Below are 60,993 nucleotides of genomic sequence, written 5' to 3'. Positions count from 1 at the left end.
CTAAGGTGGTGCAACTGCAGCAGCTGAAGTCGTAGTCTGACACAGGCATTTTTTTTCTCCTCCAAGAAATGGATGCCTTGCATTGGCTTATTTGGTCATCCTGTGTTCCTGTTCTTACTGAGTATTCCTCAAGTTTTCATGAAATCTAATACACTGTAGTCAAACACTCAGTAAAGATGCTCATAGGCCTAACTGCTCTTATTCATTACTGTATCCAAGGTTGGACAACAGCACGACTTGGGGGCCTTGTTAATATCAGGCAATAAACTGCAGTTGTGTTGGTGAATGAGCTGAGTCAATTGGCATATTGCCACTTCTAGCTTTTTATTGGACAGCACTGAACATATTGATGTGGTTTTGCATCCCTCAAGCAATGCTTGCAGGACAGCCACAGGTTCCAAAATAAAATTCCAGGGCTCAGAGCCATCACATCACAATGCTGAATTGCAACATAATTATATTTTGATGTGATGTGACCCAGTGTCATCATAATGCATTGCAGTGTCACAAATGGTAACCTTGGGTAGGCGCTGTGTATGCACTGTGGTTCTACCTACTAGCTTTGAAGTGCTTAGGAGTTTCAGGGCAATACTATAAATCATGTTGGTTCACTTGCAACTCTTAAATATTTGAGTCAGTTTTACACATATAACCCATTGTATATGGCATTATAAATCCTTTCATTTGCTGTCTTAGTTCTACTTCTTTTGGTATTTAAATTGAGAAAATTAACCAGTAGCATTTGATATTCAGCAAGCTGAAGAAATAAATTTAAAACAGTAAAATCAAAATCAGATTTTAGTGGAGTACTAGCAATATCGAGTGCAAAGATTCTCTGACTTTCAAAGAAAGAATCTTATGGATCATATCACCACCCACTGATAATGGAGCAGATTATCTCCCCTGTGGGGAAAGGAAAGGTAATATTAGGGATGTATTTTTAGCTGCCTTTTAATGTGATTTAGCAGCTGGACACAAGAAAGAGAATCAGAACCATGTGGCCAACCTCTCTCTGTAGACCACCACAGTTTGAGCACTGCTGATTTAGTAGGTAGAGCAGGAAGTATTGTATAAGAACTGGATTCTAGTCATGAATCTGCTCCTGAATCTGTGTGGTCTTGTGGAAATAATTTAGCATCTCTGAGTATCATTTTCTCCTTTTGTAAAACAGGGATAATAATGACAGGTTTCAGAGTAGCAGCCGTATTAGTCTGTATTCGCAAAAAGAAAAGGAGTACTTGTGGCACCTTAGAGACTAACAAATTTAAAAATTCATGAAGTTGATAGATTTCCACTCTATACGGCTAAATTTAGTGCCTTGCATAATGACAGGTTTCAGAGTCATTTTGAAATCACTGTACAAATATTAAAATGCTATGTAAGTGCCAAGCACTATTCAATACGTAATTGAACAATTTCTGTTTAGAATGACTACATTGTGAAATTTTGATAGTCTTTTAAGTAATAATTAAACTTTTCATCATGATCAATGAGATATAATAATAATAATTTGTCACAGAGAACTTTTTCATCTCTAGATCTCAAGGTACTTTACAAAAGTGGATAAAAACATTTAATCCCCGTTTTGCAGAGGGGATAGCTAAAGCACAGGGAAGTTGAGACCCACGTTTTCAAAATTGGCATTTCAGTTTGCTCTTGTTGGTTTCTGGGTCCCAGATTTAGATACCTAGGGCCCAGGATTGATGTCAATGGGAGCTACAGATGCTGAGCACCTTTGAAAATAAAGCTGTAGGTGTGTAAAGCTGCATATCCAAAAATTGAGGCACCCAAAATTAGAGACCATTTTTGAAAATGTAGGTTTAAGTCACTTGTCCAATGTCACAGAATGAGTCAGTGGGAGTGCTGGAAATAGGACTCTGGTCTTCTGACTCCCAGCAATGTGCTCAGTCCACTAGACCACATTGCTAATGTTCTTTCTATTGCAGAATTCTGGAGCTGATTGACACCACTAATTCTTTGCTGATTTCCAATTTATCCTCATGATTTACTGATTTAATATGTAAAACTATTAGTCCAAGTGTTACTTTTTATTACAACTAAAGCAGGGTGTATACTTCTACTGTGCTTAAATAAGACAGCACATTACATCTTCCAACCTTAACCAGTTTGCTTCCTTACCCAGCATGGTTTTTCTAAAAAATCTGTGCATGCTAAGGAGCACAAGCCAAGCCAAGCCAAGCCATTTTCTGGGCTCCATAGCTCCACCTATACCCTTAACAAAGCCACATATTGAAAGAAAAACAAACAATTACCATTGTGGGTGAGGGAAAGAGATGCTAACCATTTCCTAGTTTGGAAACAGGACTGAGGCCAAGGAGAAAAACAGTATTTGAGCAGAGAAACACAACCCACCAAGATTCTGTAGTTTGAGAATTACAAGTGGGTGCCTACTAAAGACTACAAAGAATTCCTAGAATAGAGATTCCCTGTAAAGATAACACTGCTATGCAGCTATGACTGTGTATCATATACACAGTGTATAATTTTCGTTTAATCCAAAATTGAGTTTACACAATCTCCTTTACACTAACATGTAAACAAACTGAAACAATGGACCTCATAAGATAACACACTCATACATTCTAGATTGTTGTTGCCATTGCAAATTTTGTTCATTTAATGCCAAGAAATCTTACAATAGCTTCTTTGAGTGATATGGTAAATTAAGGCTGTTGATTAATCACACAGTTAGCTCACACGATTAACTAAAAAAAAATGATTAAAAAATTAATCGCGATTAATTGCACTTTTAATCACACTGTTAAATAATACAATACCAATTGAAATGTATTAAATATTTTTGGATATGTTTCTACATTTTCAAATATATTGATTTTAATTAAAACACAGATGTTTAAACAAACATCAGATGATTTAATTTAAAAAAAATTAAAACACAGATGTGGAGCATCCTTTTTGAAGTCTTAAAAGAACAACACTCCGATGCAGAAACTAAAGAACTGAACCACCAAAAACAAAAATGAACCTTCTGCTGGTGGCATCTGACTCAGATGATGAAAATGAATGTGTGTGAGGCCGCACTGCTTTGGACTGTTATTGAGCAAAACCCATCATCATCAGCATGGACACATGTTCTCTGGAATGGTGGTTGAAGCATGAAGGGACATTAATCTTTAGCGCATCTGGCATGTAAATATCTTGCAACACCAGTTACAACAGTGCCATGTAAACACCTGTTGTCACTTTCAGGTGACATAAGCAAGAAGCATTATCTCCTGCAAATGTAAACAAACTTGTTTGTCTGAGCAATTGGCTGAACAAGAAGTAGGACTGAGTGGACATGGAGGCTCTAAAGTTTTACATTGTCTTATTTTTGAGTGCAGTTATTTTTTGTTTACATAATTCTACATTTGTAAGTTCAACTTTCACGATATAGAGATTGCGCTACATTATTTGTATTAGCTGAATTGAAAAATACTGTCTCTTGTTTTTTACTGTGAAAATATATTTGTTATAAAAAATACACCTCTGCCCCCATATAACATGACCTGATATAACACGAATTTGGATATAACGCGGTAAAGCAGCGCTCCAGGGGGGCGGGGCTGTGCGCTCCAGTGGATCAAAGCAAGTTCGAAATAATGCAGTTTCACCTATAACGCCGTAAGATTTTTTTGGTTCCCGAGGACAGCGTTATATCGGGGTAGAGGTGTAATATAAAGTGAGCACCATGCACTTTGTATTCTGTGTGGTAATTAAAATCAATATATTTGAAAATGTAGAAAACATCAAAATATTTAAATAAATGGTATTCTATTATTAACAGTGCGATTAATCCGATTAATTTTTTAATCGCTTGACAGACCTAATATACAGTAAATTGAACACTAATAAAAAATAATATCTTGTAACCTTCCCTGTTGATGTGGATGACAAGAGAAAAATACATTTTACCTACTCACAAATCTGTTCCAATTACTAACATGTTTTCCACTGATCACTTATTTCAAAAATTATTTGAGTAATACGGTATGTGGGAATTTAACCTATGGCATCAAGGTCATTTAGAGGACAGTTTACACTGAGCAGTATTCCTTTGGTAACACAACTGATACAATTACTTTCTTTCCACTGAACCATTTATATTTCCAATTTGTATAATTTTTTTAAACATTCTATTAAAAGGTGGGTATTGCAGGTCTCCAATATAAGTTAATATCTTATACTTAAGTTTGAATTTATGGGTTCTTGCTACAGAACTTGGGTTTATGCCATGGAATACATGAGGCCTGCCCACAAATATAAACTTCCATATGATCTGTTCATTAAATGCAGATTACTTTAAATGCTCTGCACCAAGGGGCCACATCCTGTAATTACACTGGCATAAAGCTGAATAAACTCCATTAAAGTGAATGGTTTCTGGATAAGTAACTACTCAGTGGAGTTACTTTTATTTGACACCAATGTCACTGAGAACAGATTAAGTCTAGGAGATTAAATAAAGTGCGCTGCGAAAAATATGCATAACAGTACAATTATAATTCATATTATATAACAGGCCATATTGTCTCTCTTAAACTTCAGCCAGCATAGGTGGTGGAAAGAAATGCCACAACAGCAGACTCGATTCCGCCACTGTCTCAAGGGAGCCCGTACTGCAGCAGCCCTTTTATAATTATTTGCAAAGCACATGAGATCACTAGATGAAAGACAATAGACTGGCAAAGTATTGCCTGGTTAATCAATTGCACAGCAATTTCTTGTGATTGTTTTTAAAGTGTTTTTATACCTCTCTGGAGATCCTAACTGAATTCTTTAGCTTGGTCTACACTAATGACTTTACATGTGTCCATGCACGTGGTTCTGCCACAACCCCTCTATTATGCACATCTAAACGGCAGAAGCATGTGTCTGATGGTGAGTAAGCCGCTACACCTGAGAAGACTGGATCAGTACACACCGTCAGAGGTGTCACAGCACCATACCCGTACCAGTGTATAGTGTGGATGGGGGTCAGGGGAGGGCACAGGTCTTGAGTTTCAATAGTTCTTCCACTCCAGTCCCACAAAGCACTGAAGCCTTTTCTTCCTGACTCTGAACCAATCTATAAAGGTCCCTGGCCCTGCATTTTCACTTGTAATAGTGAGCTACACTGACCACATCAGAAAAGCTTCCTGCTGCACTCTTTACAGATCAATACAGGTGAACATGGATCCTGCTCCAAGAGTAGCTTTCTGGTCCACTGAGCCCACCCGGGTGCTGATCACTGTGGTAGGAGTAGGCCATCTTCTATGACTGCCTGGAGTGACACAAACGTACAGCTGTACTGGTAAATTTCACAAAGGCTGGAGCAGGCAGGCATTGAGTGGACTCCAGCTCCATGCCAAGAATGCATCAAGCACTTGAGGCTCCTGTAAAGAAGGGCAAAATACTCAAACAGTTGCTCCAGGAGGGCTCATTGTACATACCCCCCCTTCTATGAGGAGTTGGCCAGGGTGCTATCTAGGGCTTCCATTACAGAGCCTGAAGTGGCTCACAATTCCCTCTTCTATCCCACTAGCCTCATTGTCTAATAGGAATACGGGCCACCAGAGGGAGGAGGCAGCAGGAACCGGAGGACAAGGAGCATGTGCTTTTGCACTTCTACCCAGAGAAGCCAGTTAAGGAAACTCCCCCTGCCCCTCCCAATGAACCCAAGGAGGCGCCAAGCCATGATGGCAGGAACCAGAACCCACCGATATCTCCTCTTACTCTATTGCCAGGTTTCAGAGTAACAGCTGTGTTAGTCTGTATTCGCAAAAAGAAAAGGAGTACTTGTAGTACCTTTCTTTTTACTCTATTGCTACATTCCTGATTTTAAGCCCAGCCTGAGCTCCACTTCAACCCTTAAATGGTCCATGAGCAAGATACAGCCATAGATCAATTATTTTATTGATTTCGGATGAATCACTGTCTGAAAAAACAGATTATTAACTAAAAATCTTGTGCCCCTGTGTCTGTGCATTTCTCAGCCAGCATGCAGGCAGCAATGATCCTGGGTCCACATGAACTGGGGGAAGGAAGGGAACAGGCTTAGAAAGGTCCCAGTTGGGGATGTGACAGTTGCAGGAAACTGACAGTTGTTTGTGTAAACGTAGTAATGGCTGGTCTTTTGTTCCTTGGAAGATTACACAGTTTCAGTGCTTCTATACCCCCCACCCCCGCTCTTACTATCCCGTTACAGAATGGAGGAAAAGGTTGAGGTGGAGGGCAGATAGGTCCAGAAATGGGGAAGGGAGCATTTTGGTTGTCTGAGGAAAAGTTAGTCACAGCACTCCTTTCTCCTTTGGAAGATTACAGCATTTTTACCATCCTGGTCCCTGGTGTCTGGCCTCTCCCCGCACTGAGCCATGCTGCAGGAACTGAGGGAATGGGGGTGGGAGAAAGATCTGGACTGGCAGTTGGATAAACACACTGTGGTGTCCCTTTGCAGTGGAGAGGCAAGGGATGTGTGGTGCTGACCTGAAACTTCAGGGAACCAAATAAAGTTGCAGTGTTTCTCTTTCTTTCCCTGTATGTGGTGTTGTTGTAGCCATGTTGGCTCCAGGATATTAGAGAAACAAGGTGTGAGAGATAATATCTTTACTGTATCCATTTCTGTTGGTAAAAGAGACAAGCTTTTGAGCTTACACAGAACTCTTATTCAGACTGAGGATAATACATCACCCACCTCATCTTTCTTTCCCTGTCCATTTCTCTGTTGTTAGGTAGGAACAGGGGCTGAATTTTCTGGTGATGCCAGCAGAGTGGGCAGTTTTTGTGGTTCACATCTCCTTTTGCATGGAAATTCCATATGACAGCTGAGAATATAGTCAATTTCTAGTCAAATTGCTTTCCAGTCATGTAAGCATATTTCAGCAAAATTTCTGGTGTAGCAGAAACTCCATCTGGTTCTTGAGGTTCAACGGCAGTACAAAGCTGCTTGGTTCACCTTCATAGCTGGCCAGACCTCTCCACTCAGCAATATGTCGAAGTATGAACATTAGCAGAAACATCTCTCTGGCATAGATTGCCAGATCTCACCATGAGACTGGAAAGCCACCTCTCTTTTCCATTCTGGTACCTTGAAAACTCATGTTCTCCAAATGTTGGCCAGCCTTTTAAGAAGACATTTCAAACTGGTAATTGAGACATTATGAACATTTTATTTTTAAACCATTAGTACATATTTCTTACCATTAGTAGATATTTCTTACCTCTACTCCTTCCTCATGGGCTGCAAAAGTTGTCTGAGAACCAAGGATAGTCTAAGGCTATGTCTACACTGCACACCTTACAACAACGCAGCTGTGCCACTGCGGCCGCGCTGTTGCAAGGTGTGCTGTGTGAGTGCTCTTTATCGCCAGGAGAGAGCTCTCCCAGCAACAACATAAAGCCACCTCCAACAAAGCGCTGTCCACACCAGTGCTTTTCATTGCTAAAACTTTTGTCATTCCGGGGTGTGTGTGTGTGTGTTTTTCACACCCCTGAGCGACAAAAGTGCCAGTGTAGACAAAGCCTAACAGTCACATTCCTGGAATGCTGAAAAGTATCAAAATTGTGGGCTTGTGCCACAAAGTTATGTTATAAGATCATAAGAATGGCCATGGTGGGTTAGGACAATGGTCCACCTAACCCGGTATCCTGTCTTCCAAGTTCCGACAGTGGCCAGTGTTGGGAGTGAAGTGAATCTCAATCCAATATTTTGGCAAGCCAGCCAGTATGTAGATTGGGGTTAACAACCAATATCCCAGGGCCCATGACTTGAGTATTGAGAGGTTTAAGGAGTTTAAGTGAAGGAGTCACTGGGGAGATATATAGATAAGTATCTGGCTGGAGGCAGTGGCTAATCTCCCGGAATGCTATTTATCTGGCAACAAAAAGTTGCCAAGAAGAGGGTAAAAGCTGTAGTTGTTTAGGGTTTGCTAGTGGCAGCCAGAGCTTTTGTGAAACAATGGAATGCAGAAAATATGAAACTCAAGTTATAGAAATGCAAAGGGTGAGATACAAGAACTGAGAAACAAGGTCACTGAGTTACAGGCACAGTGTTTTACTATTTTGACAGGTTTCAGAGTAGCAGCTGTGTTAGTCTGTATCCGCAAAAAGAAAAGGAGGACTTGTGGCACCTTAGAGACTAACAAATTTATTTGAGCACAAGCTTTCGTGAGCTACAGCTCACTTCATCGGATGCTCAGATAAATTTGTTAGTCTCTAAGGTGCCACAAGTACTCCTTTTCTTTTTACTATTCTAAGGCTTTGAGTGAGAATGTGAGTCTGAAGGAGCAGAAAGCATTCTGCAAGCACAGCTAGAAGCCATGCAATTGGAGGAGAGAGAGACGTGACAGGCACTTTTAATCAGACAGTGAAACTTTTGGGAGGAGAAAGCATTAATATAGTGAGGAGGATTATATTAATAGTCAGGAGGCTCCACCTTTTTATAATCCCTTTTTTCCTTCCTTGAACAATCTGGACTCTAAAATGCTTATAGGTGACTGTCACAGTCCAAAACAATCAGGGTGGTACACAAAGGGAAGTGAAGGTTAAAAATCTTTCACCAGTGGAGATATTTCTTTCATTATGGTTGATAGGACCTTGTCCCAGAAGCAGGGGCATAGAGAAAGTGTTAAAGTGGTTTGTGAAAGTTAGGGTGCGGGCTGAATTTTGTGATCTGACTAGAGGAGACAGTTTTGGAGAAGGAAGTGGACCCTGGGGTTTGGCTGCATATTCCACAGGGCTAGAGTCAGGGACAGTGGCAGTTCTTGTGTTCAGAGATTATCTGAATTTTATTTGGATCTGACGCAGCAATCATCACTGTTGGTGCTGTGGAGCTGAAAACTAAGGAACCCCCTGCAGAATATGAAGAATGACTTTTCTTTGCTTGTTTTCTGGTCACTAATAATTCCTCTTTTGATGATCCAGACTCCCTACAACTTGTTGTAGATGGGCTACTTGCAGAAGTTTAAGAGGCAGTTAAAATGGGGTTTGATGGGGTAGTACTAATGTTCAGCCTTTGGCTGAAAAAGTGGCATGTGCTTTTTGCCATGTCCTTATTCTTACCCTCCAGGGCACACTGGACGAGGCTAAAGCATTCAGGGTTGAAAGTGGCAGAAGCCCAATTCTGAGGGAGGGTAGTCCAGGACCCCCTGGTTATCAGAGAAGGTGTGAATGAGAGTGGCCATGGGCACCTATGGATCACCTTGCATGAGGTGCAGAGGCTTCAGGAACTGACCCCAAGGATGGGAGTGTTCTGCTGACTAGAACCATTTCCTCCATCCTCCAAAAGGGATACTCAGCTGCCTCCCACTCATCCAGAATTCTTACCTGCATTATCTTGGATGAGTAGGGATGCCCCCAACATATCAGTTAGAGGAGGCATTCATAAGCAAAACTTGCCTACTAGTGGGATGTCTGTCTCTTTAACATCTAGAATCCAGGTGGGAGATGTCAGTCATGGTAATATGCTGTTGTGTGACAAGGCACGGAACCACTCACTGGCTTGCTAAACCCTTTGATGTCTTTGTGGCTGATGCTTGTAGGGAAATTTTAGGAGCAGAGTGAATGAAAGCCAGGGGTTTTAAGGTGGATTTGGCTAACCTTTTGCTGTGGAATTCATCACAGGTAAATGAGAACCTTTCCATACTAATGGCTCACTGCAGTGTTTACAGTTAAAGGGGTTTATTCTTTACATTAGAGGGAACATGTGACAGATGCTGAGGTTCTGGAATTGTGTGCTATTTCCTGAAGTTTTTGTTTGACTGTGGGAGTACTGATGTGTGCATCCAGGTTGAGGGACAGGATCCCCCTCCCCAGCAACAGTATCCTTACCCTAGAGAGGAGGGGACTCGATCCATGTGGTTATTGACTGTCAAAGAGAATGCTGATAATTTAAAAAAAATAAATAAAAAAGGGAAGGAAGGGTGTGAAATACCTGGTAAGTTCAATCAGAAAAACACGAACAACACAGCAGCTAACACTGCCTGTCAGAAGAACTGTTTCAGTTTGGCAGCAGAGGTATTGTTATCTAAGTTGGTTGAGGAAATTCGGTCGGTATAACTACATTGCTCAGGGTGTGAAAAATCAATACCCCTGAGAAATGTGGTTAAACTGACGTAAACCTGGTTTGGGAAAGGATGAAAAGGGGTGGTGAACCGATGGTTGCATGCTATGCAGCTGAAGCCATACAGCAGGAAGGAAAGAAGGGAATCTACGGATGTAAAAAAAAGGAGAGGGCAAGGACACAGGTGCAGAGATATTAACACGTCATTGTTCACAGATTCAGTCCCATTATGTTTTGCTGGTTTATATGTCTTTTAAAAAATATTTTACTTACATGTTCCAAAGTATTTTTAATAAATGTTATAGTTTCCTTGACTTGTGTGTGGACCCTTCTTCCTAAGGATGATGAATATAAGAGGGATAGCTCAGTGGGGGGGAGGGATAGCTCAGTGGTTTGAGCATTGGCCTGCTAAACCCAGGGTTGTGAGTTCAATCCTTGAGGGGGCCATTTAGGGATCTGGGGCAAAAATTGAGGATTGGTCCTGCTTTGAGCAGGGGGTTGGACAAGATGATCTCCTGAGGTCCCTTCCAACTCTGATATTCTATGATTCTATGATAAGGTGTTTTAGAGTTTGGGATTGGGCCCCACAATTCACAGCACATGAATTGGAAGGGCATAACTGGCTGGTGTCATGATACTGCAAACACACACTTTTCTGTCTGTTGCACACCCACAGCTCCTCCCCTCCCCCAGGTTCAGAAATATCCTGAGTCCCAAGGATACCTGGGAGGGATGGAAAAAGTGCAGTCAGTGTTGTGTGCTTACAGAAAGCACTGCTAGTTCTCAGCGCAGTAGAGGTCACAGCACTGAAAGTGGGTAGATAAGTGTCTTTATGGCTTGGTTAACATGCAGTAAATCAAAACACAATTCAAGTATCAATACAGGCATCTGCCATTGCCCACTGATTAAACAACCCCTCCTTTCTCCCTGCTTCCACAAACCTTGCCCAGTTTCAACCTTAGTAGCAACTTTAGTGCTGCATAATGGCTGCTAAGTGCCGTTAGCACCACTGACAAAGAACAGTTAAAAAAAAATTGATGCACCCTCTTCAAAGAGGATGTGGATACGGCCGGCCGTTCAGAGAGATTGAGTACTCCCAATAACAGAGATATGCAAACAGGTGTGAACAGCGAAGAGGAAAGCATTGCACAAGCACTGCATCACAACCAGCTGCTACCCTCCACAGCACAAACCCACTCTTAAAGTGTTAACCCAGCGGAAATGCCTTTTATAGCTGTCTGTAATGTGTGAATTGTTACAGGAATGAATGGCTAATGACCTTCAGTTACCAGGAAACTAAACCCTCAAAAAGGTACATAGTGCCACTAGTATATGCCAGTGTTCTCTCATGTGCTTTTCCAGCAGTTGCACAGGGTTTGAAGGTGTTCCTTGGCTCAGATATATATCACCCTCTGCCTCCCTGCTGTGTCAAGAGGTGCACACCTACAGAATCCCTGATTTCCCTGGCTCTCTGGGTGCCAGGACCAGCGTGCACAAGGCTGTGATCTGGTTGCCTGTACAGAGTTTGTAAACCGGACTTGTCCTGAGTCCACTCAGGATGGAAGCACTTCCATTTACCCTCACATACATAATGGAGTGTGCAGTAGGTGACTGCTATATAAATGGTATTTTCCACATTGGCACCTAGATGGGTGGGTAGGCAGCCCCAATGAGATAATCAATGGGACAGAGTAATACCAGGGTACAAAATATATCAGAATAACAGGTCATGCTGGTGGGGAAGTGGCACTCTATGTCAAAGAAATCATAGAATCAAATGAAGTAAAAATCTTAAATGAACCAAACAATGCCATAGAATCTCTATAGATAGTAATTCCATGCTTGAATGATAAGAAGATAGCAGTAGGGATATACTACTGACCAGGATGGTGATAGTGACTGTGAAATGCCCAGGGGAGATTAGAGGTGCTATAAAAATCAATAATGATGGGGGATTTCAACTATCCTCATCTTGACTGGGTACACATCATCACAGGATGGGACGCAGAGATAAAGTTTCTTGACACCTTAAATGACTGCTTCTGGAAGCAGCTAGTCCTGGAAACCACCAGGGGAGAGGCTATTCCTGATTTAGTCCTAAGTGGAGCACAGGATCTGGTCCAAAAGGTGAATATAGCTGAACTGCTTGGTAATAGTGACCACACTATAATTAAATTTAACATCTCTGTGGCAGGGAAAACACCACAGCAGCACAACATGGTAGCATTTAATTTCAGAAAGGGGAACGCCACAAAAGTGAGGAAGTTAATTAAACAGAAATTAAGAGGTACAGTGCCAAAATTGAAATCCCTGCAAGCTGCAGGGAAACTTTTTAAAGACACCATAATAGAGGCTCAACTTAAATGTATACCCCTAATTAAAAAACATAGTTAGAGAACCAAAAAAGTACCACTGCGGCTAAACAAAGTAAAAGAAACAGTGAGAGGCAAAGAAGCACCCTTTAAAAAGTGAAAGTTAAATCCTATTGAGGAAAATAGAAAGGTCCATAAACTTACAAGTTAAGTGTGAAAATATAATTAGGAAGGCCAAAAAAGAATTTGAAGCTCAACTAGCCAAAGACTCAAAAAGTAATAGCAAAAAAAATTGTAAGCACATCAGAAGCAGGAAGCCTGCTAAACAATCACTGGGGCCACTGGACGATCAAGATGCTAAAGGAGCACTCAAGGACAATAAGGCCACTGCGAAGAAACTAAATTAATTCTTTGCATCGGTCTTCATGGCGGAGGATGTGAGGGAGATTCCCAAACCTGAGCCATTCTTTTTAGGTGACAAATCTGAGGAACTGTCCCAGACTGAGGTGTCATTAGAGGAGGTTTTGGAACAAATTGATAAACTAAACAGTAATAAGTCACCAGACCTCTTGGGTGAATACCATCTGGTCCTGAAGAAACTCAAATGTGAAATTGCAGAACTAACAACTGTGGTATGTAACCTATCATTTAAATCAGCTTCTGTACCAGATGACTGGAGGATAGCTAATGTGATGCCAATATTAAAAGGTTCCAGAGGTGATCCCAGCAATTACAGGCAGGTAAGCCTAACTTCAGTACTGGGCAAACTGGATTGAAACTATAGTGAAGAACAGAATTGTCAGACACATAGGTGAACACAATTTGTTGTGGAAGAGTCAACATGGTTTTTATAAAGGGAAATTGTGCCTCACCAATCTATTAGAATTATTTGAGGGGGGTCAACAAGCATGTGGACAAGGGGGAATCCAGTGGACATAGTGTACTTAGATTTTCAGAAAGCCTTTGACAAGGTCCCTCACCAAAGGTTCTTAAGCAAAGAAAGCTGTCATGGGATAAGAGGGAAGGTCCTCTCATGGATTGGTAACTGGTTAAAAGACAGGAAATGAAGGGTAGGAATAAATTATCAGTTTTCAGAATGGAGAGAACTAAATAGTGGTGTCCCCCGGAGGCCTTTATTGGGACCAATACTTTTCAAAATATTCATAAATGATCTAGAAAAAGGGGTAAGCAGTGAGGTGGCAAAATTTGCAGATGATACAAAACTACTCATGTTAGTTCAGTCCAAAGCAGACTGTGAACAGTTACAAAGGGATCTCACAAAACTGGGTGACGGGGCAACAAAATGGCAGATGAAATTCAATGTTGATAAATGCAAAGTAATGAACATTGGAAAACATAATCCCGACTATACGTATAAAATGATGGGGTCTAAATTAGCTGTTACCCCTCAAGAAAGATCTTGGAGTCATTGTGGATAATCCTCTGAAAACATCCACTCAATGTGCAGTGGCAGTCAGAAAAGCTAACAGAGAGTTGAGAATCATTAAGAAAGGGATAGATAAGACAAGAAATATATTGCCTCTGTATAAATCCATGATCTGTACACATTTTGAATGTGGAGATGTGGTCACCCCATCTCAAAAAAGATATATTGGAACTGGAAAAGGTTCAGAAGAAGACAGCAAAAAGGATTAGGGGTATGGAACATCTGCCATATGAGGAGTGATTAATAAGACTGGGACTTTTCAGATTGGAAAAGGGATGACTAAGGGGAAATATGATAGAGGTCTATAAAATCATGACAGGGGTGGAGAAAGTGAATAAGGAAATATTCTTTACACTTTCATGTTATGCAAGAACTAGGGATCACCAAATGAAATTACTAGGCAGCTGTTTTATTTTGTTTATTTAAAATAAATAAAAGGAAGTATTTCTTCACACAACACACAGTCAACCTGTGGAACTCTTTGCCAGAGGATGTTGTGAAGGCCAAGACTATAATAGGGTTCAAAAGAGAACTAGATAAGTTCATGGAGGATAGGTCTATTAATGGCCGTTAGCCAGGATGGGCAGGGATGGTGTCCCTAGCCTCTGTTTGCCAGAAGCTGGGAATGGGCGACAGGGGATGAATCACTTATGATTGACTGTTCTGTTCAGTCCCTCTGAAGCACCTGGCATTGGCTACTGTCAGAAGACAGGATACTGGGTGAGATGAACCTTTGGTCTGACCCAGTATGGCCGTTCTTATGATTTCAATCTACCAAACGCACACTCCATGACCATTCTGCAGCTACTGAGCCCAAGTCTCTATTACAGAATTATGTTGGTATAACGACATTGCTCAGAGGTGTGGAAAATCCACACCCCTGAGTGATGCAGTTATACTGACTGAACTCCACGTATAGACAGCGCTATATACCACTTCTCAGAGAGGTGGAGTACCTACGCCAATAGGAGAAGCTCTCCTGCCAGTGGAGATAGTGTCTTCACTAACTGATACAGTGGCACACCTGCACCGGTGCAGCTGAGCCACTGCAGCACAGTAATTGTGCTGTAACTGAATTGTTTGTAACTGAATTCCCTTTTTCCCAGTCCTTCCACGAGCCAAGTTACATGCGGGTATGAGGGGCCCCAAAATAACTGCTAGCACAGACACACCTCAAAGAGCAATATAGTTTTTGTGGAATAAAGTTCCTTCCTCCCCCTTCAAGTACAATCCTGATCTCCTCAACACTTTAGTGTTATGAACCTCTCCAGTGTTTCCCATATTTTATTCTTGAATCTGCCTCTATAGTCCACTAAGCCTTGCAGAATGAGTAAATGGTAACCTTTTTGGTTTATATACTCACTTGCCTCTTTTGGTGAGCAAAGTATTGGCATATAGGTGCCATTGACAGAAGCCTCATCCTCTCAAATTGTATGTGACCAGGAGTTGATTCAGAAGTGCCTAGTGATTGGAGCAGGAGTCAGGCTTAGGGGTTAGAACAAGAGTCAGTAGCCAAAAAGCAGAGCCCAAGGTTAGAGCTAGAGTCAGAGGCCAAGTGCCAGAGCCAAAGCATGACAACCAGAATCAGGAGCTGGAGCCTAGGGTCAGAACAAGAGTTAGAGGCCAGAACCAAGGGTCAGAATTGGAGTCAGGAACCAGAGCCCAGACCCAGAGTCAGAGATCAGAGCCCAGGGTCAGAGCCAAAGTCAGGAACAGAGCTGAAGGTCAGAACTGGCTTACCTGCAGTGAATCAAGGCAGGAGCTAGGCTGGAACAAGGTTAGAAAGAGGCAGGAGCAAGGCTGAGAACAAGCCACTACAAGAACTATTGCAGCTGTGGGTGAATGTTTTGAGCAACCACTGAACTGCTGCTGGGCTTAAGAGCTGGTCTGCTGACTCTTCCAACCAATCCGGCCGCGTAACTATTCAGGCAGCCAACTATAGGCCAGCTGAACCCATTAGGTTACCCAGAGACTGGCTGTGCTGTAGGCTCTGATTCCTGACAAAATCCCATTATTATTTCTGGAACTTTTCTTATGGCAACCACCCGTGGGTAGATCACAGCGTTAACTGTCTTAAACTTGCACAACCATTACCCAGGCAATGGACTTTCCAAGCCCGAAGTGGTTTGCAATAGACTGATAGCTGTTTGGTGTTGCCAGCTTCCACAGGGAAATAGCCATCCACTTCTTCATTGGTATGGCTTCCCTGAATCGAATCTTCTGGCACTGGAGGTTTGGCACAAGCTCCTCACACAGCTTCATGAAGGTCTGTTTCCTTATGCAGAAGTTCTGAAGCCATGGCTTGTCATCCTATGTTTTCATAACAATGTGATCCTTCTGCACATGCTAGTTCTCATGCACCAGAAGCAATGTTCATACTGAGGCAATACCAGCATTCACCAAACCTGTACCATGTGAGCTGAATTAATTGTCATTGACCCTTAAGGTCAGCAATCTTTGATGTGTCAGAAAGTTCTGCTCAAATTTCATCCAGCATCTTGCTGATAGTCTACTCCATTGCATAAACATAATCTGTCCCACAATATGGAGAAGAACCACATCATCATCCCATTGCTCCATGTCTTCCACCCAGTTTGGCAGGAGGGAGACGTGATCAAGAACTGCCATCACCGAATGTGTTAAGGCAGGTGACAGTACCAACAAACGCAGAGCAAAGCAGTTCCTAGAGCATATCTGTCTGGGATACCGCCTCTGAAATGGCAGTGCTAAAGTTGCATAACAGCAGCCGCACTGTGGGTGTGGGTATATGCGTAGATGCAGCATTACCTGTGTCCAGCACATCCTATGTGGACACTCAACATGGGTATAGGGAACATGAGCAAGCATGTGCACGGTCCAGTACGTGAGCCAGTGTAGACATGGCCACAGTGTGAGAATCTCATTTCTGCCTGTTAGATAGCACTGGCTCTGAATCGAGTAAACATTTGCTTATGCCAAATTAAGACTATGAAAACATTGCAAGAAGCAGTAGTTCTCTTTCCCACAAACATGTTAGGGATCCAACGAGACCCCATTTCAAAACACTGAATCAAGGAACTATACTATACAGATTTCATGGGGGAGAACAGCATTTCTCAAATTGGGGGTCATGACCCAAAAGGCAGTTGCAGGGGGCTCCCAAGGTTATTTTAGGGGGGTTGTGGTATTGCCACTCTTATTTCCGCACTATCTTCAGAGCTAGGTAGCGGGAGAGTGGAAGCTGTTGAGTGAGGGCCCAGCTCTGCAGACAGCAGCGCAATGCTACCCAGGCCATCCTTACGTCTGCACTGCTGCTGGTGGCAGCTCTGCCTTCAGAGCTGGGCTCCTGGCCAGCAGCCGCTGCTCTCCAGCTGCCCAGTTATGAAAGCAGCACCGCCGCCAGCAGCAGCGCAGAAGTAAGGGTAGCAGTTCCGCAACCCTCTCTACAATAACCTTGCAACCACCCCCTCTCCAACACTCCTTTTTGGGCCAGGACCCCTACAATTACAACACAGTGAAATTCAACATTAGAATGATACTGAGTCAGACCAAAGGTCCATCTAGCCCAGTATCCTGTCTTCCGACAGTGGCCAATACCAGGTGCCCCAGAGGGAATGAACAGAACAGGTAATCATCTAGTAATCCATCCCCTGTCGCCCATTCTCAGCTTCTGGCAAACAGAGGCTAGGGACACCATCCGTGCCCATCCTGGCTAATAGCCATTGATGGACCTATCCTCCATGAATTTATCTAGTTCTTTTTTGAACCCTGTTATAATCTTGGCCTTCACAGCATCCTCTTGCAAGGAGTTCCACAGGTTGATTGTGCATTGTGTGAAAACATACTTCCTTTTGTTTGTTTTAAACCTGCTGCCTATTAATTTCATTTGGTGACCCTTAGTTCTTGCGTTATGAGAAGGAATAAATAACACTTCCTTCTTTACTTTCTCTACACCAGTCATGATTTTATAGACCTCTATCATATCCTCCCTTAGTTGTCTCTTTTTCAAGCTGAAAAGTCCCAGTCTTATTAATCCCTCCTCATAAGGCAGCCGTTCCATACCCTAATCACTTTTGTTGCCCTTTTCTGAACCTTTTCCAAGTCCAATATATATTTTTTGAGGTGGGGCGACCATATCTGCACGCAGTATTCAAGATGTAGGTGTACCAGGGATTTTTATAGAGGCAATATGATATTTTCTGTCTTATTATCTATCCCTTTCTTAATGATTCCCAACATTCTATTCGCTTTTTTGACTGCTGCTGCACATTAAGTGGATGTTTTCAGAGGATTCTCCACAATGACTCCAAGATCTCTTTTATTCTGAAGATTCACTCTTCACTCCAGGGTCTCACTCATTCACTCCAAGATCTCTTTCATTCCGAAAACTGACCATTTATTCCTACCCTTTATTGTCTATGGTAACTTTGCTAGTCATTCGGTCACATGTTATTTTTTGTGAGAAGACTGAAGCAATGTAGGCATTGAGTAGCTTTGCCTTCCTATCATCTTGGAAAGTGTTCTTAAATGATTCCCAATTATCATTCACATTTTTCTGATTAAATTTTTCCTCTGAGCTGATTTAGCTCTAGGTATTATTTTGTTAAAAAAAAAAAAGTTATATATAAAGAGGGAAGCAGAGGGATATAGAGACAATGTGTGCATGTTTTTTATTTTACACTTTTAAAAGTGTGTTGATGGATAAGAACTAGGTTACAGGGAATGGTGGAATGTGGGGAGAACCAGGATTAGAGGAGAGGTCATTAGTAGGCTGAGGTACACACAACGTAACTGGTGAATGGGAGGCTAAAATATTAAGTTTATGGGAGCGAATGGGCAGACAGAGATGAGGAATAGAGGTAGTCAAAAAGCTTGAAAAGCCTGGTTGGAAAGTTCAAGCATATTGCTAGACCGGAACTGGGAATGCAGTTCTTAAAGGAAAGCGAGGGAGAGTCCTTTGGGACTAAAGGGTTACACTTTTCTGAAAAAGCAGAGTGCAATAAAAAGTGGGAGTGTGCTAATAAAGTTTGCGGATGATACAAAGCTGGGAGGTATTGCCAATTTAAAGAAGGACAGGGGTATCCTACAGGAGGATCTGGATGACCTTGTAAACTGGAGTAATAGTAATAGGATTTAATAGTGAGAAGTTTACGGTCATGCATTTAGGGATTAATAACAAGAATTTTAGTTATAAACTGGGGATGCATCAATTAGAAGTAACGGAGGAGGAGAAGGGCCTTGGAGTATTGGTTGATCATAGGATGACTATGAGCGGCCAATGTGATATGGCTGTGAAAAAAGCTAATGTGGTCTTGGGATGCATCAGGAGAGGTATTTCCAGTAGGGATAAGGAGGTTTTAGTACCGTTATACAAGGCACTGATGAGACCTCACCTGGAATATTGTGTGCAGTTCTGCTCTCCCATGTTTAAGAAGGATGAATTCAAACTGGAACAGGTACAGAGAAGAGCTACTAGGATGATCCGAGGAATGGAAAACTTGTCTTATGAAAGGAGACTCCAGGAGCTTGGCTTGTTTAGCCTAACTAAAAGAAGGTTGAGGGGAGATATGATTGCTCTCTATAAATATATCAGAGGGATAAATACTGGAGAGGGAGAGGAATTATTTAAGCTCAGTACCAATGTGGACACAAGAACAAATGGATATAAACTGGCCACCAGGAAATTTAGACTAGAAATTAGACGAAGGTTTCTAACCATCAGAGGAGTGAAGTTTTGGAACAGCCTTCCAAGGGAAGCAGTGGGGGCAAAAGATCTATCTGGCTTTAAGATTAAACTCGATAAGTTTATGGAGGAGATGGTATGATGAGATAACATGGTTTTGGTAATTAAATATTCATGGTAAATGGGCCCATGGCCTGTGATGGGATCTTAGATGGGGTGGGATCTGAGTTACCCAGGAAAGAATTTTCTGTAGTATCTGGCTGGTGAATCTTGCCCATATGCTCAGGGTTTAGCTGATTGCCATATTTGGGGTCGGGAAGAAATTTTCCTCCAGGGCAGATTGGAAGAGGCCCTGTAGGTTTTTCGCCTTCCTCTGTAGCATGGGGCACGGGTCACTTGCTGGAGGATTCTCTGCTCCTTGAAGTCTTTAAACCATGATTTGAGGATTTCAATAGCACAGACATAGGTGAGAGGTTTATTGCAGGAGTGGGTGGGTGAAATTCTGTGGCCTGCGTTGTGCAGGAGGTCAGACTAGATGATCATAATGGTCCCTTCTGACCTAAATATCTATGAATCTATGAATCTTCCGTTACCAGCTCACCTGCTCCACTGAGCAGCGGACCCACACCATCCTTAATCTTTCTTTATTGTCTGACATATTTGAAGAACCCATTCTTGTTGTCTCTAACATTTCTTGCCAGCTGTCACTCATTCTTTGCCTTGGCTTTCCTAATTTTGTCCCTACACACTTGTGCTATTCCCATCTATACTTCCTTGGTGACATGCCCCTCCTTCCATTTGCAGCATCTATCCCTTTTGTTTTTTAGATATGTAAACAGGGTCTGCTGAATTCTTCCCTGACAGCTAGCTGGGAGGGGGAAGAGATTTAAGGAGCAAACTGTATTTACAAGAACACACCTACTCTACTTAGATATCCAACAGATAGATCTATGTTGCTTAAAGTGATCAACTGTGTCTGGTGTTGGGTTACAAATCACCTTAGTACTGAATTCAGGGGTAGTGAAATGCTGTTACCAATGTTGGCATTATTGTATGAATAAAGGGGAGCAGAACTGTGCTTAACCTGTCCCACACAAGGGGGTCACCCTCAGCTGAAAGGACCTTGTTAAGCCAGGGGCTTGAATGCCAGAGCCCTGTGGAAATAAGAGTAGGGACAGGTGTCCCAGCCAGAAGATGTGTGGCCCCCCTCCCTCAGGGTCCTCCCCAGACTGGTTTAACCTGTTCCTCCCCACTGTTCAAAGAAAGAGCTAAATAGGCTTCATTAGGAGCCTCTTTGTTATTTTAAATGCCCACTCAAAGCTGACATCAGTTGTGGTGGGGCAGTGTTTCTGCCTTGTCTTTTAAGAGCTGACAATTACTAAGAGACTGATGTGCAGAGGTCACAGCAGAGAGGCAGGTGGCAGCAGAAGGTGACTGACAGTCAGCTGGTGAACAAGTGGCTGGTGAGGCAGTGCACAGAATGAGCAGCTGGGGAGGCAGAGAGGAGCAGCAGCTGGCAGGACAGCCAGCGGAGAGGAGTAGCGGGTGCTGGGGCAGCCATCCAAAGACAGTGCTCAGATACCAGAGCAAGTAAGGTGCCTTCTTCTCTGGGTGGGAGGTGAACTCACACAGATGTGCCTCTGAACCCTGGGGTTGTCTCTGACCAAGGATAACCACTGTGAGTAGGGGATGGTGAGGGAGCAGAGAGGGGCACAGAAAAGGAACTGTTGGTCGTAGAACTCAAGAACATGAGGCATAAGGAACTGCCCCACACACTCTGGGGTGGGTGTCCTGCCCACAGTTTTATTATGATGAATCCCACTTGTGGCATTTTCCCTAATTAATGTTGGGTGACTTCCCTGCTTTCATTAAACGTTTCTTTTCTACACTCAGACTCTGTGTTTGCGAGTGAGGAAATATTCCCTCTCAAAGGCACCTAGGGGTGGTATGTAATTTTCCCAGGTTACTGATGGGGGCTCAAGCCAGTTCTGTGTTGTATCGATTGAAAGGAACCCCTACATATTGAACCTGGCCCTAGTTGCTGCTGACTCCACCTGGCAGAAAGGTTACAGATAGCTAAAAAACTCAATGTGCAGCCACACTGGCCTCCTGAGGCTCTTTATATCTTTCCTCTGCAACAAAATAGCTTGTTGAGCCATAGTAACCAATACAATACATGTTAAGTCATAGTAACTAATTCAATATTAAACATGACGTAGTATTCAATGTTAACCCTAGGGTTAACCACAACCAGCTGATGCAATGTTAACTATGATAGGCCCTCTCTACACTGAATGTTTAACATCATGTTAGTTACCACAACTCCCAGAGGTGGTGTTCTACCCCTGTGCAATTTTCCAGTGCAGACAAACCCCTTGTGGCATTGCCAGCTTGTGTTGAGTTTGTAGACAAGTGTGCATTTACAGTGATTTCCTGAAGAATGTGGAATGGGTCATATCACAGGAGGTCTGGTCATGTCCTCGTGGTCTTAAAAAAAACAGGTGCTAAGCTCTGAGGATTTGTCTGAACTTTGATTTTGTTTACATTTTAACTGATCTATACTTTTTGATGTTTTATTTATACTTCTTATATTATCTTTCGTCACCCAAAGCTCCTGAGGGGGAAGGCAGAGAGTAGGCACCCAATAAATATATATATCCATTTAGTATTTATGTCCTGTTATGATTAAAATATACATGCAAAACGACCTACAGTTCTCCAGATAAATTAAGAGATACATTTGTCCCTCCATAGTCAATTACCTTAATTCTATCAGTGGTTTGTTTGTTTTTTGTTATTAGTTTTAAAATTAAATAATTTTTCTTGTTCATTGATTGATTACATTTTCCCTTGTCAGACTATTTGCAAAATTCAAAGTGAATGGATTGTGGGGTGAAAAAAGGAAGCCATCACTATAAAGACTCCAGGCCAAATCCTCAGCTGTAGCCAATGGTGCAGCTAAGGAAGAGAAGTGCTCAGCATCAGCTGTTCCTCTGCCAGCTGCCAACAGCCCCAAGAGGACAATAAATGCAGAGAAACTGAGCAGCAGCCCTATATAGGCACTGATATAGCACTGGGCTGGGACTCAGGAGACCTGGGTTGTTTTCCTGGCTTTGCCACCTACCGGCTGTGTGATCTTGGGCATGTTACCTCACTTCTGTGTGTTTGCTTCTCCCCACACCCTTAGTCTGTTTTATATGTTTAGAATATAAACTCTGTCCCCTGCAGTGTATCTATACAGTAGGTCAATAGGCCTCCATCCCAGTTGGCCCTCCACATGCTATTGTAATATGAATAATATTTTTAAAAGGCTTATGATCTAGTGGTTAAAGCAAAAAAAATTGAGAGCCAAAAATGCCTGCAAAATACCCACTGATTCACTATTCCAGTCTTAGTCTATGAAGCAATCATCAATGTGTCCATGTTTAAAAAATGTTCAGAAGAAGTAATTCTTCAGCAGTGCCAAAGACTAAGAGAAACAAAGTGGAGACATTATTTATTGACCAAACATTTCAGGGTTATGTCATCCTAAGACACCCCAGTGGCTAGAAGTTCTTCAAACTGCATTTGTAAGCATTTCTTTCAGGAGACAATGCCACCCCTGTGAAAACTATGACAATTTCTTTAGGGAGTTGAAATGATTAATAATGAGTTTCTATGCAGACTTCCAGGGAAAATTATTTACAAAGTGGCTTCTCTACATAAAACAAAGGTCAATAAGAGAACAACCATCTCCAGACCCTCAAAAGAAAGGGAAACATTCCTAAGCAGCAACATCTTTATCAGGGTCACTTTCAGGTGTCATATCTCATACCATAACCCATCCCCTCCACTCCATCAATAATGGCAGCTTTGATACTCTGTTTCTCCTACAATCATCTCCTTCTCTTTTTTCTATACCCCCAATCCAAGGAATGCCCTTCCTGAACTGGTCTGCAGGCCACTACCTGCTCTGCATTCATATCCCCCCTGAAGACCCATTTCCTTCATGATGGTTACAGGATACAAGTTCACTGAAGTCAATGGAAAGATTCCTATTGACTTCCATGGGCTTTGGATCAGGTCCTGACTGACAAAATCACCCATGTATTTACTTCATTTATGCTGGGTATGTCTCTACCTGTATGCGTGCAGGTTAAGTGCAGTGTGAAGCCTGAGGGAGGGCTTGGCTGGCTTGCCTCAGCAATGAAGTGTAAACCCAGGCTGGTAGGTCAGGCGGGCTCAGTGGTACCCTGGTTCCAGGTGGCACCTGGGGGAAAACCCGTCACATAATCATCTATGCTGATCAAATGTCAGTAGAGAGGGGAGGAAGGATCCTGGCCTTGAAGCTGGGGACTGCTTTGGGGATAACCTGACTAATAGCACCAGGCCTGCCTTTTTTAACAGAAAGGTGAGTTAAAAAAGTAAATTCATGTCAGAAAAACAGATTGATTTATATGTGAATGCATTCATTCTAAGTGAAACAGGCCATGGCTGGAAAACAAACAGAGCTGAACTCCCTTGTTTGATCAGTGTGCATACTGTGCAAATAAAGCATGCATAGAAGATTGAAAACCTGCTCAGTAGCAGTTAGCCAAAGAAACAGCCCAAGGAGGAGCATAAAATAATTAATGAGTTAAGACACATAACAGTCCTACAGGATAATCGCCACACATGGGACAAAGTGGTCATACATAGTGGCCCACATTCGCCTGCCGAAGGGCAAAAACTGGCCAAGACTCCCGAGTTGGTATAGATCCAACCAAACCAGTTCTTATGCCGCGGCTACACACCACCATTGGGTGTGAGTATGTGAATGAACGTGTGGGGGAAGTTTGACTGGATGGGGGTTGCTATGTTCTGGCTAAACTTGGCTGCTGAATGGCATCTTGGAGGCCATAGCTAGCAGCCATAAATTAGAGCAGCCCTAATTAGAGTTAAAAGTTTTCCACACTGGGAATTTGAGCCATTTATACAACTTGATTAAAACTTCATTTATATAATAGTCATACACTTTGCCTTAGTGAGGAGTGCAGGGTCAGTGTATAAATAATAACAATACAATATAATTGAATAGGATCAGATAATAATTGGTCTCCTCTTACAGTGCATAACCGGTACAAAGACTTTACATTAATTTCAGTCCTCTCATTCTATGGAATACCCTCACAATTAATTATTACTTCAGAGCTACAGTTTAGGGCTTAAAAATAAAAATCACAATGTATATGCCTTCAAAGCAAAGCAAAGAAATATAAAACTAGCAGATAATGACAGACTAATATTTGATGGGAGCTAAAAGCAAAAGGAAGAAATTTTACAAAATCACTCTTTAGGTCAGGGGTGGGCAAACTTTTTGGCCTGAGGGCCACATCGGGGTTCTGAAACTGTATGGAGGGCCGGGCAGGGAAGACTGTACCTCCCCAAACAGCCTGGCCCCTGCCCCCTATCCACCTCCTCCCACTTCCTACCCCCTGACTGCCCCCCTCAGAACTCCCAACCCATCCAACCCCCCCTGCTCCTTGCCCCTGATTGCCCCCTCCTGGGACCCCACCCCCTATCCAACCCCCCTGCTCCCTGTTTCCTGACTACCCCAACACCTAGCCACACCCCTGCCCCCTGACAGGCCCCCCAGGACTCCCATGCCTATCCAACCACCCCCTGCCCCCTGGCTGCCCCCCGGGACCCCCTGCCCCTTATCCAACCCCCCAACCATGCCGCTCCAAGCCGTGCAGTCTAGAGCCATCAGGAGCTCGCAGCCCCGCTGCCCAGAGTGCTGGTGACATAGTGAGCTGAGGCTGGGGGAAGGGGGGACAGCGGGGAGGGGCAGGATGGTCCCGCGGGCCAGATGTGGCTTGTGGGCCCTAGTTTGCCCACCTCTGCTTTAGACCCTTAATTGCTATGGCCATCCTGAGGCATTGGTCAGCCTACTCGATCAAAAGAATGAAGTGTTACCTTTGCATTAAAAAAAAATCTCTAATCTACCTAGGAGTGTCATATACACACACAGCTAGTTTCGGGACTGATGGGATTTGTAAACTGTGCTGTGTTGTTTCTATCTAATATTCCCATTCAAAAATATATTCTATAGGACTTGTAAACACTTAAAATCAATGTAAGCTTGGGTAAAGTATCCACTGTGTGTCCCCACTCGTTTACATTTTCAGCTAGGAAATAAATCAGTCCTAGAATCCAAACCTTCCTGGCCTACTTTTACCATTTGTGAGTAATGGGGCCAACCCAAACATATGCTAATAAAACAGCTAGACCATCACAAATAAGGTCTCACACACATTCTGTATTTACAGTTCATTTACAAAATGCAGTGTATAAAGTGAATTAATCCACCATAAAGAGAAGGATATCATGCCACTGATGCATAAAATTAAATTTAAAAAATAAATTTCTCTCTTTAGTCACTAATTAAAAGGAAAAATGCTCAAGTATATGTGTGATTTCTTCTACATACACATGTGTGGGTATTTATAACAACAATAATTGTAGGCAGGGCTACACTTCCCATTATAAGACTTTGTTTTCAGTTGCTAATAACTTTGCTGAACGTTAACCATTCAAGCTGGAATTTTCCATGCCAGGTGTCTGCTTCATGATAAATTTGTCTGGAAAATTTCAGCCAAAACAGTTCAACCATTTCTGAGGGGAAAATGCATTGTTGCCAGAATTAAGGTTACAGCAGGAGTTTTATGGAAAAAATAGTATGTAATTATGTAATAAAAAACTATCATAATACATACACAAATTTGTATTAAAATTAAAGATCATCATAATATATACATAAAAGGAGACCAAATTAAAATTGCACAGGCAACCTTAATTCATGCATTTCCTAATTTTTAAGTGCTTGACTTTGCAACGTTAATAATGTTCTTTTAATATAGTTTTTTTTTGTGTGCACATTTTTATATTATAATTGCTTTCCCCTCCCTGCACCCTTTGTAAGTGACCTGTCTTAGACTGCAAGTGACAGAAACTGTGTTTTTGTATGTGTTTGTACAGTGGCTTGCATGATGGATCCCTGATCCTAATTACGGTCTCAATGCTACTGTAATATTAATAATAATTTTACTGTAGAAGAGTCTAATGGTAGTCTGTTGAAGTCAAAGAAAGTAGAATCACATCCTTTACCAAAGTCATCTTTTTTCTTTCTTTTACTAGGCTGTAGCTCAGGGCATGTCTACACTTACCTTTGGAGCGATCGATCCAGCAGGGGTCAATTTATCGTATCTAGTGAAGAAGAGATAAATCGACCGCTGAGCGCTCTCCTGTCGACTCTGGTACTCCACCGGAGCAAGAAGTGTAGGCGGAGTTGATGGGAGGGCGTCAGCAGTTGACCTACCGCAGTGAAGACACCGCGGTAAGTAGCTCTAAGTACGTCGACTTCAGCTACACTATTTTCATAGCTGAAGTTGCGTAACTTAGACTGACTTAGCTTGCCCCCGCCCAGTGTAGACCAGGCTTTACATTGCTCTGTTGCACATCCCCAAATTCCACACAGCTGTCTTCCTCAAGGCCACCGTTTCTGTAGCTAATATACAGAACAGTATTCTAGCTACAAATGTCCTTTTTAATAACCAATCTATCATACAGTTAGGACATAATTAATAAGTGACATATTTACTACCCTTTTACACGTAAATTACATTAAATGCTTGAGACATTAGATTGTTTTTAGAATATGGCATGGAATCACAATTTTCCTAGTTTAGATTATTCCTCAATCTTTCAGCTAAAGAGATCATTCCACTTAAATAATACTAACCTTGCAATAATATATCACCCACAAGCTGTTTCTTTCAGCACATTGCTTTTCCTCACTGCCTCTGTTCACGGAGTATAACACTGAAGCTTTATTTTGATTCCTCCCTACTAATTCAGATGTAAGTGTGAAACTCTAAGACAATAAATTGCTTTGCATTTGTTCAAAGCCTAATGTGTCTATTTGTTCAAATCAACTCTCCGGATAAAATGGAATTCAGTCTGAGATGTTCTGACCCCATCCTCCAGCCCACACTGACACGTTCATACAGCCATACATCCTGGATGCATGCGTGCGTGCACATGTGCTGAAGAACAACTGAGACGTTTAAACAATGAACAGGAAAATCACAATGAGATAGACTCAATGGGCCAGATTTTACGGTCCTTAAATAGGTATGCAGTGGGTGTGAAGAGGGTGCGGGAGCCTTCCCCCACCTTCCTGCACAGTTCATATAAGGGCGAGGCAGAATTGCAGGCCCTACACTGCTCTGTCCCTACTCCCCTAAGAGGGCAGGACGGAATGGGACTAATATAGAGGAGAATAGGCTGCACTCCGCAAGAGACGTAGTAGTGTGTATACTCCTCAGTGCTCCAGGTAGTTTCAGGAGATGTGCCTGGAACGATGCATCTCTGCACCATTCTGAGCAGTGAGTAAAATGGTACAATCTGGGCTATGCACAGAACTCTAAATAAATGTCTGCTCAGAATACATCAGAATGTTAAAGCGACCTCACAATTTATCAGTGAACACAGGGCTATTTACATAAGTGACAGCCATATTTATTTTTTTCTAGTTCATTGCAAATCTCATGCCTTGTAAAATATGTGAATTAGACTTTTAAAAAAATGTGTGCTGTGATTAATTGCTTAACTTTTCTTACCTGCAATAAGATGTGTTTGATTATTTAAGGGCCTCTTTTTTGTTTGCATTACAGAAATGCAGGTCCTCAGCTGGGGTAAATCAGCATAATTCTATGGAAGTTGGTTAACAGCTTCTGGCCCAGTTTTTGTTTCCCAGCTATACAGATTCACTCCAGGTAGAAATTTAGAGTTTCAGCTCATAAAGAAATCGAATTCCAGAATGACCTGTTAAACTCTTTTTAAGTTAGGGGCATGCCAGCTGTTTTTAAACTGATACATTTTCTTTGTGACAATAGTTCTGATGCTCCTCTCTTACCTGTTCTACAGTAGTGTGATGTAATTGACCTCCGTGGAGTTACTCCTGCTTTACACCAACATTCTGGCAAATCCGGACCCCTTTTCTTTAATAAGTAAAGGCCTGCTCCTGTTCCCAAGAACATCTTGTTTACAGGTACAGGACTGGGCTCACCTCTTTTATCACAGCAATAAGCAATGCAAAATCTGCACAGGACACTTAAATACAATACACAGTGAAGTAGGACAAGTCAACCACAAATAGTTAAAATAGCAAAGTATTTGTCCACTCTCATCAGACTCCAGCTATGTCTCAACTTCACAGCAGCAGACTGTATCCATAAAAACATTCCCTGTTACTGTTCCTCACATAGAGACCTTACTTGGAAAAAGGCACTAGAAGTGATTGGTCTGGGAAGGCAACCAGAATAAGCACCTACAAGGGAAATAAGTATTTAACTACTACATGAGACACTGGTTAGGGGCATGGTCCTACAAAGTGTTGGGATATTATTTATCCCTTTTTGTTCACCTCATTCACTGAACCATTCCCAAGACCAATTCTTTTGTATAAAAGGCCCATACTAGTGACTATTGCAATTACCCATGTTGTGTGTGAAGATCTGCTGGATGATGTCACAGCCTGCCGCACTTTAAATATACAGAGCTTGATCCTCCACAGGCCTGAACTGGTGTAAGTCACACACAAACAAGAAACCCCTGGAGTCACACACAGCATAAAACTGGTATGGCAGATGGAGAATCAGGCCCATAAAGTCTGCTTCTGATCTCACAGTAGTTTGTAATAGTATGGGACAGATTCTCCACTCACGCTGGTGTAAATCAGGAGTAGCGTCCCTGAAATCAATAGTTACACCCATGTGAAATTGATGTAATTGACAGAAGAATCAGGCCAGTGTCACTCCATTGACCAAAGGAAGTTCATCCTGATTGACACCAGTGTAAGATCAGACTCAGAACCAGGGCCCAATTCACGACATGGCTTTCTACCCTGCAGCAGCTGAAAGTCCCCCCAAAAGCAGTGCACAGAAGTGCAAGCTGACTGCAGCTCACACTGGCCACAGAAGGCACCAATATGAGCAACTGGGAATGGAGCAGGAACAGGCATTAAGTTAAACAGGGATATAGACAACAGCACAAAGAGTGCTCATGGCTGATGGGCCAGATTCAGGGCTGCTGGGTGTCCTATACTGTGCATGACACTCACTCAGCCGGTGGCCCTGTACCACATTTTCGCAGCACTGCTGGATCACAGGGGGGAAGCAGCAGCCTAGAAGTGCAGGTGGCACCAACAGCAGCAGCCAAAGGGAGAGGCCCAGTCCTGACACCAGGCTCACCCAGCACCATCCCAGTCAGCCAGCCCCACAGCCTCAGGTCCCTCCCCAACTTCTACTTTAGACATCCAGACTGAGCACATCTTAACCCCCACTTTAACCATCAGCACCCCACGCAGCCTTCCCCCCAACCCCAAAAGCACCTCCGCTCCCAGGTTATCCCCCAACCACTCAGCCTACAGCTTACCCACTCAGCCCCTGCAGAGACCCCCTCGCCCCCACAGTTTACCCACCAGACGTTTGACTTCCCCCCCTCCACCCAACAGCCCACCAGGCAGCCACCAATGTTCCCCCCAGATCCCCATGCAGCTTCCAACTGCCTACCTCATGACAGGAAGATATCCAGCATCCCCAGACATCCTACAGAAATTCTAGACTCTCTCCAGCACCCACCCCTCTACCCAGCACCCCAGGCACCTTCCAGCACTCTCCTACCTTCAGACACAGTACCGCTGACCTCCGCCCACATCCCAGTGCCACACCCCCAACACCCTCTTGGCCTCCACTGGCTATTCTACCAGCCCTGAAGACCCCCTACCATCCACCCTAGCCACAGCTGACAAATTTGGGGCAGCTCCTTGTCCTTCCCCTGCCATTGCTTGGGCAGGAAGTGTTGACCATAAACAGAAGGTTTTGGTCAAAGGCATATGGTTCAGAAATACACAAATTAACTCATGATATGGTTGCCGATTTGTTCCGTTCTGAGGTGCTGCTTTGTTCTCCTGTCAGTCACGCTCTCTGCCTTGCTGGAGGTCTCTCTGGACTGACCGCTGATGACGCCATGCTGCGTGTACTGTGTGCTGGGTAATAACATGAGAGGACCCTTTATTCAGAGAGCTAACTACAGAGGTGCTGCCATTTCAGCTCCCATCCCAGCCACTGCACACACGCACACACACACACACACACAGACTGAACTGCTGGTGCCTCCTCCAATCTCTTCCCTCCTGCACCTGTGCACCTCCCTCCAAGTTCAGGGTCGGTTACTACACCCAGGGTCAGTGCCTACCGGGAAAGAACTCTCCCCATGGATCTCACCCCTCCAGTAGAGCAGGGGGGTTGCCACCTGTGCTGCACTGTGGAGCCTATAGAGGGAGGGCAGAGGCAGGTGGGTGGGGAGCAGGAAGTGGGCTGCCTGCACTGGCGTGAGACAGAGAACATGCGTATCGTCGCCACTCACGCCCCATGGTGGCGCCTACGAAAGGAAATACAGGCAGAAGCTGAATTATCTGTTCCCTGGAGCCCTCTCCACGGGCAGGACAGGCCTGCCTTCTGTGTTTTCATTGGGGGTTACATATAGCCCCAGTCTTCTCTGAGTTAACAGCAGAGTCTAATGACTGTCGCACATACTGCACCTATACTCAAGAGAACTTGGATCCCATGAACAAGGCTAACAGTGTTTTAATGTGTGGTTTATCTTAATCAATTTTGATTTGGCCCACGTGTTTGCAGGAATTGTTTTATACAACCATGAGTGATACATCAATAGTGGCAGCCCATTAACATTATTGAAAAACTCAGCAGAATAATAACTGAAGATTTGAAAATTAATGAACTTGTCTATGCTGGGATTTTTTGGACTGGTATAGCTGCACCTGACTGTAGAAACACTGCAGCAGTGTAAAAAGTCACTTGCACAGGCACAGATGTGGTTTACCGCACTTTGAAACTGGGTTAATTCAGTCACTTTTTCCATCTTAGCAGCGTATCTACAATAGGGGTTTGCACCAGTTCAACTACATCAGTTTAAAAAATTCCCAGTGTAGACACCCCCTTTAATATTCTTAACGTTCAGTGCAGGTGTGAAAGTAGAAGTAAAACAGCGTGTTTCATTCTGAGGCAGTCAGATATGAAATACGCATTCATAAGGAGGCACTGGAAGTTGCTATATGAGTTTCTGATAGTCTCCATAGCAATGAAAAAGCATACCAATAAGAGAAACCACACAGAGGATACAAGCCAGAGATATGTCTCCTTGCCAGCAACAGAGCTGTGTTGGACTAAAAGAGCTGCATAGAAAATCTAAAGCTACATTCCTTGCATTCTCCGCAGGTAAGGTAATTTATATGTCATAAAATGACTACACTAAAGACAAATAATAAACAACCTGAGGAAACCCTATTATTGAGCATAAAACTATAAACACTTTAAATGAACTGTAAACATGTATATACATATGTGTGCACGTTATATATTACACACACAAAAACTACCATTGCAGAGTTAAGCACTCAGAAGTTAGGAACTGCTAGAATTAAGATTGCCGGTGCAACCTTAATACAGCCTTCCCCCCATGCGTATGTATTCTGATGCAGTATTTTATTACATGATCACTTTCTATTTTTTCCCATGGAACCCTGTCTCATTCAGTGCACAGACTGAACAGTGCTCACTTAATGAGCAGCTATTCGATCTTTTCTTTTCTCCTCAGTGTTCAGTGTGTGGCCCCATGTTCTATTTTATACACACCATTCAAGCCCTGCTCTGAAGACAGAATTATTAATTTCCTCATGAGCTCGTCCATGGCACTCATCACTACAGAATCTGAGTGGTTTGCGAACATTGATTAATCTTCACACCACCACTGTGAAGTGAAGGGCTGGTATAATCCCCATTTTACACATGGGGAACTGCGGCACAGAGCTTAAATTCAAAATTTTCCACTAATTTGGGGTGCCGAGGACCTGAAATTTCTGAGTACTTAGCATTGTGTTGCACTTTATCTGTTCAAAGAACATTTCACAGCTGGGAATGCCCAGCACTTCTGCAAATCAGACCCCAGGCTACCAAACTGCACACCCAGAAAATGAGGAATGCACAATTAGTGAGAGACCTGTGGAAAGTTTGATTTAAGTTACTTGCCCAGCATTACGTTTGAACACTATGGAAGAAGCAGGGAAAGAATCCAGTTTTCCAAGGCAATATTCAACTGCCTTCACCAGGACCGTCTTTTCTCTTCCTGAAATCTCCTGCCTCATTCACAGTTCACCTTCCATCTTCTGCTACAAGTGAAGCAGGGTTCCTACAGTCAAGGATCTCCTTCACTGCATAACCCTGATTCATGCACAGACTAGATCCTGTGGATGGAGCTGTGGAAAAAACAGTATGTGAGAATGTAATGAAAGCCAGTATCCTAATCCACATGCACAAGGGCACCATATTAAGGTTTTACAGGCAATCTTAATTCTGGCATTTCCTAACTTTTGGGTGCATGACTTTGGGACCTTGATAATGTTCTTTTAACATAGTTTTTGTGTGTCATTTGCTAGGTTTTAAAAAGAAAGCAAACTGAGATTCCCCCTCCCACATCACTCTGAAATTCCATCATGTAACATAGTATTGATACCTATGTGGCTCACTAGCAGGTTTGGAAGCTTCACATCTCTTCCACAGACTTCTGCCACTTGACCTAACAGAGTAATTCACAGCAGTAGTAAGTTGTCATCCACTAAGTGGACCAGCACTCGACACACTTTGCCAGTGGGTTTTTCACTTTTGTAAAGAGCAGAAGAATAGTGAGGCCCTGTCTTGGGTGCCATTCCAGGCTCTGGAGGGGAACATAGTCTAGTAGGCACCGACTTTTGCCAATTCCCCCGAACCTTGATCCTTCTGTCCTGTCCTTCCTTGTTTTAGTCCCATTCTCTTTACCTACCCAGTCCCAATTTCCACCCCTCAGGCTTCTCATCCCAGTCCCCGTTTCCTTTCTGAGTGACTCTTTGGACTCGCTCTTAGAATCCTGATTCCCTGCCTATTCCCAGTCTTTCCCCATCCCCCCAGTCCCACTCTCCCTGCCTGGTTCCTAGTCCCAGTCTCCTGGTCCAGCCAGTCCTAGCCCTCTCTCCTCCTCCAGCTTCCAGTTCCAGTCCCCTCCCCATTCTCTCTGTGGACCAACAGGTCTTGAATCTGTGTTTGCAGTCCCCAGGCAATCTTTGTATGCCAGCCCAATGGCTTGCTAGTAAGTAGTGGGCTGAGTGGGTAATGGAACCCTGGCTCTACCAGAGGCATCATCCATGTGAGTCCTGCTTAGAGGAGTGCCTGACCCCATCAATTCACCCAGCTGCACTGTTCAAGCTGGAAGGAGACCCAGGAAGTTGTCTGTGCAACTGGATTTATTCCTGGACGTCTGCTCCATTGGACCTGACTTCTGAGCCTTGTTCTCCTGACTTGTTCCTGCTTCCCTGCCTTGCTCTAGGTTCCTGTTTCCCTGACCTGTTTCTGCCTTGTTCCTGATCTGACCTTTGGCTTGACTCTCTGATGCTGGCTCTGACCTTTGGCTTGACCCCCGACTCTGATTCTGACCACTAGTGGTGACAGCCCAAGCTCCAGTCTCCTTGCCCTACCAGGTCTAGCTTCCCCTCCAACTCCCAGCATCCCCATCTCCCAGTACATGTCTCTTTGCCCAGTCAGTCACAGTTTCTCTCCCACCCCAGTTTCAATGGACTTCTTGACCCAATCTACTCCTTTCCCTCTCCCTGCTCTGGCTTTTGTCCCCTTTGCATTCTAATCAGATGGTGTCCTCCTCCACACTGGCTGGGCACTAGCAGGCAGGTCATAGAGAGCACAGGAGAGACAAGCTCCCTTCTCTTGGTTTCAGGGCTTGGTCCCACCCCAGGCTAGAGCAGCCATTACAAGTAAAGTCACAGTCGCCCTGTGGGGATGGCATATGTACTGTCCAGCCACGGGAAGCAGCTATGAGGGGATGAAGCAAGCTCGGTTGCTCTGTGGGAATGAGGCACGTGCGGACTAGTCATCACTAGGAACTGTGAGAAGCTTAAGCATGTTGAGTGAAGATGGAATCTTCAGAGTCTTTAGCTGCTAAAACTGAAGAAGTCTTTCCTGAGCACGTGTGAACTGTGAGTGTTCCAAGGCTTATAAACTTGGCCAGATTTGGGCAGAGTTTTACAAGGATTGCTGACACAAAGAGCCTCTGCCAGTTTTCAAGTCCCTACTCCAAAGTATGGGGGCTCTTCAGCTTTGCAAAGCAAAGATCACCATATTTATTTTTTTAACGTGAGCAAAACAATGTATTTTTCCCTCATCGTATTTGTGGAAATGGCTGAACTGTGTTGGCTAAAGCTATCAATCAATCAGTCAAAAAAAAAATCATGCTGAGGCAGGCCGCTGACATGGAAAAGTTCAGCCTGAGCAGTTTTAAGTCTGGCAAAGTTACAAGCAAGTGAGAACAGGGTCTTATAACCTTAATAAGAGGCGGTGCTACTGGCCTCGCCTATAATATATGTCTTACATACGTTTGCAATTTCTTTTGCTGATAATTATAAATACAGAAAGTAAATTACAATTTTCCTATTTGACCCCCCTCAGCCCATTGATTGGCTGATTTATTTTAGGTGTCACAGCAGAGATGGGTCATGAGCAGACATTCGGGAGAGGTGAGTGGTTTTACAGATCAGTTCGAGGAAGGTATATTCCATGCTTTAGGGGCAGCATGGGAAAAGGCCCTGAGATGTTTGCAGGACAAGCTGACAGGAGAGCTGTCCCTGGCAGAGTAGAGGCGTGATAACAGGGAGAAGCAGGCAAAGAGGGTCTTGAAGATGAGAACAGAAAGTGTGAACTTGTAGTGAAAGAAGGTGGAAGAGAGTGGAGAGATTCAAAGGAGGGCTTTTAATTTAACTGCCCTTTAATTTAAATTGAATACATTGTACAGCATGAGTCAAACTCTTAGGGGATGTATTTTTAGCTCGGATTATTCCCATTCTCACTTTTGCAGGAATAAGGGGTGCCCACAAAGCTTGCACCCAGGAAAACAGATTCCGTGTCTGAGTACCTGACCTGAGTGTTCAGCCAGGTTAGTAAAGACACAAGGACTTACAGTGGCATGTACAGTTCAATAGCAGGTATAAAAATATGGGGGCTAGCTTTGCAAACATAAATGGAACCCTCTAAATGGTGGCAACCTTTCTATGAAAAGAACATAAGAACAAAAAGATCACTAAAAATCAAGTGCTTCTCAAAAGTATATTAACATCTGTGAAAATACTGTACTAAGTGGCACCTTTCAGTTTAGGTGATTTCCACTTCAGGCTGTATTCATCTTCCCCAGAGAATAAAAGATAAGTTGAAGTGGATATTTACAACAGCATGTGATGCAGGGAACCCCTTAGCTCTAGCAGGGGCTCTGAGACTGGTTCCCTCTGAGACTTACTCTCTATCTTTAAAGCGGGGGACAATAATACAGTTTTTGCTTTGGAGAGGTGTGGTGAAGATTAATTCATATTTCAAAAGCACTTTGAAGAGGTCATGTTTCTCCATCAGGTGCATCCTGAAAATTCACTCTTTCTGGCTGCCCATTAGTTGGCCAGTCCTGCTTTCATGCTACCCACCTCACAATCCTTTCATTTAGCCCCCATTACAATATAAAGACAAAATGTAACTGGAGAAGTAAACGAAGAAAACCTATTTGGAATTAACAAATCAATACACATGCCAAATACAACCACAATATCATTTAAATGTATGTGGTAATACACTCCCTCCCACACTGTGTGTATTTAAATGGGCCAGACAATATTCAATATGAGTGAGACTAACTCCAAGGGTAGTCACAGTAAAGTCAATGAGACTACCCATGGAGTAAGCTGCTACTAAACTAGAATAATGCTATCAGACTCTGGCCCAAAGTACATAAGACATTAGCTAAAAACATACTCAAACAACAAAGACAAAAACAGGAACAGAAACAAACCAAAACCCCCTCAAATCAATAACCCATTAAGCTGCATGTGTTATTCTAAGCAGCTCCACATTCTTGCTGTAATCCTTGTTCTCCTTTCACTTTCTATTTATATATCTACCCACACAAGGTCATCTGGTTATTGAGCACCTTTCAGTTTCCTCCCATTTTTCTCATATCCATTGGCTTTGTCAGGGTCTCATTTAGATTCTAAACTCTGCGGGGCAGGGACCAGGTCTCCTGTCTGTTCTGTAAAGTGACTTGAACACTTTTGGGCCCTGTAAAACAAAAAATAAACAATGCTAATATGAATCGGACTTGGTCTAGCAAAGTGCTGAGTATATCCAGCAACCTTCGGAATAGAGAGCATTCAACACCTTGCAGAATTGGGGCTAAAAAGACAAAACAGAGCTGCTATTCCAGTTTTGTTCCACAGTTTTGTATAGAGCATGATCTCTCTGTTGTAAAAATGTACTGCAACATCATTTATCATCTTAACAGTGAAAATAAATAATGTCAGCACTTACTGAAAAACAAGGAAGGATGTTCAGCTGCTTTTGCAGGGGAAAAAATCCTATTTTATAAGTTGTTTGAATGAGATTTGATTGAAATTAAATTCTCTAGATTCTTGTGAGCTTTTTGTAAAAAAAAATGTAATTGCCCTTTAATTCTTTTGGCAATTTGGTTTAATTCAGTTTATTTGATTTATTAGCTGAAGTATGTGATTCTGACAGAAAGGGTGATGGGCACACCTGCAAATTCTGAACAGTGTTTGCCAAGCCAGTAGAGCCCAGTTGAAAAACAGCATTTTCTGATGTGGCATTGGAAAACAAGGAAGACCTCAGGAAACCAGCAGGATTGGGAGAATCCAGCTAGAACTCATTGGGATTGTTATAAGGGCACCCCCTAGAACTCACTTCAAAGAAGACATAGGGTAAAACTCAGCCCTGGTGTAAGCAAGCTCCACTCCACTGAAGTCAATAGTTCTAAATCTACTTATACCAGCCATGAATTAGCCCCCTACTCTAGAATTGAGACCCAATTTGCACTCAGAACTCCCACTGACTTTGCAAGATCAGAGCTTAATTAGCAAGAAAGACCGCATCCATGTTCCCTACCTCACTCTGCCTTCCCCCATCACTATTTTCAAATGGTAAAACTAATCCTCCATTTTCAAGGTTAGGGTGAAAACATGGATTTTATTTTCTGCACCTCATTAGGCAATTTTGACATTGATTTATTTGGACTTGTGAGCGCTCAGAACTTCTGAAGGTAGACCCTAGTTGTCTCAGATTGATCACCCAAAACCTGAGATATCAGTGGCCACTTTTGAAAATGTCAGTCTCAGTGCTTAAGAGATGTTGAAACCAGCTATGTTGCTTAATTTTGTTCTTCCATGTGTCAGCATGGTACAATTAGTTACTTCTGAGCCCAACGAGCCATACCTGAACCAGTGAGTGTGATGAGTCATCAGAGGCAATTACCTGCAGGTCTTATGATAGGCCCCATAACATTCAATCAGGGTCCAGCCAATCCACAGGTGAGGACCCCCCCAGGTGATCCCAAGACAGGTACATAAGCTCCTAAGAGAACCAGTCTCTCTAGTTTGCTCAGTGTTACTACCTGGCTGGGAGCACTCCCATTGCCTATAGTTCTGACAGTGTGTTCTTTCAGCTAGCTGCCCGCTGACTCTGACACATGGAGAACCTTTTACCCAATTTCAATCAGCTGTGGGTTTGAAGAAAGAGCTACTAAAACATGGAATTTACTTTCTGATAAATAAACTGGCTCCTAGCACTTTGTAATTCTAAAGCAGACATTATTCTAAAACTGATTTTTGAAAAGATATTATGCCTTCTGAGGAGCTACCAAAATCAGTAGAACAGATGCTGGTAAGCTGTGCAAGGTCAGCCCTTACTTATCATAACCTGCCCCATCCAAGGCAGAAAGGTCCATTTTAACAAGAACTGCCAAGATCTAAAGATGAGTAGAGGTTGCAGGTGATGAACCCACCTGGAAAAAAAAATGAAGTCCAAGTTAGACACTCAAATCAGAGGCCCCTTTTGAAAATGTTGGCCATAATTTTTTGTCAGACACAATGTAAAGCAGGGTTATCTCAACATTATTTTTATATTTCCTTTAGCAGGGCGTTTGGATCATATCACCTTCCACAGGATGCAACATTATTTAATCCTGTTTATCTTTCTATTCACATTTTTTCTTCTTCCACAAGAAAAGATTGGATTAGCCGTGTAGTCATCCTAATGTCACAAGTATAGTCCCTGCTGCTGAAGGGAGCCTCTCTTCTATAATGGTCAAGAGCTCATTGGTAACACATGCCTCATTCTTCTGGATGGCATGTACAGACACTTATATGCCAAATAAAAAAGAACAATGGAGAAAAATTGCTTGCAGTTGGTTTGGGCTGCCAAGAAAACAGACTGTATTATACAGGATGCCTGCCTGTGAAGCCAATTAATATGTACCACTTGGGGAGCAATTCAAAATGCATGGAATATGAAAACATAAACACCACAAGAAGGCAAGCCAAAGTGAAGCAACACACCTCCACAGTAATAATACCTGTGATCACTATAGTACCTTTCATCCACACATCCAAAACTGACAGACTTCACAAATTCTGGACCAAATCTTGTGCATCTTTCTTACACAGGTTGTCCCATTTGCCATCTATGGAGTGATCCCTGTCCGTGTCTGTACTTAATCTATCCATCCTTTAATACAGCATTGTGCTTGCTTTATCCATTACTAAAATGCAGCCACCTCTCGAACAGAAGGCATCAGACATTAAACATCACATAGCTACACTCCACACCAGATCAGGGTAGAGTGAATACCTTCTCTAGTCAAAGCTACAGGGTATTATATTCAAGCCCCACTGTAGCCAAATACTTCCCATTAAAGTCAATGGGAGTTATTCAGATAGGCTCAGTCCAGCCCCCACTGAAGTCAATGGCTGTACTCCCACTGAATTCAATAGTACAGGTTGAGCCTACAGTGCCGCAGACAAGCAGGACCCAGGGAATTATAGCTTGGCAGAATTTAATCATGCAGTTGGAATCCCATGAAAACTGATTTTTCTTCAACCCCTCTTGTTCAATTTTAAATATTTTTATTTTTTAAACAAAAGAAAGGAAGAAAGTAGGAAAATGGGAAAAAGGTGAGGATAAATAAATATACTGTCAACAGGGATTAAAAACTAAGACACAGATAATTAAACATATTAACCAATTTTTGTGTCTACTGGGTACTCACAATAGAAGTGATACAACTCAAATTCTAAATGTAGTTGGGGATTTTAATAAGCTTGCAAATGAGAGAGTAAAGGGGGAAACAAACAAATTAATGTCATAGGGCCAAATTCTGATCTCAATTACAACTGAAAAGATTGCCAATGATGATAATGCTATTACTGCGAATTTATAATGATTTAATTGAGAGAAGAATCTACCCCACTACTTACCAGATATTACAGATTTCCACTTTGGATTTCACGTGGGTCAGGGATTCAATCGACTGATTTGTTTGTAGAAGTTTTGCATTCTTGTATTGTTTATGATTTGGGGGTTTTTTGGCATAAGAGGGAAGAATTTTGTGCAGGTTCCTTTGTTGCGACCTGAAGAAATTGTTCAGTGTTCCCAGCAGAAGGAATTTCATGCCTACCGGGGTGCTGTCACTTTCCTTAAACAATGCATCCACCTTTTGCATATCAATTTAAGTCATGTGTTTTTCTACAGCTCCAAATTGCATGGCTCATTCTCTCCTGTATGACATCCCCAACAAATACTTCGATCTGTGACATGTTTCCTTCTGTGGGGATGGGGGGAATAATAAAAATCATATGCAATAACTGAAAGGCCAGTACTTGGTATTTTGCTCTGATGATTATTAGAGAAGGATTGGAACAAAAACCTCTAGTCTGGGCTGCATTCAAACTGGATTCAGATCCAAATTTGCAAATTACTCATTTTTATAATGAGCTAAGCTAAAAACCCCAGCAACAAACACCCATGAAGTTTGAAGTTTCAGTCAATCTCTGTTCCAGGTTTGAAAACCAGCACATCTATAGTTAGCACAAGACTATTTTTTTCTGGTAAAGTGAAGGGGAAATGCAATGAAAAATCAGTAGCTGGGATAAATAAGACCAACAGCTAAATGCAGAGGCTTTTTATCTCTCAGCTCTGAGCTGAAAAACAGAATAGACAGAAGTGAATCAATACCCTTGCTGTAAGAAGAAAAGGAGTACTTGTGGCACCTTAGAGACTAACCAATTTATTTGAGCATAAGCTTTTGTGAGCTACAGCTCACTTCATCGGATGCATACTGTGGAAACTGCAGAAGACATTATATACACAGAGACCATGAAACAATACCTCCTCCCACCCCACTCTCCTGCTGGTAATAGCTTATCTAACACGGCTGTTACTCTTGCTGTGAGGTCCAGAAGCAATTTTTTAAATGATGGCAGTTTGTAGTGGACAAAGACATTTTTCAGACGCAGTTGGCAAGATTAGTCACTGGTGTAAATTCACAGATATCAGTGGAGTTATTCTGGGGATGAATTGGACCCGTGGTAGCTGAAGGGGTTGGGATGGTCACGCCTAGTTCTTTACCAGTATCTTGGGGTTCTTTTCCTTCTGACACTCTTACCTTCAGAGTATGAATTCGGAGTATGCTGACTTACAGACTGGGATGTGGGCAGAACATTTGCCTCATGAGAGGATTCTTGAAAGAATGGGGTTAGCATCAGTTATAGGCAAAGTTTCTACATCTACACAATATTCAAGCCTTATAATCCTAACATCAAGGATCACACAACGCTGCTGCTTAATTGGAAATTAATGGTGATCCTCACTAATAGATTAGAAATATAAGGCTTTTTTGCCCCAGTCTTCCCACTGTTGCCACACTTGGTTCAGCTCCACTTGTGGTAAGGTTTCAGGGAATGTTGATTTGGGAGGGCTCTGAAGTTTTAAGCACAGTGTCACTTGACCCAACTCAGAACAGGTCTATACAACACAGTGCTTAAAGAGCCGGAGGCTGCTGGTACCTTATCTATACTAGCATTCACACCACGGAGCTGATCCGGTGATAGACATGGTAGGAAATTTGGGGCACTAAAGTCAAGTGTAGACAAGCTTAGAGTGATGAAATGGTAATATTAGAGAGCACAGAGACGCCGATTTCAGAGAAAAGGGTTTGAGGCTGGTGGAGTGGAGTTTGATTTCAAACAAATATTTACTGGTCTCTTTTCACCCATATTTTGGCCTGGCCTTCACTAGTCAAAATAAGTTTAAGCTATGGCTGGACAAATTCATCTTGCATAAATTATGAACTCACTGGAATTTTGTTGGTCCAGTTTGTCAGTTCTGACCTGAACATTGGTTTGTTTTCACCAAAGACAACCTAGTTAAAAAGAAAAACAAGAACAATTTGGGGAGGGAAAGAAAAAGAAGAAGAAAAGAGGTGAAACAGTGCAGGGAAAATTCAAAAAGAGTGAAAAACACAGAGCAGAGAGGAGGAGGAGGAGAAACTATCTTATATAAAAAAACCAAAACCCTATAGATGAATTCCTGTCCCTTTGAAGACAATGGGAGTTTTGCCATTGGCTTTAGTGGAGCCAGGATTTTACCCTTTCTATCTGCATATCAATCTATTGTATTTTTTGGGCACTCATCAGCATAGTTCCTGGACACCAACAAATTACATCAAACAATATTTTGCCCGAGACACTATCTTCACCACTCCCTCATTTATTGCTGTGTTCTTTGTTCAGGTGAATTATTTCTGTTCAGCCATGTCTATGCTACATGCACTACAGTAGCACTGTTATGGCACCGTAGCTATGTTGTTATAACGTAGATGCTTCCTAGAGGGATGGAAGGGGTTTTTCCATTGCTGTAGTAATATACTGCCCTGAGTGATGATACCTAGGGTGACAGAAGCATTCTTCTGTCAACCGAGCTGAGCCATGGGCGCCAGGTCGCTGTGATCCTGTCATGATGGAGGCACGGCCAGGCCAAATCTGAGCCAGTGGTGTTGCAACCTAGCACGCAGGGTTGCAGCACCACTCAGGTTTAGGTTGCCAGGTGTCCAGTGTTCGACCCAAACGCCCAGTTGAAAAGGGACCCTGGTGGCTCCTGTCAGCACTGCTGACCGGGACATTAAAAGTCCAGTTGGTGGCGCACCAGGCTAAGGCAGGATCCCAGAAGCAGCGGCATGTCCCTGCTCTGGCTCCTAGGCATAGGGTCAGCCAGGGGGCTCCATGCATTGCCCCTGCTCCAAGTGCCGGCTCTGCAGCTTCCACTGGCTGAGAACCATGGCCAATGGGAGCTGCAGGGGCAGTGCCTGAGGATGGGGCGACGCCTGCGGATGGGGCAGTGCACAGAGCTGCCTAACCACGCCTTCGCGTAGGAGCCAGAGGGGGGACATGCCGCTGCTTCAGGGAGCTGCCTGAGGTAAGCGCCACCTGGAGCATGAATCCCCACCTGTGTCCCAACCCCCGCCCCATCTCTGATCCCCCTCCTACCCTCCGAACTTCTTGATCCTAGCCCGGAGCACCCACCAGAACCCTAAACCCCTCATCCCTAGCCCCACAGCCCCATCTGGAGTCCTTATACCCCCCCACATCCCAAACCCCTGCACTAGCCTAGAGCCCCCTCCCACACTCCAAACCCCTCAGCCCCAGTTCAGATACCCCTCTGCACCCCAAACCCCTCATCCCCAGCCCTACCCCAAAGCCTGCATCCCCAGAGGAAGCCCTCACCTCTTCCTGCATCCCAACCCACTGCCCCAGTCCTGAGCCCCCTCCCACACCCTGGACTCCTAATTTCTGGCCCCACACCAGAGCCCACACCCCCAGCTGGAGTCCTCACCCCCTCCTGCACCCCAACTTCCTGAGCCAGCCCGGTGAAAATGACCAAGTGAATGAAGGTGGAGATGCATGTGACGGGGGGGCGGGGCCTCAGAGGAGGGGCAGGGCAAGGGTGTTAGATTTTGTGCAAATAGGAAGTTGACACCCCTACTCAGGTTTTCACCAGGTTGCCATGCCACTCACTCAAATTTGGAAGGAGTCAGGGTAGAGGCTCATGGGTCAGGGTGGTGGCAGCAGCGGGGAACCTGAGAAGGGAAGAAGAGGGTCAAGTGTGTGTGGGGGCAAATCTAGACCCCCTTACTTTGAACGGCACTCTGCAGCCCGTGATCTCTGAAGTGCATTGCTTCCCAGTACTCCGCTCCCTCAGAGCAATGTGACTCCAATGGGAACTGTGCTCCTATGTGGCCCACCCTGGACAGAGCTGCTTCAAAACCCTCTCTGTGTAGTTTTCAGTGTGCAGGGGATGTCGTGTGTGAGTGGGGAGAAGGAGTACTGCAAAAGTCAATGTTGTCAGGGTTTGGTTTTTGCAGGAAGACAATTCTGTAGTGTTTGCCTTTGATAGGGCTCCGTATGAGCACAGGGGTCTCTCTGCAAGGAGTCAGTTGCAGGATCAGGGCCTAAGTGAAGGCATCTTTTTGTAAATGCTTGCTGTACCACAATGAATGAATATGAACTAAGTGGGCTCCCTGCTACTAGCATAGTTATAATGCAATTCTTATTATCACCAGCAGATGGCCAAATATTACCATGCATTCATAACATTTACAGACAAAGGGCAACATAGTGTGGAACAAAACTCTAGGCATGTATATTTAAGAAATGTCATGCACATACTTGGCATTTACTTTTTTATAAACAATATTGCAAAATGCATGAAGAATTATACAACTTCTGTTCCTTCCAGGAAAAACCTCACAAGCTCACCAAAGTATAGATCAATATTTTGACCTGCAAGATGCTATGTTAAAGCTAGACATTTTAAACAGATAAATATTATTTCTCATTTCAAATATTTGTGATAAAAAAAAAACCCTAGAAAACACTGACAATATCTGACTAGACCTACCTAAAATTAAACCAACATTCTCATTTACTGCCAGTAGGTGGCGGAACAGAACATGAGTTCTTCCAGTGCAGACTCAACAAACAAATGAGATTTGAATTCATAAAATGTTTCATTTAGAAAGCAAATGTGTTGCACAAGTTAAAAGTACCTGGCAATTTTTTTTTACACAAACACTCAGTTTCATAGTCTTGCCCTTTTTAAATAAAAACCTGCAATTTCACTATAATATTGCACTGAGGGTTATGAGGGTTTACCATACTATATAGTTTCTGTTTTAATGTTTCAAAATGTCTTATAATATAGATGCTGATATGATAGCTTATATGACTGATGTGTACATAAAGCCAAGGAGGAAATATTTTTAAAAGCACCTAAGTCAGTGAGCAGCCTAAATGACTTAGACACTTTTTCAAAGTGTTACCTAAGGCCCTGGTTCCCAGTGATTATCAAAGATCCCATTGCATTTTTCACAAGAGTAGAGCTAATAATACTGGTATCCTAGGTTGTTTCCAATTTGAGAAATTTCATTCTTGTTGCCAAAATTCCCTTGGCAGTTTCAAGTGGATAGAAAATTTTTCATTTTCTGTCTCAAGCTCTTGTGTATTGCTGTGTATTATTCATCAGTTTCTGTGTATTATTCCAGAGATGGCTTAATGTCAGTGGTGGATGGAGTAATTTCCGGATATAAAGGGCTTTTTCCCCTGGGATGAAAGGTGCTGTATATATGAATCATAGAATATCACGGTTGGAAGGGACCTCAGGAGGTCATCTAGTCCAACCCCCTGCTCAAAGCAGGACCAATCCCCAACTAATTCATCCCAGCCAGGGCTTTGTCAAGCCTGACCTTAAAAACTTCTAAGGAAGGAGATTGCACCACCTCCCTAGGTAACACATTCCAGTGTTTCACCACCCTCCTAGTGAAAAAGTTTTTCCTAATATCCAACCTAAATCTCCCCCACTGAAACTTGAGACCATTACTCCTTGTTCTGTCATCTGCTACCACTGAGAACAGTCTAGAGCCATCCTCTTTGGACCCCCCTTTCAGGTAGTTGAAAGCAGCTATCAAATCTCCCCTCATTCTTCTTTTCCATAGACTAAACATCCCCAGTTCCCTCAGCCTCTCCTCATAACTCATGTGTTCTAGTCCCCTAATCATTTTTGTTGCCCTCTGCTGGACTCTTCCCAATTTTTCCACATCGTTCTTGTAGTGTGGGGCCCAAAACTGGACACAATACTCCAGATGAGGCCTCACCAGTGTCGAATAGAGGGGAACGATCACGTCCCTGATCTGCTGGCAATGCCCCTACTTATACATCCCAAAATGCCATTGGCCCTCTTGGCAACAAGGGCACACTGCTGACTCATATCCAGCTTCTCATCCACTGTCACCCCTAGGTCCTTCTCTGCAGAACTGCTGCCGAGCCATTCGGTCCCTAGTCTGTAGCAGTGCATTGGATTCTTCCGTCCTAAGTTCAGGACTCTGCACTTGTCCTTGTTGAACCTCATCAGATTTCTTTTGGCCCAATCCTCCAATTTGTCTAGGGCCCTCTGTATCCTATCCCTACCCTCCAGCGTATCTACCTCTCCTCCCAGTTTAGTGTCATCTGAAAATTTGCTGAGGGTGCAATCCACACCATCCTCCAGATCCTTAATGAAGATATTGAACAAAACCGGCCCCAGGACCGACCCCTGGGGCACTCCACTTGATACCGGCTGCCAACTAGACATGGAGCCATTGATCACTACCCATTGAGCCCGACAATCTAGCCAGCTTTCTATCCACCTTATAGTCCATTCATCCAGCCCATACTTCTTTAACTTGCTGGCAAGAATACTGTGGGAGACAGTGTCAAAAGCTTTGCTAAAGTCAAGGAATAACACGTCCACTGCTTTCCCTTCATCCACAGAACCAGTTATCTCATCATAGAAGGCAATTAGATTAGTCAGGCATGACTTGCCCTTGGTGAATCCATGCTGACTGTTCCTGATCCCTTTCCTCTCCTCTAAGTGCTTCAGAATTGATTCCTTGAGGACCTGCTCCATGATTTTTCCTGGGACTGAGGTGAGGCTGACTGGCCTGTAGTTCCCAGGATCCTCCTTCTTCCCTTTTTTAAAGATGGGCACTACATTAGCCTTTTTCCAGTCATCCGGGACTTCCCCCAATCGCCATGAGTTTTCAAAGATAAAGATATGCAAGCCATTCTAATTCCTTTTCAAACTAGTCTTTGAAATGCCTCTTCTTGTACCTGTTTTTCTGTTGTTAATCCTTCTGAAAGCAAACTTTTAGGGAATAGAGGTGGGATTTTAGGCTTTGTAGAAAGAAACAAACAGCTAAAAAATATTACTCATCCCATGAAGATAACCAAGAAGGACATGAGGACTGAGACTCAAGAGTCACCGAGAGGATTTATTCTCCATAGCAGTTTAGCTCCAGCAGACTCTGCTGCATAAGGAGCTAAGGCATATTTTGTTGAGCAAACATTCCTCAAAGTGAAGGATGAGGGAAGAACAACTTCCTCTCTAAGAAAGGGCGAAGAGCATTGGAGACTATAACAGCCTATTGACCCTGAGATTTTAAGAGGTTGAGCATGGGCCTGGCTTTGGCAGCTTTGTGACAATCTGTGTGAAGGGGGTACAAAACCAGTTTAACCACAGTAATCTCCCCAGTATTGATTGTAACAAGACAGTATTTTGTTGAAAGGCAGTCATTTAGGCCCCATGCGATTGAAGTTTCAGTAAAGTACTTAAACTCAATTGGTGCCTTAGTTTCAACATTACATTCCCACATTAAAACAAACCCAGTTGTGAGCTATTAAGTATGATTCTGTCCATGTCTCTCAACTGTCTAAAACAAGCACACTTTGTCAATTGCCTTTCCAGTGACATGAGAGAAACACAACGCTCTGCGACTTTCTCCATGTCCAGCACTCTTGGCTTGTATCCTTCCTGGCTGGCAGCTTCATTCCTCCTGAGGTCAGTCAGGAAGAGCAATTTAGCAGCTATTTACCTCTCTCTCCTAAAGGAGAGCACAAGCGGCAAATGGCTGAGAACAGCTGGCTCAGAAACCAGTCTTTCTATTGTCCGTTTGGTGCACAATTTTTCCTTCAGTGGTTTAGCATATGCCATTCAACCTCCCAATGGGTAAAGGTCACACTATAAACCCAGTCATTACCAGTCAGAAATGCTTCCTTCTTTGATTAAATATTTTGTTTCACTCCACAGCAAGCCCATTCCAACTCAGCGGCAGCTTGCCAGCTAGCTGGGTAAGAACAATTCCCTGGATCCACTTTAGTACTTCTGATGCACTTCAGTTGTAGGAAGAAATTACAAGATCCCCTCTCAGACACAGTCAGAGGAATTCCTGGGTATTTTTTTGGCTATTAAGACTGGTAAATAAATAGCTGTTCTTTATATGAACAGTATGATGACTCTTACAGCTTATAGGTGCAACTCTGTGGCATCAAGAGGGAGAAAAAGGTTGAATTCATAGAAGCTCTGAATGTTCCATTTTAAAATCAGCAAATCTAAAAGATGCACCGTAGTATACAACGCTCAGATGCTCTACTCTGTACACTACCAGGGAGCAGGGAAAGCTGCCTGGAGCCAAGAGCTGGCATGGAGAAACAGGGCCTCTGCACAGATGTTCACACCCTAGAACCCACATGGACCTATAGGGATCCTCCAGATTTAGAAGCAGGGCCCTCTGTACATTCTACAAGATATGTGAGCAAAGCCCATCTTCAGTTAAATAATTAGGGAGGAACGCCCAGAACAAATCCTCAACAAGATTGCTTCCCTTGATCGGAAGAGACCCAGTGCAGGCCACTATTTTTCTAGCTCCCTGTAGATTTATCCTAGGCAATTACTGATACTTAGTAGGCAATGGAGCTAATTGACAGAGCACGTACCCTCTTATACCAGGTCTGAATTCAGCCAAGTGCGTGCAGAGGACGTTGGGCCTCTTGAGAAGAGCCTCACATGAGCAAAATAGCCATTATTGTACAGACGAATCCAATACTGACAACTAGACACTAGTTTACCTGATGTCAACAGTTGCAGCTTTCAATTTCCCAATAAACACCCTCTGCCAGATGGAAAAAACAACACCCCATCCCCCAACAAACATTCTCGTGCCACATGGGAGTTCTGTCAGCTCCCCTCTAGTAGCCTTTACAAACATCTTTGAGGCCTAGACTGTGTACTCAGAGGTGGAATCTTGCAAAGATCTCTGGATTTGTTTGACCTGGACACTACCTGAACTATTTGGTTTATCAGAGTGGGCCTAATTCTGCACTAACTCTCTATTCTACCCCTCATCCTTCAGTTTTGCCCACTGTACACTATTCAGTCTCTTGCTTCCCACAGAATAATACTGTCTGTGCCATTCTGGATTTTGGAGATAGTTAACAAAGTCCTTGTTATAGCATAATACAAAAAAGGATTAGTGAAAGATAGATCAGGTAGCAGACTAAAAGGAACTTTTTTGTGATCAAGGAGAGAATTAAGACATTATCCAAGGGGATTGTCAGTGTGATGCATGCCCTTTTGCCCATCTGTGGATGATCTGTTTTATACAAACTAAGCTTAATAAAATTGCATGATATCCATTTTTGGGTGTCTTGCATGCAGCAGTCAAAGTTGGGAAAATCATTATGACTGTTTATTTGTATTATTGTTGCATCCAGAGGCCCCTGTCAGATTTAAATTGGGTATGATATTGACAAACACAGCGTGGAAGACAAGCCTCTACTCTGACAAGCCTGAAATCTGTGTAATCAGAGGCGGATTAAGATTTATTGGGGCCCTGGGCACAAAGAACAACCCCCTGCAACAGAGCCCTGCCTCCCATTCCCCCTCCTCCGCCCCCTGACCTGGCCAGAAACTGGGCTGTGGTAAGAGTTGCACAGGGATCCCCGGGCCCTGGGGGCAGGTGGAAGGGTCTGGAGCTCCCCACAGCTGCTCGGTTTCCCTGAACAGCTTTTACCACAGCCTAGGGTGACCATATGTTCCATTTTGGCTGGGACAGTCCCCTTTTTAAGTCCTGCCCAGATGTCCCAACTTTTTTGGGCAAAAGTGGGCACTTTTCCCAAAAAAGACGGGGTGTGGGGCGGAAGCAGCAGGGCTCAGGCTAGCTCCATGTGGAGTGGGGAGGAGGCGGAGAAGGGCATGGGCTGGCTCTGTGTTGGGTGCAGGTGGGGAGAGCGGGGCTCTGGCCAGCTGCTCAGCGCAGGGGAAGGAGAAGGGAGGGGAAGAGAGGGGCTCCAGCAAGCAGTGGGCCAGCCCTTTGTAGTGGGGTGGCAGGTCAGGGGGGAGAGGAGCAGCAGGGGTGGGGCCAAAGTTCCAGTGATCCTGCTGGGGGCCCCCAAATTGGTCGGGGCCCCTGGGCCTGGGCCCCATAGGCCCATACGGTAATCTACATTGATCTAATTTACACTGATGTAATGTAATGATTCACAGGATGGGCTGTACTAAGCAGACCCAGTTGAATAGCAGGAAAACTCTAGTAGCTTAACTGGCTACTTACACACGCAAATATCTGTTCTGCATTCATAGCTGTATTAACTGCATTTACATCTAAGCATCAGCCTGGGTATCTTCTGAAAATTAGCCCTAGAAATTTACCTCAGGTGTTGTATTTTTGTGTGTGGTAACTCATTTAAATTCTTTCCAGATTTAAAAGAAGTTTGTCAGAGTATGGAGACTTAAAAGACTCAGCCTAATTCATTTATAAAAGTATTTGTGACTCAACAATTTGATTTGAGCAATTTGAGTGTATACAATTTAAGTAGTAAACTTTTCAATTTGAGATAAATCACTTTTTTGGAGGAAGGGTCTACTAGGAGCGCTCTTATGTCTAAGACTATTGCTGACTTTATGGCAAATATAATTCCACATGGAGACACAAATAGCCCTTACAGGCAGTTTTTGAAATGTATGATTCTATAATATGTCAGAGAAAACAGATTGTCTAAAAGTAAGATGGCTCACTAAAGAGAAAACAAAGTGCATTGCCAATCTTTTATGTGCTGCATTCTCTTGGCATGTCCATAAGGTGCCAGTTCCCAAATATACCAAAACCCGAGAGAAAAGGCACTTCAGTTAAATGATAACAGACCAAATTCTCCTCTCAGCTACAGCACTGCCATCTCACTCAGTTTAGGCAGCAGACTCAGGCTGACTGAAATTGCACTGGCATAAATAAGTGGTGCACTTGGTCCACCCAGCCTTCCATGATTCAGAAAGCAATAATGAATTAGCAAGAACCTTCCTTTCTCACGTCACTAGAATAAGGACACTTTGGGCACCAAAAAAGAAACCCATTTCTTTTTATGTGTATGCCTAGTAGCTCTTTGTATATAGCAGAAAACATTGCCATAATGACAAGCAAATTCATTTTATATCCCCCCAGTCACTTTGCTTTTCATTTTTATATTTTTCCCCATTACTGTCAATTTAACTGTATTTTGGATTTCATTTGAAAAGGCTAGAATACAGTCACAACAGCCCTCCATGCACGATTTGTAATGGTGCAAACAATTTTTACTATTATGGGCCTGATCCTGTAAAGTGCCCTCAACTTCCCACTGAACTCAGAGAAAGTTGAGTTCTCACTGAACTCAAGAGGCACTCGAGGCTACAGAGGAGTCAGTGGTGCTGACCTGCCATATAACAAGGGTATTACCATTAGTCCCATGGGTCCCACCTTTATTACACTCAGTACCTAGCAGGATTAGGTCCTTAGGCTATACATTTTACACCCATAAAGAGTAATTAGTGAATTGGGGAAGTCTCAATTCTATTTATTTGTCTTTAGTCCCATAGCTTTAGTGATAGAGGTCAGTGCTGCAGTGCTGGTCGGGTCAGGATCCAAACCCTAAGGATGTTGTACAATAAGGGGAGAGGGAAAGAGTGAAGGGGGTTGCCACACTATTGTACATGTTAAAAATCTGGCCCCTGCTGGAGATAGGACGCTGGACTCAGTAGACTGTTGCCCACCTCTAGTATGGCAATTCCTATCTTCCTATTTCTAGTTTGTACTGAATGCAGTTATTTTCATTTCCCGCACGTTGGATTGCATCTGTGCAGCCTAAAAACAAACATGCCCAAGACATGGCACATCTGAAAGCCATTTGAATTTTGATCAGTCACTGATTAGAAAATGCCAGGTAATCTTTGCAGGAGTGCATTAATAAGTGCCTGCTCCCAAAGTAATCACACAAGTCAAGAGATAGCTGCTAAGCAGCTAAAACCCAGAGGACAATCATGCCACTTTTACACTGGAGTAACTTCAATGGAGTTTATTTCTGATTTACATTGGTGTAAGTGAGATCAGATGGGATCCAGAAGGTCACATCCTCAGCTGCTGCAATTCCAGCTACTACAGTTACACCAGCTGAGGATCTGGCTCCTAATTTTTCTATTCTTGCAGGACAATGTAGCAAGCTTTTCATAATGGCATGTGAACTACAGTGTCTCCTAGGCAGTACATACCCTTTTGTAATGTAGACATATTTTCTCTTCTTTCCAGTAATTTCTTTTTGGATAAATATGTAAATTTGCTCAGATGGAGAAAACTGCAGAGTTCGAAACTTAAGTTTCAGGTTCATTAGAGAATAAACGATCTGTAAGCAGCTGTGTGAAGGTACATACATTTCCCAGAGTGTAGTGGCAAGGACGTGGGCACATGTATGCCTTCAAAATACCAACACTGTTTTCAGTGGGAGTCAAAAGTAATTGAACTTTAACGTACAGCACTTAATTCCAATGACTTTTATGCACAGACACTGCTCGTGAAATAAATACCAGATTTTAATGAAATGTGTATGTGTCAACATATTGGTGACTCATATTACAGATTTCAAAAGAAGAGTTTGACTTGCTCTGAAGGATTATGCTCCAGTTCTTTTTATTAAGCAATGATAGAAATCTCCAGGCTGGAAACCCCACAGTTTTTGGAGTGTCTCTCTGGAGCAGATGTCTCAAACACTTCAAAAGGAAAGAGGTCTGAGGGAAGAATCTAATCCTTGTTAACAAGTTTGTTTATTACACCAACTACAGTACCAAAGTAAAAGACTCTTAATACCCCTGTGGTCCTTCTAGGGTTGGTCAAAAATCCAAATTTCTGTTCCACACGATATTACAATTTTTGTAAATTTATTTACATGCTGTATCAGGACAAAAAGTAGAAATACTGAAGTTGTTTTACAGAATGGCAGTGCCCACTTCCTCACCAACGTGCTTCAACCTTGACCTGCAGGGACCACATCTAGGGTCATTTTCAATGACATTCAACACTTGGTCTTTCTGAGGAGGCTAACATGTTTGAAAAATTGCTGTGGAGGGGTTAGCTGGAGAGACAATAACAAGTGGAGATTGATAAGAACAATGCAGAATGATAAATTAATGCAGCAAGGCACAGTCCAAAATGGAGTGCTTCTGACATTTCAGAAATTGAAAACTAAAGGCAACAGACTCTTCTCAGACCATATGGCTCACAGTTTCCACTTCTGTGGAGTCCATTTGAGGTTTTAGTCAAAACATATCTACCCAGTAATATTTTAGGACAGACTTTGCATTAGGGGTCTCAGGTAAACACACTGATGTATTTATGAATACCCACCCAAGGGGTAGTCAGCTCGCGCTGGTTGCTAGGTGACAGTGTCCTATCCTCAGGGAACGTCCAGCATGTTGCATTAGCTGGGTGTGCTGGCACTCAATAGCCTACTCCGAGAGTTGTATGGGCTGAGACAGAGGCTGTGAGAACTGCTGTGAACTCCCTCCTCCTGCTCTTCTAATTGAATTTGACTCCATTGAAATCAGTTGTTTTTCCAATTAACTTCATGGTCCCCAGGGTGGATTTCAAAGTAAGAAAGTTAGATATTAAAGCTAGACTGTGCCTTGAAATGCAGCTGGGGGAGGGGGCGCCCTTTAAATGGAGTTATGCACTCCCACACTGTGGCTGTCTGGCTCCCCTTGGTAGCCTTTGGGGAAGGGGTCACTGCTGACAGCATGGACCCTGCTTCACAGACCCTACACAGAGACATGTGGGGTGTATGCGTGAGGAGCTCCTTGCCCCCACTCTCTTCTTCCCTTTGCACCTGCAGTGTGCCAGGCTTGGCAATCTAGATGACATTTGCTAGGAGGCTAAAGAGGTCAAAAGTACTTGCAAGTGCCTCTTCTATGTGTGACCAACAATCCACAGCACCTTCCAGCTCAGGATCTCAGAGTCAGAAAAGACAAGGATCAGGCAAGGAAGCAGATAAAGACTGAACATGAAAATGATGAAGGCACCTTTGTGCCATATGTAGTTGTTTAGTTTTGGGTTGAACAAACCGTTTACTTTGACCAAAAGTTTTTTTGTTTTGTTTTTTTTACTTTTTGGTTCACCAGAAATTTAGAAACATTTCATTTGGTCCCTTCTGATCGTAAAGTCTACGATTCTGTGATTTTTGGTTTGACCCCAAAAGATTTTTGTTTTAGTTGTCAGCAAACCAAAAAATGAGTTTGTCAAACTCTGAAGAACATTGTTAGCCACTGCAATAGTGGCTCAGGATTCAGGATTTCCAGTCTCAGCTAGGCGATGCTCTCTGTGAAGTGGAACCCTGCTCTCAGCAGAAGGGCATGTAGCCATGCCCCTCCCCAGGTATTCTTGGAGCTCCCCCTTTCAGAACATGGCGAGGGGGAGGGCAGCACAATACTGAACAGACGCCACAAGAAAATTGAGAGATAGTGGTTTGTTGCCCAGGCTCCATAATGATGTCTCTTCAGTAATGTTTTTATGGTTCCATCAATCTTATTTAAACTTCAGTGTAAATAAATTGCAGCACATTCACAGTCAGAGCGCAGTGCTCTGACTCACCCAGTCCCAGCAGACAGACATTAAATTAATTTTAGAATGAATTCAAATAAATTCTGTTTCTGCCTCTACAGCTAAGAGGTCTCCATGTCATACATTAGGGCAAAGCAAAACAGGATATCTAATAGGTGGGCTTTAATTAGGTTGAGATAAGCCTCATTAGAACTCAGCTCATGAATTATGTAGGTCTGAAACTACACATAAATACTCCCTCCTAGCCCCCCCCCCACCTCATTTGTTTGGTGGAGGAGGGGAGATAACAGTCATGCCAGGCTTAAAAATAAATTCATTTCTCTTTCCAAAGCTGTACATCTGATGAATTCCTCCGTCTCCCACGTAGGGCCAAATTCTGCTTTCCACTTGGAGTAACTCCATTAACCTGGGTGGACTTCAGATTTACTATGGTGTCACTAGGAGCAAGATTTAGCTCATAGACTAACATTCACATTTAAATAGTTAAAATATTAACTAACATTAACTAAATTGCCTTTTCCAATGAGGAAATTAGGGATAGACATATAAGACTCAAAAAAAGAAAAGGAGTACTTGTGGCACCTTAGAGACTAACCAATTTATTTGAACATAAGCTTTTGTGAGCTACAGCTCACTTCATCGGATGCATACATTGAAAGCTTATAGTCAAATAAATTGGTTAGTCTCTAAGGTGCCACAAGTACTCCTTTTCTTTTTGCGAATACAGACTAACACGGCTGTTACTCTGAAACCTGTCAAAGACTCAAAAAGTCTATTAGTGGCCTACACTCGCTAAATCCACAAAACTCTCCTGAGTGGCTAGCCAAAATTCAGAGCTTTGTAGGGTTGTTTCCGTCAGGAAGAGAAATGGATGATACAAGTCAGGTATATCCTTTAGTGTAATCTTGTTCATTTACAAAAAAAGTAGGTAAAATCCTGTTTCCCTGAACACTAGAGACAAACAGCAGGCGGTTTCCTGGGTCAGAATCCCCAAATGGGCCTCTCCAGCAAGCTCTGTGCCCAAGAAGCTCAGTCTTTGCTCTCTCATAGTCACACTCCCATCTCCTTCTGCAGGCTTTCTGTCTCACATCTCCGCAGCTTGCAAAACAATATCCTAGCCCCTGCATTTATAACCAGGGAAACCTCTCAGTCCACACAGTTTAGCCCAGATCCACCATGCAGCCCATTGCCTGGGGAGGTAGCCCTCCCTCCCTGCCAGCAGCAGGCCTTTATTCATAAATTTAATTCCTCCTTCCACTGACCATGAGTGTGTGTGCTTGGCACATCCTTTGGCTTTAACAAAGTTTGGGACTGTCTTTAGATCAAGGACTACCCCCTACATTCTCCCCCAGCCAGGGCAGCCATTGACACCTTTCTGCACAGCAATATGATAACTACTACAGAGATGTGTGAGTTGCACAGTTGAGCTGAGCAGGATTTGGATCTGAATATAAACTTCAAAAATCTGAGGTGTTTGGACTCAGTGTTCCAGTTCAGCCCCTCACAGAGACAGGTCTGAGCCACAAGGTTTAGAGTTGGATTTGGATCAACTCCTTCACTTTCCAGGGTGTAGTTCAGGGGTGGGCAAACTTTTTGGGCTGAGGGCCACATCGGGTTTCGGAAATTGTATGGAGGGCCGGTTAGGAGAGGGAGGTGTGGCCCCTGCTTCTCACCCCCTGACGGCCCCCACCCCCGGGACTCCTGTCCCATCCACCCCATCCCCCACTCCCTATCCCTTGATCGCCCCCGGAACTCCTGCCCCTGACTGACCCCCACCGCCCCATCCAACCCCTCCTCTCATTTCTGATGCCCCCCCCCGGGACCCCTGTCCCATCCAACCCCCGCTGCTCCCTGACCCCTGACCGCCACCGGAATCCCTTCCCCAACTGCCCCTGCCGCCCCATCCAACCCCCCACTCCTTCCTGACTGCCCCCGCAGGACCCCTGCCCCCATTCAACCCCACTGTTCCCCGCCCTCTGACTGCCTTGATCCCTATCCACAGCCCCGCCCTCTGACCACCACCCCAAACTCCCCTGCCCTCTATCCAACCCCCCCTGCTCCCTGACCCCATACTGCGCTGCCTGGAGCACCGGTGGCTGGCAGCGCTAAAGCCGCGCCGCCCAGAGCTGGAGCCAGCCACGCCACCGCGCAGCACAGAGCACCGGGTCAGGCCGGGCTCTGCAGCTGCGCTGCCCCAGGACCTCGCAGCCCCGCCGCCTAGAGCATTGAGCTGGTGGCGCAGTGAGCTGAGGCTGCGGGGGAGGGGGCACAGCGGGGGAGGGGGCACAGCAGGGTAGGGGCTGGGGGCTAGCCTCCCGGGCCAGGAGCTCAGGGGCCGGGCAGGAGGATCCCATCCCGCTGGCCGGATGTGGCCCGTGGGCTGTAGTTTGCCCACCTCTGGTGTAGTTAGATTTGCTTGGCATGTTTCAAGTTGAACACCCGAAAACCAAGATACCCCCCAAATTAGTGCAGGTGTGGGCCTCTACCCACATCTTGGCCATAGACTGGGACCAGTGGTGGAACTCCCATTGATGCTAACGAGACCGGCTTGAACGTATCAAGGCAAGGCAGCCATTTGTGCATACATTCACCTAGGGGCATGGGCAGATTTATGTTTGGGGATATTTATGGTCTAGTGATGCTGACTGCATCCCTATACTGTTTTAGATGTATGGTCCAGTGAGTAGGGCACTGGTTCAGGAAGCAGGAGACGTTGATTCTAATCCCAGCTCTGCCACTGATGTGCTGTGTAACCTTAGGCCGTCACTTTACCTCTCTATGCCTCAGTTTTCCCCAAGTGTATAATAGGTAAGTATTATTAGCTGTTTCTTTTTCAGGTACTTTGAAATGTACAGATGAAAAGTGCAATGTAAAAGCTAAGTATCATCACTCTAAGTATAAGAATAATACTCTTCAAATCTTAATAATACCCTTAATATCTTTGAATTTTATGTTAAAAGAAACAAGAGAGATGACCCGAATGGCAACAATTATGTCATTTTCTCATCCAATATATTTCCTGCAAAGGCACATTTGGGCACCTGGGAAGACTGCTTTATTTTCAAAGGTTGAAATGATCATGAGGTGGGGGTTCTGAAGACAGCAGTGGCAGTGAGTTGCAGTAACACTTTTCCAGGTGATTATCGCCTGGGAATTCAGCAGGTGGGATTAAAATCTTGACGTTTATTGTTTGCAGTAGTTACATTTACTCCAGTTTTCCCAACTCTGTGTCAAGGCAACAACGGGATAAACGTAAATATGTTGCAGGAAATGCCAACATTTTCCTAGCACCGACTATTTTCTGCCTTGTACTTCGCACTTTATCGCAAATGCCCCCATTTACTGCATCACCCACTTGGCAGGAGCACTGTGCAGGTGCAGCATTGCTAAGCAGGCCCTGTGTCATTCAGGGGGATCCACTAGGGGCTGGATCATGGAAGATGCAGAGCACCCTCGGCTCCCAGTGAAGTGCCCCTGCCCTTGCAGGCTGAGCTGTAGGTGTGGTACATAAAGGGGCTGCTGCGGGGGAGAAGCTTGTCTGTGCAGGAGCAGTGCTATATTTGACATTATTTTAAAATCTACCGGTTATCTATTTCCAGGTGACTCCAACTCTGTGGGTGAAACCAAGATAATACAGACGAGCTGAGGGATGTGGAATTCCACTGCTAAAGGTCACATATATCGCGCTTGAAAGAGTGACCTAAATGTTTCCACTTGCTGCAAACGGAGCCAAATCCCTCCTCATCCCGGTGTGTGTCATTATGTTTTGCCATTTCTGTCACTACCCTGGCTATTTGCCTATAGCGTTGCTGCAGCCTTGTGGTTTGTCAGTCTAGTGTACACGTGGCCCGACCTCTGTGAGCACATGCATGCTGGGCCTCCTTCCCCCTCCCTCACACTAGATTTACTGCTGTAAGGAAGATGAGAATCCAGCTAACTGTATTCTCTTTCTTTGGGGTCGTCAAAGGTGTTAGAGAAAGAATCCCGGAGAGGTACCAGCACCAGATAACCAGCGTAAATTTCCCCAACACTTTACCTTTAGCTTCAGCTTGAGGAACCACCGTAACATAAGGACTGCCATACTGGATCAGACCCCGGCGTCCAGGTATCCCAGTTTCCTGTCTCCCACAGAGATGAGCCTGCTTGGTGTCTATAGAATCCACAAAGCGGCTGTGGGTGGTTTTGTTTTCAGTTAAAACAAGCAAGTAAAGATTTTATTTCCTGTCATCACCTCTCAGTTGTGTGACTTTATTTTTTGTGCAGAACCTGGATAGAATTGGAACCAGCCCCAGTTCACCGCGCCAGGAAAACGAGGCTTTGCTGTGTATACTGTGAAACGTTGCAAGCACTCTGCAAGCTCTCGGGGTCTGCTCACGATGACTCACCACCGCTGATCTATGCAAAGGCAGGAACAATGGCTTGAACGGGCCAGTTCAACATTCTGATGATAAATGATAATAGCCTTCACTCAGAAAAGGCCATTTATTTACATTTTTTGAGTTCAACATCTCAACAATTTATTTTTCCTCTACTAGGGAAGTAATCTGTTGACAGTCTTACATTCATGATGTATATATATGTCACTACACGAGATGTCAGTTTCAAATAGATAATTTACAAAATTCCCCCCGCATCGCATGCTTTACTAGGATAGGCGCACATAACTCATTTTTTCATCACCATCAATCACCGTGGGAAAGGTGGAGAAGTAGATTTGGTGCCTGGATGGGTGACTGCTCCCGGTTGCTTTTCAGAGCTGATGTATTGATTCTCCTTTACAAATGACTGCATCCTTGCTCCGTGCGAAGCCCTACATCCACCGGTCAGCTATCAGGGCGAATGGCAGAAGTGACCTCCCTGGGGGGCCTTATGCTTCCCCCCAAAAAACTCTCAAGAGGGAGGATCTCTGCAGCAGTGCATACTCCAGCCCAACCCATTCCCCTCCCAGTCTCTCCAGCTTGCCACTCCCTGCCTGCCGCTTTGCAGCATATTGGAGACCCACACAGGGGCCTCCCCACCGCTTGCCCCTGCTGATCAGTGGAGTGGCACCAGTCCTGTTGCAGCAAAGGGGACTTGCCCCAAAAAGCAATGGTCAGAAGGGAAAATGCCACAAGCGAGTCTCTTACCAAAGATGCCCCACTCAGAACGACACAGCAGTGATCAAAATGCAGTGCCTGATATCTATTGTTTGTTAGGCACAGCTGAGGATGACAAACAAATCTGCTTTGTATTAAAAATGTTTTATTCCAGTACAAGTAGCATTGAATCAGCTGTTTAACAGGTGGGCTGCATTAGTGAAGGAGCTGTGCGAAATAAAATCCAAGTGATCATTTCATAAACATAATGGGATGCACACTACTATGGGCATCTGACAGCAGGATACACTTCAGAGCTTCCTCACCCCCTCCCAGCCCTGCTCTTAATTCACTTCCCGTGAGATCCTACATTACATTTGCCTAGTTGTGTCCATATCCTCAGCCCTTAAGTAGGCAGAAGTTCCACTAAACTTATTGCTCCCAGTAGCAACTGCAATTCTCATGAGCCTTGTAACAACTGAAAAATAAATCCCATCAACCAGCAAAATTAAATATTGAGTCCTTTATGATTATTTTTCAGATGCCAATTTTTTTCCTTCCAGAAGCAGCATATTAAAAATACTGTGTCTGTATGAACCCAGTCAGCTTAAACACTCATTGAAGCAGGACCTATCCAAGTACTATTATTCATCAATAAAGACTGGAGTTACTATAGTAACTGGATGACATCACAGTTGCTTTTGCTCCATATTTGTCCAGCACATTTCTCCTTTCTTTCTTCCCTTTGCTTCCAAGGCCACCCAGTGGATCAGTGCCAGAACATGGATCAGAACCCACATCTCCCAGTTCTAGTCCACTAACTACGAGACTCAAATGCTTTTTCTTCCCCATCTAAAGACTAGATTGGATTCTGTTGGTGATTGATTTCCCCCTAAAAGTACTGTCGGTATTTCATCTTTTGATCATATTATAAAACTGAAAAATTCTTCTTTTCAAGATTTTGGAGAAAAGTTATCCACAAATAGCAAAACAGAAGCAAGCAACTAATAGATCTAAAATAGCTGAAGTGTTAAATAATATTCATCAACACCAAATTTACAGCCTACAGAGGATTTATGGTATTTCACTATAAGCCTGTATACTGCAACCTGCTTATCAGAAGTAGTTGTGCATATCTCTTGATTTAGTCTACAAATCTCTATTTTTTAATTTTCTTCTAACATTTTCTGTTTCCTTTCCTCTTTTAAAAGGCAAGCCTTGTAGCTAAACCCTTCTGGAACTATGCAAGTGAAGAAGAAAAAAAAAAGGCTTCTGTACCGATGTATATCATCGTACCTGCTGGTACTCTGGAACTGTCAACACAGAATCCATTTTCTCTTTTGAGAGGAATGTAGCTGGTGGATTTTCATGGTTATGCCTATTTATGGATGTATGATTCAAACCAATACTCTGGGCAATCATGCTTAGCTCAGAACATGATGCTCACCAGAAAACGAACAGACATTATGCTTTCTAAAGTTCAATTTTGAAAGCTACTATGACTAGTGACAGTATTTATCATTCAGCCTTCAGCAAAGCACAAGCAGTAAAAAATAAAATCAGCTGTACAATGCACACTTACTAGTGCACTGTAAATTCCATCACCAAACCCTAAGGAAAGTGCTAACTGTATAGCTTTAGGGATTATTGATATTATAGTGGGACTGTACCATGCACGCATAACATAG

The 60,993-nt window shown here is 43.5% G+C and overlaps 1 long non-coding RNA gene across 1 annotated transcript; it reads left to right on the top strand.

The window, feature by feature from the left end:
• The first annotated feature begins 31,602 nt into the window (after positions 1-31,602).
• Positions 31,603-59,818, top strand: LOC142073458 (uncharacterized). Its single transcript, XR_012670361.1, has 3 exons — positions 31,603-31,801; positions 57,830-57,979; positions 58,494-59,818. It is a non-coding gene; the product is annotated as an uncharacterized LOC142073458 (long non-coding RNA).
• Positions 59,819-60,993: the final 1,175 nt, after the last annotated feature.

This window comes from Caretta caretta, chromosome 10 (genome assembly GCF_965140235.1).
Source record: "Caretta caretta isolate rCarCar2 chromosome 10, rCarCar1.hap1, whole genome shotgun sequence".
Taxonomy (NCBI): domain Eukaryota; kingdom Metazoa; phylum Chordata; order Testudines; family Cheloniidae; genus Caretta; species Caretta caretta.
Note: the sequence above shows the minus strand (reverse complement) of the source record. Positions and strands in the feature narration are given on the sequence as shown.